This window comes from Mandrillus leucophaeus, unplaced genomic scaffold (genome assembly GCF_000951045.1).
Source record: "Mandrillus leucophaeus isolate KB7577 unplaced genomic scaffold, Mleu.le_1.0 Scaffold303, whole genome shotgun sequence".
In the NCBI taxonomy this organism is placed as follows: domain Eukaryota; kingdom Metazoa; phylum Chordata; class Mammalia; order Primates; family Cercopithecidae; genus Mandrillus; species Mandrillus leucophaeus.
This window is the reverse complement of record NW_012103177.1, coordinates 1,473,866-1,545,954: the sequence shown is the minus strand read 5'-3', so window position 1 is coordinate 1,545,954 and position 72,089 is coordinate 1,473,866.

Below are 72,089 nucleotides of genomic sequence, written 5' to 3'. Positions count from 1 at the left end.
GTTTTGTTTTGATTTTAAATCTTGTCCTAACATAGCAGCATGTGGCTTGGTGTGGGTATAATGTCGTACATTTACATATGTTGGATTAATTGGAACCTTGTATAATGGTGAAATCCAGTTCCATGTAAACAAATATAATTAAATCCTCATAGTATCTATGCAGTTGGATATAACTACTCACTCTTTTCCAGTGAGTAGAAATGTGAGCTAATTATCCAGCAGAGCATATCTACTTATTTTACTCACTAAAATACATTGAGCGTCTCCATACGAATACCATACTGGTGTTCAGCAAAAATCTAGGGTTTATGTCGCTATTGAACAGACAAGAGAAGCATGCATCATAACTCCAAACAAAGGAGTGGTCTAGTCATAACATAGTGTCGGGATTCTAAGGGAAGTAGGAAACCATAGTGGTTGGGAAAGCTTCCTGGAGGTGATAGGGTTTGATCTAAAGATTAAATAATGAGTGTGATTTGTGTTAAAAGCAAGAAGATAATGGCTTCAACAGAAACAAAGATGCTAAGTTAAGAACAAATTAGATATGTTTGAGGGAAAGCTAGCAGATTATTCTCTCAAGAATAGAGAAGACTCATGCCAGGGAACAGTGGGAGAGAGTTAGAAAAGTAGGTTGGACCAGACTAGAAAGTGTCCTGAATGCCTTGACACGCAAGAAAGCTGAGTAAGCTGAGGTTGGATAAATGAGTTTTCACTGGAGGTATAAAACAAATATGGGAAAATATAACATGCAAATTCCTGCAAGGTGACTAGAAAGAAAAAAATTATTAGGAGCTTGTTTACTTACATAAAAACCATGAGAGTCGTGCAGTAGTTAGTTGATCAGGATAAATTGAAAAGTTGTGCTATGAACCTACTTATTGACTCATGCATATAAGCATCAAATACTTTTAGCATCTACTATGTGCTAGGGACAGGTATGAGTATTTAGGGTTTACATTTAAATGCTATTTAAAATGTTAGAAAAATAATATGTATTAGTGGCAACATAAAGAATATCTATTTTTCATCACTGTAAAGCACAATGTAGAATCAATACTCAAGTATTCTAAAAGTTGATGTAGATAATGGGTTGATGGGTGCAGCAAACCACTGTGGCATGTGTATACCTATGTAACAAATCTGCACTTTCTGCACATATATCCCAGAACTTAAAGTATAATAATTAAAAAAAACTTGGATTAAAAATTGAAAAAAAAAGGTTTAGAGTTAACTACAAAGCCTAATTCAGATATTTTATGTATAATTTACTTAAAAAATATTTTTTTTTACTCTAGTTTGAGTTGCTACTTCTTAAACAGAACTGCCATTAAAAAGCTAAAACAATTGTGAGGAATTGAAATGATGAGTGTAAGTCATTTTAAATTAAATGAAATTATCTTAGAACTTTGGCAACTAATATCAACCAGTGACTTCTAGTAAGACAAGGAACAATAAATAATAAATTACTTTTTTTTAAAAAAGTGCATATCAATTTATTACTCTTACTGTTTCAGACTGTCCCTCCATTGACATATATATATATATGAAAGAATAAGTGTGATTTGTGTGTGAGATATATATACATGTGCATATATATATATCACTTTGAAATAGATAAATGATAGGTATAAAAGATTAAAATCACTAAACTAAAAGTAAACATATCAAATGAGTATAATTTTTAACTTATATTCTTTAGAAACCAGAACTGAGTATTTCAATTCCCAGTGTCTAAAATATGGTAGTATGGAATTTTATCCTTTGAGTAGATTTAAGAATGGATTCATATTTGCAGTGAAAAATATTTCTTTGTGATTATTTAGGGAAATATAAAATTTTAAAAAATAAACTTCCTTGTTATATTTAATGATACTATTTCAGATAAAGTTAACGTTTTAAATGGCAAATATTCCAATCATATGTGTGTGTGTTAATCGTTGCTTTTCACAAGTATAATTTTACATTCTAAAATAATTCACATTCTAGAAAGATATTAGAATTTTTTAAAATTTAGCACTTGAAACAAACGCCTTTCACAAACACGTTTTGTAAAATAAAATGTTAAATGAATTTCACTAGGGTAATATTTTAATTTTTGTTGGCTGAGGTATTTTAGTAAGCTCCTATGAGGCATGTTTTCTTTTGCTGATGGGCTGAAAGATGGGATGATTCAATGACTTTGATGTGCTTTTATCAAGGTACATCAAGACTAAACTCAACACCATCAAACAAAATTTTTTTTTTATTTTGTTTTCTTAGGATAAAAGAAAGCATATGCCTTTGGATTAAGAAAAAACAAAGCAAAACCAAAACAATAAAGTTTGCCTGCAATAGACAGGTGAGTCAGAGGAGTGAGGTCCTGCATACTGAATCACTCCAAGAGGTATTTTGTTTAGCTGTTTTAAGACTCATGCCTCCACCCTCTCCCAACCTTTTTTTTTTTTTTTTAATATTGTAGTAAAGAACAAAGGCGATCAACAGGAAAAGCAATATAGTAATTAAGTAGTAATTGGTAGAAGAGGCTTTGGGGTTAAAATTAATAAAACCAGCATGATGTACATTAAGACTGTATAAATATTTAAGGAACAACAGCCTGCTTGGAGATGTAAACCGATTAGCAAAACTACTTAATCTGGAGATTCAAATGTTTCAGGTAGATAAAATAAACAGAGACTGCTTGTTGGAAATATGATCAGTTTTCGTCCTGGGAGTGCTTTATTTTATTTTTTTATTTTAATCATCAAAATAAAACATTTTTGATGTTTTGTATAAAAGGTTTTATATTGCATCTAACGCAATGCAGGAAATGGAATCACAGATGAAATCATTGCAGATGTTTTTCTTTTCTTGTCAGATTATGTATTATAGATGGAATTCTGGCCTTTCACACTGAAATTAAAGGGAAACTATAACACAAGAAACTGAAAACTCATCCTTCAGGATTTTCTTTGCTGGTAATATTGATTACATAAAAATTTGTCTACGGGAAGGAAATCATTTAAAGGTAAAATAGTTATTCTTCATTTCCAGCAATTCAAATGATATAGTCAATGTAATTGAAAACAACTAATAGAGGCATTATAACTTCTGTTTAATCCATTTCCTTTCTCTTACAAAATCTACTATAGGAATTTGATATAAACTTCAGGATTTAAATATTTAAATCGAGAAGAAATTTTTAAAAACAGAACTATTAATTGAATGTTGGCAAATACATGCATGCTTATATTTAATTAGACGAAATATCTAATAATTTACTGGTATTTATAATGTTTATATCTGAACCCTTTTGTAGCACACAGCATTAAACATGATAATGTTTAGAATTAACATTATGCTCTGGGTTATATTCACATAACATCCAAATACCCACGTGAATAGGGACACTTTCGTAATTGGGCAAAACTAAATGTTCAACATAAACACATTCTGTTAATTCAACAAATTAATCATTATCTCACAAAATTAGTTAGCATCAGGTGTACTATGAATTATGAGATACTTATCTTACATCAGAATTCCTCAGCAAAGATCTGTATTTTTAGTATCTTTATACTCAATTCCTGTGAAAACACTAATTTTTGCCAGTAGAATGCGTCTGTATAGAATATACACCCATACCAAGGCCAGTACATTCAGGTCCCTGTGTGCAATTTTAAATTTGTATTTGTAGAAATATCAAATAAATGTTTTGAACAGGAAAAGAATGATAGAATAGCCAATAATTGTCAGTGAATAAATCAAAGCTTTTCTTTCTATTGACAGAGCACTGGGGAGAAATGCCTGTAAAGGGGGTTGTAGTCAGAAGACTTTCTTTCTGATTGATATTAGGCACTACGTGGGTCAGGAAACAAGCTAAGACAATGATCCGTCAAGAATACCTTGTCCTAAATATGTCAAATATTTAAGTTTTGTTTTTCTTGTTCATGTTTTCTACATCTTCTCCCTGGCCTATTTTTCTTACTTAAAAATACAACAAAATAAACTATCATTCCATAGCATTAATTTTTAGCTCTTGGCAATACCCAGTCGTAGACTACTTTCTCAATATTATCTTTTTTGGAATACTACATTCAAAATTCTTGTTGTTAATACAAATAGGGAATTTTGGTGTTCTTTTTAAAATAAGCCATTTTGTTTACTTTAAAAGAGAAATGTATATAGTTAGTAAAGCATTTTAGCTTTTCTAAATTCTGCTTAGAATATCGTAATAATAAACATGTAGATGGAAGAATATCTTACTTTTGTTTACATGCTGGTTGAAAGAGGCATCACTTTAGAGTAATCATTTGCATTTTCTTTTTACACTTTTGCTTGTAAATGTAGCAATACATCTTTGCTGACTGTAAAGGTATTTGCTGACTTACCCACCACTTTGTCTAGCACAAAAAAAATTTTTCAATATTCATTAATCATACAAACGTGCTTATATTAAATGTATAATAGATGTTATAAAGATAATCTATGTTAATTCACTTTCAATTTAAGAAACCAAAATTTTACCTATCAATATCTAGTAAATAGTAGGGAAACAATTAATTCTCTATTTAACACAAAAGGCAAATTCAGTAACTCTTGATCATTCCTAGCATCACAAAATAAAACGTGTTCCATCAAGTAGTGTGTAGTAGATGGTGGACTTTTCGTTAGTTATAGTAACATAAAAAATTCTTCCGTACGTTGCAGTTCTTTCCCATGTAACTCATTGAAAACTGGCAATTAAAGGATCTTACACATCTGATAGAAGTAGGAAATACCTCCATAGCTTCCCCACTAACACTTACCTGTTCTCTCTGTTGATTTATACCAACTGAATTTTCTCATGCCAGATACTTAAAAATTCCAAAACATATAAATGGCAGATCATAAGGTTTCATATATAGGGCTACCACATCACTTGGACCAGCCTTTTATCTCTAATGTGAAGAAGGTGAGATTATTATCTAGCTAATTTATTCCAAAATTTTATTCATGTGAAGTACATAATTTCTTTCTTATTGTTTAATATTTGAAAGAATTACTGCCCTTCTGCTGGGAAAATATATATATATATGTTAAAATGTAATTCAGTTACCATAGGGAAACAATTGGAAGTTGAGTATATTGTCCACCGTCATCAGATTTCACATTGCAGCAAAATTATCCCTTCTGTAATGATAAAATATTATACAGATATTTACTGAGCATTCACTGTGTGACAATCTCCAAATTAAAAAGTTATTCTTGTAAACCAATATATTCTGAGCTTAGACAGGTAATAAAAATATACAATTTCATAGATCTATCATTTTAGTTGTTTTGTTTTAATGCCTCAAATTAAGAGTCACAAAGGCACTTCCATTTTGTAGTTTGCCTATATTAACATATCATGGACAATTTTTAAACATGTGTGCTAATAACATAGCACTAATTAGTGTCTCTCTTGTTAAGAATTTCTTGTTTTGTTGTTACTGGAATCACAACGACTTCATGGATATTTTAATATTAAAAATGTTATAATTATCTACCCCTTAAAGTTTTTACTAAGACCATGTAAGTCCTGAAAAATTCTAAGTAAAATAAGCATATATAGAAAATAGTCTTTGCAGCCATCTCCAGGGGTAGAGAACATAAGAATTACTAAAAGAGAGTGAGAATTTCCAAGATGAGGACCTCACCTGTGAACAACTGAGCCAAGATAGCAGCTAAAAAAGACCCCACAGATTTTTCTTCAACATAAAATGCATTTAAGACAGAAAACTGCAATGACCACAAATGGGACAGCCACGAAACAAAAATAGGAGGTAAAAACTGAGATTACAAAGAATATTAATGTAATTTTTATAGTTTAACATTAAATTATTTCATTACCTAATATTTTATAACATAAGTCTATTAATACTAAGTAAAGTTGATAAATAAGAAAATTTATTTTTAAAAAATATTATATGAAGTTAATAAGCTAAACAAAAAAATCTAAAATTAAATCTTCATTTGATTCAAGCGTCAGACTACAATGTGAGCTACAAGATCTGGTATTAGGTAAGAGTGTCCTTTGTTTCTCTTGACAAGAACAAAGTAATGAAACACAAGGCTTTAGATATTTTTGACATATTTGAGAGAATTATCTACCAGATAGAATATGAATAGAGATGACTGAAGGGATAAAGGATTATAGAATTCAGGTCAAGGTGGGAACGACTGAGAAATTTTGAAGAACATGGAAATCATTTTGTCAGACATTTCTTCTTTCTTTATACATGAGAAAAGTAACATCTGAAGCCATTTTCAGAAGTAAAGTTTCTTAATATTATCTTATTCAGTTGAAAAAGAAGTATGACAAATGTACCTGTAGGGGTGTGTGTTTGTGTGTGTGTGTGTGTGTGTACGTGTAAGGATGTGCAGCTGCTCCCAGTCATATGTGGTGTATGGTAATGATGAGGAGGCAGGAGTCGTTCTGCAGCACCCTTGAGGGCATTGGCGAAAGGAAAATAATAAGCCCCTGAGAGTCCATATCCCTTTAGCAGTGTATGAATTTAATATAATATAAAAAGAAGTTAAAGTCAGAGATGGAAACAGGTAACACTATGCAAAGATGGAATGAAACGCACAAATCTGCTTCTCTAGTGGTAAATTTGATAAGATAAATAGTCGCATTTTGTCTACAAATTATTAAGCATAGTCTGTATAATATTAATTATAATAGTGACTGGTTCAGCCACCATCTTACTATGTTATATTGCATATTATGAATGAATGAAATTGGCAATATGATTTAACAGTTGTGCCTTCAATGTCACAGTATTTTAAAATAGTGGTCAGATTTCTATCATATTTTTCGCTGACCTACCAGTGGTGGTATCAGATTATGCAAGCAAGTAGATGTTATATGAAACCTGACATTACCTCTTAATAAGCATGGGCAGGTTTCTAAGTTCTGTATTTCAGTTTCCTCAGCTGTAAACTTGACAATTTTAACATTATTTCCTCATGTACATCAGTTGAGATAATATACTGAAACTGTCTGGTACCATCAAGGGAATATAGTGAGCAAGTCATAAATAGCAATGGAAAAAAAGAGGAAGAATAGAGTAAGAAAAAGAAGATTGGAATGCCAGTGTTAAGAATACAAACATACATAACACAATTTTAAGTTTCTATTTATTTTCCAAAGTCATTTTTAGACCAAAGACTCTTTGAACCATTTTATTTTTGTGTAATCAGAACAAACTACCAGTACAAGGCCTGTCTCTCCTCTAAAAGGGACATAATTATAGTACTTAACTCTTAAGACTGGTGAGGATTGGCTTACTAAGCACATGGAAAGTGCTTAAAGCAGGGCCTGGAATAAATAAGTATTTCATAAATGTTACTTATTGCTACCTTTTGTAATATCTTCACCCCCATAAACACATTCAAGTTAGAGACACAAACTTCTAGCCCCTATAAAACAAAAAGAAAAGTACAGAAAGAAAAAAAAATTAATAGATGTGATTTGGAAAGTATTATTCCTGTTTAACATTTGCTTTTCTTTCAAATTTTATGTTTAGATCTGCTTTTTCTGACCTGTGCCAAATTATTTCAAGAAAATTAATAACGTAAGTAGCACTTATTGAGTTATTATGTCTAGGCATTTTCCTGAGTACTTTACTTGATTTATAGGATTTAATCCTCCCAGCCTTAGATAGAAGGAGATACAGTAATTTTTGCACCATTGCAGAAGAGAAAATTGTAGCTCAGAGTTAAGTAATAAGTCCCACGTCAAAGGGCCAGTAAGTTAAAAGAACTGAAATCAAAACATAGTTACAATTAAACACTCCTCAGTTAAGGTGTATATTCCCCTATTCAAACAATCCCTAAGGATCTTCAGTTTCCAAGTAACGATGAATAATCTAATACCCAATGGCCAGGTAAGAGAAATTTAGGAGTTGTTGGAATGAGCCTATGAAAGTTTCTGGCTTATTACTTGTTCTTCTATTCAAAACCCAACTATATAATTTGTTGTTAGCCAGTAAGAAGCCTTAAGCTATCTAAAAATAAAAGATTTGTATTTCTACTGAAGAGGTTATACATTTTTTGCTATTTCTACTAAACTAATCCAGAAATAAACATACCAAATTTATAGAAAGTTGTCAAAAACCCCTAGTATTCTACAAGCATTGAAGATACATTCCATAACACTGCAATTACACACTTCAGTTAAATTCTGAGTAAGTAGCTTAGTACAACATTAAAATATTACTCCATTTTTATTGTATAATCATTCTAAAATGAAGCTCTATATTTCTAGTTTTAAGTTAGGAGGCAGCTTAACCGGGCCATTCAAAAAAAAAAAAAGCCCATTGTATATGAATAGGTGGCAGTGGCCTGCTTCCCAAAATCCCTGCGACAGAGAAACCAGAAACAATTCTTAAAACTAAGGAGACAAAGCGCTTAATGATCTGACTTTCTCTCTGTTTTTCTCCAGGTTTTTGTTTGTTTGTTTGTTTTTGTTTTCACTTCCACCTTTGAACCAGCCTCAACATCATGTCAATCCAATCATTTCTCCATATCCATAGATTTGAGAGACTGTAGGAAGTATATCCAATATTATTCCCTCTCAGTTCCCCACAATTTATACTTTTACATACTGTAACAAAATGTTGCACATATCTCTCCAAGGAAAATACTATTTCTTATGAGAAAACTAAGTAATAATGGTAATAAAAGCTAATATTTACTGAATGCTCACCGGGTGTTAAATACAGCCTTGAAAATGCATCATCCCATTTCTTTTCACTGAGGCTTACTGTGGTATGATTTTTATTCAGTAACACTCATACCTTTTTAGATGTATAGTGTTGCGTGTGTGTGTGTGTGTGTGTGTGTGTGTGTGTGTGTTTTCAAATTGCCACAACTAAGACATAGAACACATCCATCACACCCATAAGTTCTCTTGTTCCCCTTTGTAGTCAATTTCTCCTGCCACCCACAACCCCTTTGCAACCACAAATCTGATACCTATCTTTATTGGCTAGAAGTTAGTAAGTGGCTATAAGTGTTGGAACCCATATTGAATTCCACAGCTGTCTGACTCTGCAACTCTTACTCCTAAATATTCTATGCTTCTATCTCTTCAGAATGTAATTTTCCTTATTAATTCATGAATGATCTTAAAGAAGCTCTTTGAATTTGCTTATTTTGTTTTTAAATTAACATGATCAAAAGTAGTAAGTTATAGTGTGAGGTAAATTAAAACATAATACTAAAGTATGGATATAACTAACTTAGTAATTGCTAAAACTATGTGACTAGGGAAAAATATAAAGTTGAACATTGCAGCATGGCAGGATCATTCTCAACATATCAATGTCTGCATTTTCCTTAATAGTTTCCCTTTCTCCCTGTTCAAAGGGGTATTAAAAGCAGGCCCTTTGAAATTCTATGCCTCAGGATGTTTTGCAGAAAAAATCACAGAGACAGTCAAACTCCTTTAAAACCTGGAGACTCAGAAGAGATGATACTATGTGTATGAGTAGGAGAAAGAGAAGTACTTTGGGGAACAAAGTAAAAGGCTGGCTTTCTAAAATGAGGTAAAAGACAGGAGTTGAGAAGTTCTAGAATAGCTGAGATCCTTGTACTGCTTAGTGGCAGCAACCCACAGAGCTTACAAAGTTTGACGTTTCATCAAGAAAGAGAAAATATTTGTCACTATGGTTTCTCTGATACCAATGAATCAAAAGTGTTGCAGAAATAGCTATGCTGCCAAATTATAAATGCCCATACAAACGGAGAAGTTCATATCTTGTTGGTTACCTGTGGGCTGACAAAAGACCTACCGTCTACTGACATTTACCATGCATTATACATGCATTAACATGTCTAATCCTCTCAACCCGATGGTATTAGAATTTATCCCATTTCAAAACTGAGAGAACAAAGGCAAAGAAATGCCAAGATTTTTTGCTCGAGTTCACACAGTATCTAAAGAACAAACACACGATTTGAACCCAAACAAGTTCTATCCGGAAAGCTTATGTTATATAGTGCCTAAATCAACCTAAATTTCAGGGACTTTTCTTTATGCTGAAAGAGGAAAATTAATATAAACAAGATTGACATTTTGAAAAATTTCCTCAAATATAGGACTGAATTTTGATTTATTAAAATAGTTAGAAAAATGTATTCCTTATGCCACTGAGTGTGTAGACATAAAGGTATTCCCAATACATTAGCAGTATAAAATGTGATACCCTTATAAGAACCACTTAAGCATTTCAGAGGAATTTTTCATGTTACTAAAAATGAATAACTTATTACTTGAACATAAATTTTGTTGCTTTTTTCAGTGGTCAATATTAATAAGTAATTGTTAAGTTTCCTTTTGTCATTCAAAACTTAAGAATGAAGTCTCTATAACAATGTGACACAATTTAAATTAATTGAATAGATGTTACATCAGCATGGCTGGTATGAGTAATTTATGTATTCTAGCCATACCATTTTCCCTCAGCCTTAAGGTTCTAGTGTACTTATTTATCCCCTTCTGATGAAATAACATATTTCTTCTGTGATTACAAAATGGCTTTTATTTTATTCTTATAATAAGGCATTTATTGGTTCATTTGTTCTTCAATGATCTAACAAATCTATGTGGGGAGCCCACAATATGTCTGACATTCCTTAGGTATTCAACATAAAAAGATGAAGATATATTTGCAACTTTAAGAGTGTCCAGTCTTCCTGGGTGATAGGTGAATAAATAAGTAACTAAAATAAAAAGTAATTAAAATTAATGAGATAAAAAAGGCTATGTTCATTCACTCATTCAACACATATTTATTGATTATATATGTACTATTCCAGGGCCCTGTGGACACAAAAGAAAGAAAGAAGAAAGAAAGAAAGAAAGAAAGAAAGAAAGAAAGAAAGAAAGAAAGAAAGAAAGAAAGAAAGAAAGAAAGAAAGAAAGGGAGGGAGGGAGGGAGGGAAAAGAATAAATCCTTGCCCTCTTACATTTTTATTTGAGGTGAGACCATCAAGAAATGAACTATATTAGGTGATGAAAAGTGTCACAGAGAAAAAACGCCTTAGAGGAGTACCAGGAGTACTGCCTAGTGACAATGTGACTGTAAGGAAAGAGTTAATGTAGCAGGTCTGACTGGTCACTCCTTGAATGACTCCTTGGGAATCTGCAAACCTGATTGACTCTTGGTCAACCCCAGGGAATGTGACCCTAAATTTTTTTCTGTTACTTACTGATTATGTTGTATAAGCTTAGAGCAATTAGACATGCTTCAACAGATTATCAGATTTATCAGCATTGTTTTGTACACACATCCAGATTGATGATATACCTTCTTTCATTGTTGAGGTCCTGAGTTTCTGTTATCATGCTAGATGATCAACTTCACATAAAATCCCTGGGCGCTGAGACTCAACCATGCTTCCCTGGGTATAGATACTTCACACAAATGCCTGGCTATGTTTGGGGAAGGATCCTGGGATCATGCCAAGTGTTTTGATTTGAGGTTCTTTTTGTTTGTTTGTTTTTTGTTCTATTTTGTTTGTTTGGCTGGGCACAGTGTACTTTATTAATGGTGAATGGCAAGGTAGGACTCCCAAAGTCCCTCCCATTTTTCAGAGGGTCTGGGATGGAAACCATGTCAAGGAAGGGAGATTTCAATATGTTAGAATATGAAAACTCTCCAGTAGCTGAAAGTCTCTTATTCTCCTTCTGGGGCTGCTGGTACAGAGGCCACCTTGGAGGCCATGTGGTCTAAAAAATCCACCACTCCATTGCTTTAACCAAATTAATTGTCACACTGGGATATAAGCTTGACAAAACAGTCATCGAAGGTAAAACCATCCCCAACATCAAATGTAGAAAAGTAGGTGTCACTGTTAAACTTATAGTAGATGACCTGGTCCTCAGTGTAGCCAAGAATGCCTTTTAGGGAGCTCTTCAATGGCTGTTTCACCACCTTCTTGATGTCATCACATTTGCCAGTTTTCTCTAGACACCAGGTCAGATGTTCAACCAACACATTGTGCAGACACAGAAGGCCATGCCAACAAGCTTCCCATTCAGCTCAAGAATGACTTTGCCTGCACCTTTGGCGGTGCCAGTAGATGCAGGGATAATTTAGGGGCAGCTCCATTGCCATCTCACATTTTCTCAGAGTGGCCATCCAAGATCTTCCGGGTGGCAAAGATGGCACAAAATATGGTCATGAGTGTCTTTAAGATGCCATAGCTGTCATGAATTGCCTCAGCCAGTGGGCTAAAAGTTGATGATGCAGGAGACATCACTGACAATCTTGAGGAATACTTCATATTGTTTGTGCCCAGCACAAACATGGAGACATCAGCAGAAGGGGCAGAGATGACCTTTGTGGCTTCACCTTTCAAGTGAGCTGCAGATTTCTCCAGGGTAGTGAAGATTTCAGTGGACTCTAGAACATATTCAGTACCAACATCACCCTATTTGATATTAGCAGGATTTCACTAATGGAAGATGAAAATGAGATTTAATTCATGACAAGTTTCCTATGTTCAGCCTCGACTATACCATGAAATGTGCCATGGGTTGACATACTGGAATCCATGGACCATGTAGTTGAGGTCAAGAAAGGGGTCATTGATGGTGACCATATCTACTTAGCTGAAGTTAGCCCTGATGACCAGGTACCCAATACAGCCAAATCCATTTACTTGAACCTTCAGCATCACATCTCAGGGACGTGGCTGGCATTGCATGAGGAAATGTATCTGTCTGTCAAATGAGAAGGATTGGAGATCCGGGATCATGGTGCTATGAAAATGCTCCTAGAGATGACACATTTGGGGACTGGACACTGAGGAGAAGGGGCTATGTCTGACTTGCATTACCTTCTGTGAGAGTTGATTGCTACCTGCAGTTCTTTCTAAAATGCTGGCTCACACCTCCATTTTAGCTTGGAGTGACCGTGCCACTTCCTGCCAGTCAGCTGTAACTAATTAGAACAATGTAGACATTGGCCCTCAAATGGATCCAACTGACTTTTTTTTTCCTCTCTCAAGGATTAGGATTTAGGAAAAACTGAGTCTCAGCAGTAAGATTTAAGTATGAGGGGAAGTATATCTTCATAAATAAAAAGGCTATTTTCTGTAAACTAAAGGAGAAAATCTGGACTGCAGAAAGAGAGAGGAAAGAAGATATAAAGAGTAGTCAGGATGAGAAGCCAATCAGTCGCAGTATCTGGGGCTCATGAAGCCAGAGGGGTAGTCCTGGTTTGTGAAACCAATCTGTGCCTTTGGACTTGAGTCTTGTAACAATTTTGTATCTTTCAATGATTTCATAGCTAATTTTAATAGGTTTCTTTTCCTTAAAGCAAAATAATCATTAATGGGTTTGGATCCACTTTAAGTAATTACATATACTATGAATGACTGCATAAACTATGCCAAGAAAATTGCAGATTATTCTATATAAAATTGAATAATAGTACAGTTTTTTTAAAAAAAAAGTAATTGGAGAAAGACAATTCTAACAATAAAGTAGCAAATGAAAGAGATGGAGGAGAAACTAGATAAAAAGAGAACTATTAGGAAGAAATCTTAGAACTATGAGGAAATACTAGTTTTCATGGTTCATAAAAGAATAAAGTTTGGAAGCATTCTTATAAATTTCAGACTGATAACAAGTTGTATATTCATTTCTAACACTTGAAAAAAAATCACTAGGGTGTTTGCCTTCGAATGTTTGCAGGTGTGGGTAATTAAAATACCACATTACTTTCATTTGATTGTGTAAGCATTCTCATGTCTACAAGTGATTCTAATCAACTTCATCGACTACGAGGGAAAATCCTCTATAATTAACAAAACTTTATGTACAATTATTAGAGTTTAGCATGATAATTCATATTGCATTCCTAATTATTATTTGTATGTACTTTAACTTCCATTTTTCTTAGGGAATAATAATTTACTAAATGATCAAAATAGTTTCCATTCTTTTCTAATGAAACTAGAAATAAATAGAAAACAGTAAAGTATGTCAAAAATTAGCCACATGTGATCATAAACATAATTATAAGCCTACACATAATTATTTATTAGACAAAATAACATTTCAAGTTATTTTTTAATTTATTCTTTATTAGATTTCTAGGGTCATTTTGGTATGAATAAATCTTCCTTCATCTTGCAAAGGATACACTGTGGCTAAGAGCGGTGAGTTTAGACCTGATCTGGTGATCAAGATGGTGCTATCCTGCCGGTCTGCGGGAATATATGTAATGTATAATACAGCTTAGTGGTGAAGATAAAAGCTTTGGAGATATAATGACCAAGATTCAAGCATTAATTAAATTTCCAAGGCTTAATATCATCATCTATAAATTGAGGTAATAATTTTTACTTCATAGAGTTGTTGAGAATTAAATGAGGCAATACACATACAGATCCTAGTGCATACTATATATTAAATGAATAATTATCATTACTGTAATACTTATATAAATGGGTTTATTCTCTGGGAGAGGCTTTTATGGTATAGAAGTTAAGGTAATGTAATAAATTGCAATCATGATTCTTGAAATTTCCCCTTTATTTCAAATTGACCATTTTGAAAAAATAAAATGGCATAGATGGATTAAAAAATATAAACGTTGAATTTTAAAGGACAGTCAACACAAATTAAACTAGTTAAACCTAACCATTTTGACTCTGGATCCAGTAGAACATGAATTTCAAACAGAAATATTACAAGGTTTCATCTCCAGAAATTCTCAGACATAGGTTTGAGGTGATTTCTAGGAATATTGAATACAATAAGTGAATTCTCAGGCAAGTCATTCTTAGCACCCACTCCAAGTTACACCACATGAATCTCAGATGTCTGAGGACAAATTCTAAGTCTTGTTCATCTCTACACATTCAGTGCATGACTTTGTGTCTAATATGCATTAAGTACTCAATACATAATAATGAAATTATATGATTAATGATTATCATACCAAAACCAAATTGATTAGTATTATTACTGTTTTGTTAATTATCTCTACTGTGAGTTGTATGTAATTTGAATTTTTATTCCCATTTATGATAGAGAGCTTTATTTTCAAATTAGTTTTTGTGATCTGTGACAAAAATGGAAATAAGGCAAATTTATTTACTGTAATAGATGAAAAAATTTGAATGTATTTTTTACTTAGGTTTATACTCATTCTCAGACTTTTTCAAGCATTTCAAACATTAAGTCTTGAGATTAGAAACTACCTCATCCTAATATATGACTCTATATTCATTTCCTCCCTGAAAATAAACTATTCTTTCCAACTGATGCAAAACGAAAGGCTAATCTTTTGTTTCCTCTTGACCAGCAAATTTTAAGTGTAAAAAGAATAAGTCTTCTGGTCACTATGGTCCAGCTGTAAGTGGACCTATAGGTCCACTATGGTACCTATTATCTGGTATTACCTGGAAATATCATAAAGCCTCCTTGTGAAATCATTCTAAAAATATGTTTTCCCATTTCTCTAGAGGATATTCTAAGGAAGTTGGTTGTTTAATCATTAATTTTATGGAAGGCAAAAAGGAAACATCGAAAATAAGTTGGGACGTCAGGATGTGCCATCTGTGAATGTGGGGTCTAAAATCATGTTACATATTAAATATATAGAAAAATCAACTTCAAGTGTTTCAAGAAAGAATAGAAAGACTATAATACATATAGAAAAATTGCTTGTACTGGGAAAAAGCAAACAAAAATTATAGAGTAAATAAATAAAGTCATTGATATTAAAGAAAAAAATAAAATGTGTTGACAATTTAGATGGCTATAGTAAACACAAATGAAGGAAGAATTACATATTTAGAAGTTAGAGTTACAGAAATATAAAAAAAGCAGATAAATAAGAACTTAGAAACTATAATGGAGCTATTACACATTAAAGAAAGATGAAGTCATTTCAACATACAACTGATATGAATTCCAGAAGTAGAGAATAGAGGTATGTAAGTAGATATTCTTGAAGCATGATGAAAAGATTTAAATATAAAAGAAAATATTAAAAATTTAAAGAGAATTTAAAGAAAGAGAGAAAAAAATAGTTTGCAGAATGAAACAGCACACAGAAAACCAAGGTAAATAAATAAATAATAAGCCTATATCTGTTTACATTGTAGTAAAAATGCATAACATGACACAAAGAAAAAAAATTCTAAAGTACAAAAGGAAAAAAATAAAGAGAAAAGAAAAACTTCTTTAAAGAAATTACAACCAATTTTACTGCAGTTTTCAGCAAAACATTTGAAGCTAGTATATGAAGTAATTATATTCTAAAAATGTTTAGAAAACATAGTTGTCAATCTAGAAATCCATACTAAAATTAATACCATTGACATGTGAAAGCTGAATGAATATTTTCAGACAAAAAAACCCAGAAATCTTACATTTCACGAACCCTACCTGAAAAAATGATGAATGAAAATATGTTAGTAAGAAACAAAAAAGAACCAAGAAAAAAGTTATAGATGAAAAAAAGCAATAGTAAGCAAATAAATGGCTAAGACTTTTTTTATATCTTAATCAGTACTTACTACTAGGAAAAAAACCACTGGTGTTAAAAAAGATTAAAGCAAGAACAATAAAATTGAAAATAATATATTGAAAATCGGAAAAATAAATTAAGATAACCCTGTTGTACATTTTAAGTATGCATATAAAAAACTTTTATGTTTAATCAGTAAATTTATTGTATTTATTGTTTATATTAAAACATTTAAATGTAACCATTTAAAGTATATACTTGCACCCCTGTAATCCCAGCACTTTGGGAGGCCTGGCGGGGGTGGATCCTTTGAGGTTAGAAGTTCTAGATCAGCTGGGTCAAGATGGTGAAACCCCATCTCTACCAAAAATACAAAAATGAGCCAGGCATGGTAGCACGTGTCTGTAATCCCAGTTACTCGAGAGGCTGAGGCATGAGAATCGCTTGAACCAGTGAGGGACAGGTTGCAGTGAGCCAAGATAGCGCCACTGCAATCTAGCCTGGCCCACAGAACGGGACTCAGTCTCAAAAATAAATAAATAAATAAAAATAAAATGAGACTAAAAAATGCAATGGATGATATGATGGGAATAACAATAGGAAAAAAATAGTAAATATAAAAATCTAGATGTTAGTAATAATATATTCTACATTTACATAAAATGGAAGATCACAAAAAAACAGTATACTTGGAAATATAATTAACTAGAAGAATATGTAAAGAATGACCTATCTTTTTTAACTTTATACATATAAACTTACAGATCTCAAATACACTAAGGTGAATAAGCAAGCTGTAGAATGAAAAATATATCATGACACCATAACACAAGACTTCGAAAGATATCCTATTCTATGTAGAGAGTCCTTGCTATCCACAATATGCATATATGACAATCCAAAATGTTACTTATGTATACAAATAACACTAGTAAATGTGTTACGACATGGATACCAATCAGTCTCACCGTATGGGTTGCTTTTGTGAAGGAAGAAATGGAATAGGATTGAAGACAGGTACCAAGGGAACATTACCTCCTCAACTTTATCTGTAACACTTACTGAAAAATGATTTTGAAATTATCAGGATGAAGCTTTAACATTTATTTATTTTAGACTGTTGTTACAAGGGTATTTGTAATATTAAGCTTTGGGTTTTTTATGCATATATATGTAATAATTATATGCTTTAATAAGAGCCTAAAATAATACATTGCTTTTCTTATTTATCTATGGAATATTGGAACGTTAAGTTTTCTGTAGCGAAATACTAAAGTAATAGAGTAGCACATACCTTCTCCTAACTTCAATACAAACATTGTTATAATACTTTATTTCTCAAAAAAATAGTACTATTTCCAACTTTGAAACAGGTACTTCACATGGAATGTCAGACTACTTACAGGTGTCCTAAAATCCTAGACTGGCTTAGAGCCAGTGGTATTTTGCCTATTCCAAAATTGCAAGCATTATTTATGCCACGTGTATGAAACTACTGGTACATGTCAAAATTGCATCTTCCTTCCATTATCTCAATTCACCTGGGATCATTTCACAGTGACAAGTATCTGCTTCCCTACTAGTTTAGCTCTCTTAAATCAGGATGTGTCAGTTCTTAAAAAAAAAAAAAAATGCGCGTCTCTTATAAATGAAAAATTCATCTGTGGGAGTTTCATAGAGAAGCACTGTCATCCATGAAAGATGTAAGGCTCACTAGAATTTGGAGTAAGAGTGAAGGAGAAAGTTAAGAAACTATACATTTACAAGCAATAAAGGCCCAAATGACATTAAATGTTAATGAGTCTGGCCTTAATTGAGTTTTACTCCCACCACTAAGCTCTTTAGTAAAATATATTATCACATCATTTCTTTTATGATACATTAAAATCTGTACTATATTAAAACATTAGTTATTTTGTTACCATTTTAAAAGAAGTCTTGCTTCATTTCACAGTATTGTTTATTTGTAAAGTGTATTATCACAACATTGTAGTTTGTCAGAATTCCTCAACCTAGGAAATGAGGGTCAATTTAGCTATTTTATTCACAGAAATTGCCTTTCCTAATTCGAGATTTTTTTTATTTTAGCATAAGTCCTTGGTGAATTTCCCAACAGACCTATAATTTCACATTGGAGCTTTTATTGTACATTGTGCCAGAGACATGGATTCAAAAGGAAACCTGTCCTGTCCAAAGACTCTACTTTTCAGTGAATTCTCCAGACCCATTGCTATATCCCAGTGACCACAGTGATTGTTTGAGTATAGCAATATATCAAAAGACAGCAAGTGATCCTTCACATTTGCCCTTTATTGAAGCAAATCTACGTTGGGCTCAACTGAGTTCCCAAACAGCACAACCTATGACAAGATCAAAGAATCCCAAGAACAGGGGACAAATCAATGCACTCTGCTGGTCAGCAGCCTGAGAGCTCCAGTTATTTCATTAAAGTGCTATATGGGTTACTGAGATTCTTCTTAGGTTCTAAAGAATACTGCAATTTAAGCACATATATTTTAAATGAATATTTCAATGTAGCCTATTCTTCATAATATATAGGGTATTTTAGAATCACAAATCTGAGGAAAGCACTTCTCTTTTCACAATTCTTGGACTACTGTTTACTAGATTTAGAATTCTGTCAGGGTTCTGCAACACCTAACACTGTACCCTGCCAGTAGTTAGGTAATCATTACCTGAAGAAAAAAAAAAAAAAATCATAAGCAAGTAAATAAGGATACTTCTTGAATAAATAAATGAGTACAAATACACCTAATCATGCTAAACCTCAGTCTACTCATCTATAAAGGATGAGGGGGATCCCCAAGTTGAAGAATCATTATTAGAGAACGAAATAAGGTATGTAAGAAACCTAGAACTAAGTGGAAGCAAAAACAAAAAAATACAACTTGAGTATTCTTCTATTGCAACTTGGCTAGTAATACATTTATTCATAATAGTTTCTGTTCAAAATGTTATCTAAAATATGATGATTGTACACTGTAAAAATTATGTTAAATTCTACCGTGCAAAGCATATTAGTAACATTTTCCTGTCACTTAACTTTGCATTTTGCTATTTTAACCTCAAAGTTTCATCACTGTGTACATATCATAACTTTCATAAAATGCAAAATACTAGCCACTTAGTAGACATTGTATTTATGAAGACTCTGAACATCACACATTATTTCTATTTACTTCTAACACTCCTTTGACCTTGTCACATTTTAGAGGTAGTGGTGAAAAGTCTAAAGTTCTCCTGAAATAGTGTGATTGGCTCCTAGAGTAGAAAATACTTTCATTTGACCAAAGGGATAAAACTGGACCCAAAATGCTGGCACAAATTCAGCCAGGGTGCAATACTAGCACCAAAGTAGGCATTTGGGGAGGAGGAGACATACCACAGTGTGCAGCCACTGGAGATTAAATGACACTTCTTTTGGGGGGATTACTGTTGTCTTTCTTTTGGGACCTAAAACTGATGTCAGCATGCTTCATGACTGCATTTTTCTAACTACAGTTCAGAGATTGGGACTTCTTTTAAAAATTAAAAAAATGAATAATGCTATTACACCCACAAATGACTTTGAATTCATACTATTTCTGAACGAAATTATATGGCATCTATTGAATTTTTAAACTATAATAAAAGTAAGTGAAGTGATTATGTTTCAGCTGATTCTTATAATTTGGGTACAATTTTAATTTAAGTATGATATCTTTAATTTAGCCAATTTTACTTAGCTCAAAAGCATTGTGACAACTCTAGATGAGAAGCTAAATTCCAGTTTCCAGAATTTTGAGTGACAGATGAGAAACATTTAATCAGAAAGTTCTACAATAGTACAACTATTTTTCTATGAGGTTAATATTTTACCACGTTAGAAACATTCAGAAGGCCACACATTGCATTTTATCTACAAGAATGCCAAAAATATCAATAAGAAGAAGAAGTTCTAGATTTAATTTCTTTCAAATAACTTTCTCACATGTGAATTTTAAATCGTTTTTGTTAAATTTAATATACATTCATTTTTTTCAGGTGTTAAAAATTAAAAGTATAATTTGGAGTTAATATGTATGTAAAGATGAAAATAAGTTTATAAAATTAAATGTTAAATAATAGAATTAGCAATTGATGCTGTTTTCTTCTAAAGTTAATTTCCTGTTAGTAGACAGCTGTAAGACTGAGAGCAATGTTATAGTGAGGCCCGTTTTCACAGGAGTAATAATGACCTGCAAAAGTGAAAGTTTCCCATTTCATAGTTATAATGTGGCTCAGGTATGAATGAGTAGGTTAATCACGTGAACACGTAGTTCAATTGTGAATTGATCTCTAGTGGAGGCTGCTTGACTGGATATCAGAGGTGAAGGCTATTGACAACATGTTTTCGCTTGATTGACCGAAGGTGAAAAATAAAACAGGGTGGTTAGTTCTTATTCTCATTCCTATCACCAACTTTCCTATTACACTCTTAAAAGTTATAGAAACAATTGAAAAAAAATTAAGGTAAAATTTACTGTCTTCTGATATGTTTTGCTCAGCTGCTTTTTATCTGCCTTGCTCTAAGCCTCAGGAGCTCAAGAATAAAATTCACTAGAGAATTTCATGCCATGTTCTTACCTGTGGACCTGGACTATCCTCAGGGAGATCTTTCTCAAATTTAAAGTCTTCAGAAGAATGAATAATGACTAAATCCTGAGAAGGAATTTAAAACACACTTCTTCAACTAACCTTCATTGCTGCTCTCAGATCCAGGTAGAATAACATCAAAGTTACTGATGCATCAAGATTTAAAAGGGCCTCTATCCCATAACCACTTAGATTCTGGCCTTTTCCATCCTCAGAACATAGAGTATTTACCATGACCTTCATCTCGTAAAGGGCGTGCATTATTTGTGTACATGTCAGGTCATGTACTTTTCATCTTTTTATTTAATATATGGCAGATGCAAATTCCTTTTAAAGACCAGCTCACGCATCACCTATTCTATAAAACTTTAGCTGCTCCTTATATCCTGGAATATAGTAGATTCTCAGTACGTATTAGCAGAAACAAATGAATACATGAATACATCACTCCACTTTATGAAAGACTCAACATTTTGAAAATGTTTTTATTAATGTAATTTTATTGATAACACATTTATTTATCCCTGTTCACTACAAAAACTTTAAGCCATTGGTTTTTTGAGCCCTATATCACCAATATCACTATTTCTGACTGATAATAGGCATATATTGATGTTTAGTTAATGATGGATTATTCAATCAAGACATATCTGTTAAAAATAGACTCACAGGCTAGACATGGTAGAATAAGCATGTAATTCTAGTGCTTTGAGAGGCCAAGGTGGCAGGAACATTGGAGACCAGGAGTTTGAAAACAGCCTGGGCAACATAGAAAGACTCTGTCTCTACAAAAAATTGAAAAGTAGCCAAGTGTGGTGGTACATACTTGTAGTCCTATTAATTCAGGAGGCTGAGGCTCAGGAGGCTGGGATCACTTGAGCCCAGGTATTCAATCCTGCAATAAGCTGTAATCATATTCCTACACTGTAGTTTAGGCAATGGCACAGTACCTTGTCTCTTAATTGCTCTACATTCTTTTTAATTTACTCAATTACATCTTTATGAATGTTTTATATCATTGATACTATATATATTACATTCATAAAGATATAATGCAGTGAATTCCAAAAAATATATAATAGATAGAATAGAGGGAATATAAAAGAGAACATGAAAATATGTATTATTTTTCTATTATTGTATAACAAATTACCACAAACTTTGTGGTTTAAATGAACATACAAACATTTACTATCTCACAGTTTCTGTGACTCCAGGGTCTAGGCACGGGTAAGCTGGGTTCTAAGTTCAGGGTCTCCCTAGGTTGCAGTATATGCTGGCTATCACCTAGAGACATCTCCCAGTTTCTAGAGGCAGTTCCCTGCCACAAGGCCCTCTCCCAAACATTCTTCTTACAGGTCTTTCAATTGATTCAGAATCATCTTGCTTGGAGTTTTAATTACATCTACAAAATCCCTTCACCTTTACCACCTAAAGAAACCTAATCAAAGCAGTGATATCTTATCATATTTATAGATCCTGTCCACACTTTAGGAAAAGAGATTATGTTAATTATACTCCGATATAGGGATGATGAAGTCTTCTCAGAATTCTACCTGTGAAAATGGAATTTAAGTCTGAAGTACATAGAACATGACCTTCTATCATAAATGATCTAGCTTTCTCTCCAGGCAAAGGGTAGAATTTCACTTCCTTACCAATTCCCATCTGAAGTTAGGTACAGCAATGTGTTTTAATCTTGACAATGAAATAAGAGTAGAAATGCATGTGCCATTTCTATGAGGAAGTTTTAGAAGCCAACACACAACTCATATTCCTTTCTCTCTGCCTTAGGCATTATGAAGCCTTGTGTTGAAATGAAACCTCTATCTACCTCCGTCTTGAGTACTTATGAGTAGAGTCCTACTTACAACCAGCATTAGAAAAGCAGCATGAGAGAAAAAAGTTTGTTGTGCTAAGCAACTGAATTCCTGGGGATATGTGTTACTACAGGACATTTTTTTCCATTTCTGAATTATAAATGTACCACTTAGAGTTCATAGGTTAAAGGGCATCTTAGTCACATAGGGTGACAATAAACTGGAATATTCTCTCAAATGCTAAGCGGGAACTAGTACTGAGTGTACAGAGATGCTTAGCATGGTGAGGCACACCTGTAGTTTCAACTACTGGGGAGGCTGAAGTGGGTGGACACTGAAACCCAGGAGATTGAGGCCAGCCTAGGCAAAATAGCGAGACTGCATAACAAAACAAAAAACAAAAAATTTCAAGAAAGGAAAAGAGAACAGGTTGAACCAGAAACATGAGAAAAGTATTGGAGAAAATGATTAAACAAACATTATACTGAGAGGAACAGAGTGAAATATACAGAAAAGTATGTAAATATAGTTTGAGGAGGTCATTAAGATTATGGGAAAAGGTAGTCACTTGAACACAGTAATATGAGGAGCACTGATTCAAAGGAAAAAGTAGAAGAAATTAATATTGTTCTCTATTATTGCATGATTTAATTTTAACCCATTGTTTCTCCCTCAAACTTAATTTATAAAACCTGCCAAACTGTATTCCTGTTCATTCATTTATGTAAGTAACATGGTTAAAATTTATGTGGTACAATCTGTTCATCATTTTTCTAAATGTCTAGGATGGAAAGGAAGCTGTATTCCAGTTATAAATATCTAGTAGTTAAGCAGTAAAAAATAAACAACAAAATAAATGGTCTAGATGTCATTTGTCATGGACTGTAGTGGTTAATTATTGTTTACTCTATGTAAACTACCTTTATAAACAATGTATCTGCTTACTCCCAAAGCAGACACTAAATACAAATATAGAACTACATATTAAATTCAGTGAAAAATAATAGTAAACAGAAATTCAGAAGAGACAAATCCTGATTCTAGAATTGTCATTACTGAAAAATATGTGATCTTATGAACAGCAAATAATTTTCATATACCTGTTTTCTTCTCTGTATGATGGTAGGGATGTGATTATTTGACCTTTCACATGTGAATTTCTAAATTGTTACATATAAAGTAGTTCCACATAGAAAGGTTTATGTGAGTAAATACATGGAATATGTGCCTGGAAAGAAATTTTTAAAGGAGTTCAAATTAATTTTAACTTACAGGACTTTTTGTTTACATATCTATTCAATGTGGTTATACACAGACCTCCTAGGATCTTCAGAGTCTTTTATCATCCTATATGTCTTATGAATCAAAATCTTCCATGGTTAGTAAATTTAAAGGTCAATAATATTATATCTAATAAAAACTTGATGGACAGCTACAGATAGCTTATTACTCATCTATTTATTGACAAAGAAAACCACAAACCTATTCATCAACACCTATGATGAGAAAACAGAAAGGTATTAGAACTATGTGAACAACACCCAAGATCAAAGTTACTATCAGGATTTCTACTGGTTGTTGAGTTGTTTCTTCCCCCAAGATTGATTTATACGGCCTGTCAAACTATTATGCTCTCCAATCATTTTTGTAAATCATGTGCTTCAGACATTAGGTGATAATCTTCATCATTCTTCTAAATTTCTACGATGAGAAGGAAACTGTTTTCTAGATATGATTATCTAAAACTTTGCATTTCTACAAGGATACTAACATCTGTGAAAGAGAAACACATTTTTTTGGTATATTATTTTGTTGTGAATTAAGCCATGTGGCTACACTTTTGGTCAGTCGAGTTCAGGAGATCAGCAATGGCTCCATACTCTGGATTCCCGAAATGAGTTAAGCTGCCTTTTGCTTTCCAAAACTAGGTATAAGCTCGCTTCCAGGCAGGACTTACTTTAAAACCCAGCCTCTCAAAGTACGTTCCAAGATATTACAATTAACTTCTGAGTGACTGAATTTCAAAATTAAGAACCCTAGAAGAAGACTTATATACAATTTCTCTTCATCCCATCTTCTTCCTTCTGCTGACTATATTTTCTATTTTGAGCAATTATTTCATTATAAGAAGAGTTCTATGGAAAAATTATATGTTGTGAAATAACTTGTTTGTCTAGCATCTATAAATACATAAATGTAATCTAAATTAACTTCTGGATGGGCAGCCACCAAAAAAGAAATGGTGCAGATTGCCAAGTTAAAAGTTTTCTTTTTCATTTGGTGATAGTTTTACAAAAAGTTGTAAAAATTTTAATAATTACAGATTTATTTTAATTTGTGTAATATTACATCTGATGACATACAAGCATGAGCTACATGTGCTTCACAAACAAGTGCATTTACAACCAAGTTCCATGAACACTTTTAATAATTCTGGCATAAATACTATTGCCAGACAGACAGCTCAGACTATTTTTCTTGAGTAATTTAGTAAATATATTGTTGCTCTATGATACCATGAGTCACCAAATTTTTAAACTTATTACCAGAAAGCAACAAAAATATAGTTACAGTATTGAAACATTTATTGAATATACAATGACATGCACAATAAAATCAGATGTCTCATTTTTGACAGAATTAACTGCCAGCATGATTTACTTTGTTTCCATGAAATGGATAGAGAAAAATGAACCATACTTTAAATTTCTATTTCTAGCAGCTTATGGTAACAACATAAAACTGGTGTCACTTAACTGTTTGAGAAGTTTTTCTTCTGCTAATAGAGCCAACATGAACAGGAATTGTCTCATTATTTGTAAATGCACAAGAAAACTTGAAATCAAATGAGTAAAATGGGTTTAGACTAAAATACCTATTTGATCCAAATGATAAGTCAGTTATCAGAGAGATATTTATCTGCCACTTACAAAGTCTTCTTACCATAAGGACTAATTTTATTAAATAGGTGCTGAAGCTTTCACAGATTATTTGTGTCATCTGTATTGAATATGATTAATGGTTTTCATAAGTCTACATGGTGGCTTGTGAATGTGGACAATATATTGTCATGTTCATCATCAGCTTTTGGGGACAGGGAAATCCCTTGTTAATTTTTAATTAAACATGAATCTTTATGCACTTATGGTGACCAAAAGTGGTAATTGCATATTAAAAACATTACCAAATAATAAGATAAATAATTACAGATTTATGCCACATGGTAAATAGCAAATGGCATTCTCAATATTCTCTATTGCCAGACAGACAGCTCGAACTATTTTTCTTGAGCATTTTCATCATGTACCTGAACTGTAATACCTTTTATTTTCCTTTGACTCCACTAACTAACGGTCTTGCATATCTGTGGAGCTCTCAGGTTGCAATGGTAGCAAAGGCACAACTCACTCGTGTGTTAAGTGTTCAAAAAGGGGTAGCATTAAATATTTCTCCTACCACCACCCAGTATCAGAAGAACGAGCTATCCCAGAACAGCATTTTATCAGCAAGAACTGTGCCTGCTGTCTTTGGAGAAAGCTGAGAAAAGAGAGTTGGGTCATTGAGATTTAACTATGCATTTGAGTGAGAATTCCATTCATTGTGTATGTATCTCACATACTATTAATGATGTGTAGCGAAAACTGGACATTTATTCCAGTTTATTGTGATGCAACTACAAATAGTAATGTTTATCAAAAATGTAAATAAGACAAATGATCAATCAGATTGATGTTGGGATAACATGAATTAACAAAAATCATTCTGGTTTCCAAACCAGGTTGACTATACCAGGATATATAAACACTCTGTATTAACTAATCAGCTCTCTTCCCAATCCAGGTAGTGAGTTAAAATAATAAACTCCCTATCATGTATAAATCATAATTCATTTGGATTACTTAAACAATTTTTTTGGAAATAAAAAAAGCTCAATATCTCTTAATCCTGCCTTTTCCTTTTTTTTCTCAAAAATACAGTTGTAGAGCATTGTAGCATGTAGTTTCAAATTACCCTGAGATGTGAAAGTCCCCATATGCCTTCTGTCTCCTCTGTTATGGAATACTTTTGACATTCCTTGATAAATTTGGTGTTGGACTTAATTTATGATGTGGTTTTGTTTGCTTGTTTGTTTTTTCTTGGGTACTTGTTTTGGCTTTGACCATGGCCAGAAGCCCTTACTGGCTGATCTGACCTTCCCTCAGCTCTTGAGGTTGGTATATATTCCCTAGTACCTGCCCTGTTCTCTACCTTTTCATTAATTCATGTGTTTCTCTTCAACTTCTGTCAGAGTAGCTTCTCTTTTTTTTAACAACAGAACCCATGACAGACCCACTGGCATCACCTGACACTACAGGGGAGGACAAAAATGATAAAAATAAAATGCTTTCAGGATAATTAGAAGTTTTCTTTGCTTTCGTTTTGCTAAAATGGCCAAGTAGCCAACTTTTCCTATCTTAGATATTTCTGGCTTCGGAATTGGAATTACAAGGCAAGAAAGATATAAGAAAAATAAAATGGATGAATTTAATATTCCAAAATGTCATCCCATTTCATTCAGTATAAAATAAAGTTTATGCCCATATATATATATATGAATATATATATATTCAATGTTATAGAGTGAAGGTCTTTATGCATTCCCAAGAGATCTTCTACATTAACTTTGTAGACTAAAACAGAATCCTTTGATCTGCTGAAAGGAAGGACTACAAAGACTTGCTTCGTATGATGCCTATTTAGTTTAATAAATATATAGTACACAAAATAATATCTTTTAACATAGCTTTATTGTTAAATTTTAAGAAAAAAACACTGTACTCTCAATTCATATAAACCAGCTGAGTTCGAATTCTTGAAAAATGGTTTTCTGATACAGGATAAACCAATTGTCTATAGGTCTGGACTCAATTACTTAATATAAATTCAGTATACATTCAAAACAAATTAATTTTCTTTTAACAATGCACTTTTATACAAATCTTTTTATTTAAAGTGTCTGGTGTTACTATACATGAACCAAGCAGTTTGACTACATCATTTATAGAATTACAAACAATTCTTTCTAACAATGGAACTCTTTGTGTGGGTATTTTGTACAACATTTCATCTACCAGCTAATAAAACTATCTAAGAAGCCTTATGGTACAAGACACACATAAGCAAGAAAGATAAAAGGAAAGGTTAACACTTTTTCAGCATCTGTCAACACTGTCTCCTATTACATTTGATCACGTTTAAAGTAAATGCAAACATATGATATCATTGACAGTAAAAGTGAATGCCACACAGCAGCTACTTTGCTTTTATCCATTCTGCAGATCACTCATCACAGACCGTCATGGGGAAGGACGATGCCGCTTTATGGTTCATCTTTGCCAGTAAAGCACACTGCTTCAGCTCTTCAAGGCTGAACGTTCAGCCTATAACTAACAAAGAAATCCACCCTTGTGCATTTCCCGTTTGAAACCTGGAGAAAGGAGCAGAGTAGAGAAACCATTCTGCTTTGTTCTACTGTAAAAAGTAAAAACAAAAGGGAAGGCAAAAGATTGGCAAATAAAATGTGAACAACTAAGTATGCTATTGTTTTGTCAAAGGTTTTAATGAATTTTTGAAGTGACTCAAGGACATCTTTGTCTAGAGCAATGGTTAACAAATTGTATTCCCCAAACTTCCTAAAGCAGCACCCCCTAGGAAATTACTAACAACGCAAATTCTCAGGCCCTATACCAGAACTACTGAATCAGAAACTCTGTGGGTGGCATCTAGCAATCTTTGTTTTAACGCAATCTCCAGATGATTCTGACACACGTTAAGAATGTTTGAGAACCATCAGTTTAGGGAAATTCAGTATGGTGCATATCACATGGGTTTACTCCAGTTTAATATTATCATTTTAATTATCAGAATAATTTCATAGATATGTACAGGTCTCAGTTTATATAGATATGAAAAAAATTAGATACTTTAATGTTTGTATTTTATAAAATTAATTCATTAATCTCAAAAAATATATCTGTTTTTTACATATTTTATAAGAGAGCATATCCATTTAAACAAAATCTTGGAAAATCTGTGCTCTTTCCACTCAGTGCAATCATATACCACAAAGCATATTTCACATAGTAGCCAATAATAGAAACGATATTGAACATAGTTCTAATAATAAATTTTGAGTTTAAGTTGCAGTCTGTATTTTTAAGAGTTTTTTTTCTATTTTTACTTATCCTTCCCAATTATGATGCAAACTACATATGATGTATGGAAACAGATGATAGTTTAAATTATAAAGTGCTTTAAAATGGGCTTTAGAATAACAATACTAAGCTTTGGAATTCTTGGAAACTGTCCCTAACTTCGTCTTTCTATGAACATCTTCTTAAATGCCTCTTTAGATGGAAAGAGGACTACATCCTGGAATGTGTGTTTCAGGCCTTACTTCCTGAAGGATTGGTGAGGTAGAAAACAAATGTTTATTTGGGAAAAATGGGGAAACCACAAAACTGTAAATTAAAAGACATGGCCTAATGAATTAAGACTCTGCAACTTATCCAGACAGTCAAACTTGACTGTGCTAATGAGTTTTTTGTTGGTTCTGACCACCTTTTCTGGGCCCTGAGATAGGGACACAACTGTTGTTTGCACCAACTGAAATCTGGGGGCAGAGACACCTCCCCCTTATTTCTCAGCAAAGAATACATGATTTGTCAAATATCTACTAATGGCCCACAAGACATTGACCACTCATTTTTACTACTATATAATCAGTGATACTACAAATTGGCCTGGAAAAATCACCAGCAGGCAGAGATAAAGAAGTACATGCATAAATAACCAGAAGAAACTCAATAATCAGAAAAAGGAAAATCAAGCTTGAACCCAGAATACATGATCTCATTAAAACAAAAGTGTTTTGGGAAATGTTGAAAAACAAAGTTTTCAAGTAGACTTCTAAAATATTTTACTTTAAAAATAGCATTCAATATATTTGTATCAAATAATTTAATGAGAAGATGATCACTATTAAGAACTGAAACAGGCTGGGTGCGGTGGCTCATGCCTGTAATTCCAGCACTTTGAGAGGCTGAGGTGGGTGGATCACCTGAGGTCAGGAGTTTGAGACTAGCCTGGAGCCTGGCCAACATGGTGAAACCCCGTCTCTACTAAAAATATACAAAAAATTAACCAGGCATGGTGGCAAGATCCTGTAGTCCCAGCTACTCAGGAGGCTGAGGCAGGAGAATTGCTTGAACCCAGGAGGCAGAGGTTGCAGTGAGCCAAGATTCCACCATTGCACTCCAGCCTGAGTGACAACAGTGAGACTCCATCTCAAAAAAAAAAAGAACTGAAAGAGTGACCTAGAAGATCAAAAACATGCATCTCATGACACTGTGCATAGGTACAGTAAGAGAAGTTGAGGCTGTTGGAGCATAAATTGAGGAGATTTCATATTAAAATGTTTTAAAAATATATATATTTTTAAATTAGAGACAGAGTCTTGCTATGTTGCTCAGGCTGGTGTTCGACTCCTGTGCTCCAGCAATCCTCCTGCTTTGGCCTCCCAAAGCATGGGGATTACAGGCATGAACCACACTACCTGACCAATCTAGAAGAATTAAAAGAAACAAATTCAGGCAAACTTCTAGAGAAGATTACTAAAAATATAAGGCCCTCTGAATGTACCTTTTAAAATCCTGAAAGAGAAAGGAAATCTTATATACTTTGTAACATAAATGGATCAAGGAAAAGAGAACCAGACTAGCATGGGGCTTTAAATCTGCAACACTAAAAGTCAAAAAACAATGCAATTACTTTTCAGATTTCTTAGCGAACAGATTGGGACACAAGAATAATAAATCATTAAAGCAGAGGAAATTTATGTTCACATATGTGCAAAGATTCAAAGGTGCCTCAGTAAAGTGTCAATATAAAATGCTGTAACTTCAACATGAGGGAGGAGAAAAGGGAATATAAACAGTGGTGAGTGATGCAACTTACAAAGTACTATAGTTGAATTCAAATTGGTGATGATAGTGTGATTGACAGTTTAAAAATATGTTAAATAAGAGGCTTTTGAAACTGAAATGAAATTTATGTCCAGTTTGATTGTGTTAAACTGAAAGCTAAAGAAATTCTGAATAAAAGAAGAATAAACATTTATTTTTTGTACTTTCCAAGAACTCTGGTAGTAAGGGTCCCATACTTCTCTTGCTGTGGTTGCTGATTTTGGTTTTACTGGCCCTTCCTATCCTTCTATTTTAACATTTTAATGATGTTATCATTTCACAGTCACAGGACTGCTACTGCAGAACCAAGCATCACATTCTTACAGAAGAAAAGGAAGCAGAAAAGTAATGGTCATTTTTCTGATGTTTATTTTTTTTTTTATCAGGGGAAAATATCTGTCTCATAAGCACAATAACAACCTTCCTGTAATTACTGATTGGCCCAAATGGAAGGTATGTCCATACATAAAACAATCCTTGGCAAAGGGGAATCTGACTATGATTGTCTTAGGCTGACAATGATTTATCGACTAGAGGTAGGCACTTTGCCCTTCAAGAAATCATGGTGTTCGGTAAACAAGAAAGAACTATCAAATGGCCTTGAGTAAATCACCAAAAGCGTGTCATACACATTGTTATATATAACATGGAATTAATCGTTTTTAAGTAGCACAAAAAATTCAAAGGTTTGGAAAGGATGTGGGGAATATAAAATCAAAATAGCATTTTAAATGTCTCATAGTCTCTATTTGTATGTGGGCTAGTGGGAAGGAAAATAAGGCTTCTGAAGATTTTTGTCAATGTGAGGGAAAGAAGAGGGAAAATACAAAAAGTTTTGTGATGTTGAAAAGGATTATCTCATTCTAAAGCTATAGTTAATATGCCTTGGTGCAAACCAGAAAAGCAGTAAGAAATGTGCTTTAAATTTGATAAATTGAAATTTAATTAACAAATAGATTTGTATTCTGTTTGGAGAAGCAAGCAGCGAGAGAAATGAAAATCCTGGGTGGCTTTCTAAAACCACTGTCTCTGTGCCACCAGACAGCTCAGTTGAATCAGAAAGTTCAGAGTGGGATATGGATACAGGTATGTTTTTAAAATTCCTTGGGTGATTCTAATGTGCAACCAGGATTGATAACCACTATTTCAGAGGAATAAAAATATAGTACAATATCCACTATAAATTATATAAATTTTACAAATTCTTTCAGCAACCAAATTTTGAGTGCCCACGATAACCTAGGCAGTGTTCTAGGCACAGGTGACATTGCACCAAATGAAATAAAGTCTTAGGACTTGGACCTTCAAATGAGAGAGACAGACAATATCTATGTAATGTCAGATAAAAAATGATAATGCACCCTGATAAAGTGTGGGAGGTTAAAGCAGGTGGGCCCAGGGATATCCCCTCTGCGGAGGAGAGAATTGAGCAAGGCAGGAATAAATGTAGGAAGTGAACCATGAGCACACGTGAGGAAGGAGAAAGAGAGCAGAGGGGAAGCAGAAGAACAAGGCTTTGCATCAAGAGCATGTTTCAGCCTATAGCAGTACACTCAAAGTCCTAAGAGAATGGAGTGTTGAACAGAAAACTCTAAGCTTATTCACACTTTGATTCAAAAGTAATGACAATCAAATTAGCTTTTCAGAGAAAGATTCAGAGATTTTATCTTTTCTAGATGCTGACTCTCAGAACTTCGAAAGTATATATGTCAACAAGAAGGAAAGAAGACCTAGAAGAAAGGAAATCATTCTCGTAAACTCCAAATAAGTATTTTAGATTAAAGCAAAATTAATAAATGATTGATTTAGGAAATTAATTAAGAACAAGAGGAAACAAAAATATTATAATAAAATCACATGGAAGATGGGGAGAGTAAGGTCAGATTCTACATGTTCCAATGTTCATGAATGGTTAAGAAGGGGATGGCGAATTCGATGAACTTCAAATTTTAAGTCAAGTGTACAAATGAAAATTTTATATACTCACTAAAAGAACGTTAATTAATAATTTGCAAATGAGTTGAAAAATATAGTAGAGATAATATGATTAATCAACTACACAGTTAGATGAAAAAAACATCTGCAAAGAATGGGCATGGAAACTATAAAACACAGATGGGAAAACATACCTGGGTTGTAGATTTGTGATTTTGTTGGGTTGTAGATCTGTGTATCTTTTGTCTATAAGAGATAATTTGTAGAAAATATAAAGAATATATGAAGAGAAACGATGGCATTACCAATATTAAACTACTATGCCATTACATTGAAAAATACATTTAAAACTCAAGTGAATAAAAAAGAAGTGCAAATAGGCCTGATATGTATGAAAATTTAATATGTACAAATGTAATATTTCAAGACAATGGAAAAAAGATGGCTTACTTAATGATGTTGGCATAGATGTATATCTGCAATGTAGGGTAAAAGGAGATGGATGAGAAAACATGGTAAAATATAAAAGTCTATCCAGACTATTACTACACATATGTGAAAAATGAGCTTACTCATGATAATCAAGAACTAAAAGATATCATGGAAAATGAGGATAAGAATATGGAAATATCTGCCTTGTTTTAATAGAATATTTGCATTAATATTTTATCATAAATAAAAGTCAAATCTCAAATGCAGATACTTCTAAAGAAATGAATATTAAATTACATGTGAACTAAAATAAGAACAAAACTAGCATCACCTACACTGTACTAAACGTTTTCCGTTGAGAAACTCAAGCCCAGTGACATTCATTTATTATGGACCACATATAAATTGTAATTAATCTGTTAAAATTGAGAAAATAAAATATTTGTTTCAGAGGACTGTATGGTTTATTGTACTTACAAAACATTTCTTAAGAAAATAATACAATGATCTGCCATTTTTGCAATTGACCTCTTGGCCAAATACTGCAGCGTTTTGCCCTGCCCACTTTGTAGAATCTGAGTATCTAACGATGAAGAACAGCAGGATGAAAACTTTTCAGTAAGTATCCTTCAAACCAAGCAAAAGTAATTTTGTGGGCTACGCATTTGCAATTGCCTTCCTTTACAACCTCCAGAGAGCTCTTTAGCATCACTTGAATTAGGACTTTGGGCAAAGAGCCTGCTCAAAATGAAACTACTATTATAGTTACTCTTGACCACGGTACATTGCTTTTCTGTCCCCAATGCCAGGCACTCCAGCAGTGTGAGCAGTCAGGGAGCACCACTAAAAATATAGATAATAAAATCTGTGAGAGTTCCCTGAAGCAGATACAAAAATGTATGTGCATTTGCTCCTTTTTAGAATATAATATTGGACAGAAGAGACACTCATTGGAACACATGATAGCTTTTGCATTTCAGTAATTTATCTATAAATATCATATCATTCTTGAACAAGGCAATTTCCCTGTTGCATTGTTGTTATATTTACCATTTATGATAATTTGGGGACACATTTCAGAGTGTGATTGTTTATTTCAATCAACTCCATAAGTGTAACTTGATTACAGAGGTGGAGAACTGTGAAAAACATCATTCATTTAAGAAAAGGCCGTTGAGCTTATAGTTAGCATAGTTAACATAGTTCCATCGTTTATTTATGGCTATACCACTAAGGACATATGTTAGGGGTGAGGTTAAAAAGAGGGGAAGTTTTTTGTTTTTTTTTTTAATTGGTTTGTATATCAGTTTTTAATGGGTTTCCACTCCAGAAAAGAAGTCTGCTTAGATTTATGCCAGAGTCCAGGGCTATTTAGATTAATGACATTTTTTTTTCTTCCTATACACAGCCTTCCTATATATACCACAGGCTACTTCAATGGCTGCAACCCACTTGCCAGAAGACAAGTTAACTCCTCTTTAGTCATGTCCAAACTATTACAAATTCCTTTTGTAGAATAATACCTCTCTTTGGGGCCACACCATATGGCTTACCCTTTCCAACCCCTATCTTTTGACCACATTTTTATCCTGTGTTTGTTTCAGGGTAAATTGAAAATTCATGTGTGAGATTTGTCAAACACTGTACACTAAATTCCCAGCACCTCTTTGCTGTAGCAATCCAATGCAGGGGCCACTTTGGACCTTGCCACAACCTAGGACTTCTCAGGCTTACAAATGTAAACTCTGATGCCCACGCTTTTGTCATAACTTTGCAAGCTTACTTTTTCCCTCCCCAAACCCATAACTCAAACCTACAAACCACATTAAGATGTTTATTTGCTCTCTGTGTATCAATATCCTTTTGGTTTCATGTCAGTGTAAGAAATTTCAATTATTTAGCCTATATAGTAAAGTAGGTAATTGTGCAGACCTCGGAGCAAGACTGCCTGGGTTAGAATTCTGACTCCAACATTTATTAACTATCATAAGGGGAAGACACTTAACCTCTCTGACCCTTGATTTTTCTTGTCTGTAAAATACAGTTTGTAAGAGCTCATTTTTATAAAGAAAATACATGTTTTTTATTTGTTTATTTTTTTCTATAAAGGAAAAGATAGCAGATTACATATGAGACTTAAAGTGGACCAGGAAAATAAATGATTATATTATGAAAATATCAATTTTTCCTAAGGATAAAAATCACCTTATAAATGTAAACTTCTTGTATTTTAATCCTTTCTTCCATGTATTATTGGTACTCTATCCCAAGTGTCTCAAACTTTTCTATAAGGGTTAGCACAGACTTCATTGTTTTTAAAGGAACTAAACTAGTCACAACATCTTTTTTTCTTTTTAGTCTGGGTGTATGTTTTTAAAAGTTTATCCCTACTCTTGCCTGTCATCGTGAGTTACCCTAGCCCACACCAAAGGAAAAGGAATGCAACCAGACTGAGATCATGACACCAAATATTGCCTTTCTTGACAGAGCGCTGCCATCCCTCATGCATAGTCAAACAGGCAAACTGGCACAAGTTCAAGACCTCCAGAAAAACTCATCGTTTCTCCACTTTCTGTCACCTTAATTTAGCCGCTGGCAAAGAAAAGCTTAACCATTGCTTCAAGAGGGAGGGTAGGTAGGAGAACAAAGATGACTTGCAAAATACAACATCTGAAAAATTGCACTTCCTTTGTGCAGATTTGCTTTTCTCTTTAGTGGGGAATTTCTCACAAGTTCTGCCTTTACCTGAAGTGTCACATGGCTACATGAAACAACATTCTCCCCACTGCACCCACTCAGGCTGACAAAACAGCCTCATTTCAAAGAACAGTGAGAGTGAGAATTATTGTTTCCAAAACAGCATAGTCTTGAAGTCTTCCTGGAAGAGAGTTCCTCCATAATTTTCACACATCAAAGTGATAATGAAGTGAATTCAGACGTCCATTTTTTAACTCAACAGTTGAAACAAACTCATCTTAAATTCTTTAACTGAACTACATTGAAGAATTTGGAGGTTAAATTATGCTTTACTGTATGACATTTTGTATCCCAAATCACAAGTTTTAGACTGAAGAGTCTGTTCCTCCTGATTTAACCCATATTGAGTTTGCACGTTGAGAAAGCATTGATTTATGCTTGGAGAAGCAGGATAATCTGAATTCTTGACTCTACCAATATCTAGTTGTGAGCTACAAATTATATAATCTTTCTACTTCATATTCCTTCTCTTTATGAGATACAGACTAATTTACTATCTTCCCCTTTCTCATAGGAATTATGTAGCCTGGAATGTTGGCTTGCATTAGACTGAATATTGCTTCGTGATTCTTAATAGAAAATAAATAAATAAAAGCGGTTGAAGGAATAAGCTGTTCAGCTAAGAGGCCATATTAATTATTTAAAAATCTCACCAGAAATCATTACTATTTAATGTAAAAAGGACTGATGAATTTATAGGATTACAGGGTTTTTTTTCTTTACAAATAGCTGTGGAAATATATTTGTGTTTTAATGCAAACATACATCAAGGATTAATACCAAATTTTGTATAATGTCATCACTTGTGAGAAAAAGAAATCAGCATATACATAAGATCTTCTCAAGCATTGCCTTCTATATGGACAGCAATTAAGCAACGACTTCACCTTTAGATTAAACATATGTGAGATAAAATTTACAGAAGTTCATATATAAATATTTAATCATGAGCATTTTTACTTAAGCATTAGCCATGTTTAAAAGATGTGTAGATGTGTGTGTATTTGAATGAGTGAGACAGCCTGTAAAACACAGAGTACAATAAATATAAGGAAATATTTCAAAATTTAAAAATCATGAAAGAAATTACTTCAGAAGATGTGTGGCTCTTCCTCATATTTTTAGCTATGCATAAAGACTAAATCACATTCTAAAGACCATCAGAACAAGACATTTCTGGCTATCTCACTGATGTGTATTAGATTCTTATTGAATAAATTATTCTTATATTTTAAACTCAATTTCCTTGTGCTATACTTATTCAGAATGGTGGTGAACTAGTCCATCACATGCTACAGTCCATAATTATTTGATTCATGGCATCTGAGGTACAAAGTGATCTCTTAGATCTTATTTTAAAACCATTTATATATATATATGTTTCATTTCTTAAATTTGTTATATTTGATGATATCCCCCTGTATTTATAGACTCCTTCAGAAATTACTTTTTCTTAATATGTACAATTTCACTAGGGAAGACCAAAGTTCTTGTGCTGATACCTTAATTGATAATAATAACAACAACATATTACTAAAATAGTATTGCTTTTAACTTGTCAGAGCTTTTTTTTTTTTTTTTTTTTTTTTTGAGACGGAGTCTCGCTCTGTCGCCCAGGCTGGAGTGCCGTGGCCGGATCTCAGCTCACTGCAAGCTCCGCCTCCCGGGTTTACGCCATTCTCCTGCCTCAGCCTCCCGAGTAACTGGGACTACAGGCGCTCGCCATCTCGCCCGGCTAGTTTTTTGTATTTTTTTTAGTAGAGACGGGGTTTCACCGTGTTAGCCAGGATGGTCTCGATCTCCTGACCTCGTGATCCGCCCGTCTCGGCCTCCCAAAGTGCTGGGATTACAGGCTTGAGCCACCGCGCCCGGCCCAGAGCTCTTATTTGGCCACACTTTAGCACAAATTCTTCTCCAATTTGCATCTGTTCCTTTCTTCCTTCTGGTTGTGTACTGAAGCTATATCTCAGCTAAAAGTATGCCATTTTGGTATTAAATAATTATTTTTAAAATACAACTGGTTATATGGCACACACAATATCTTGGGGATATGACTGAACTAATGAAGAAGAGAACAACTAAAATTATTTTTTTAAAGCTCATAAAACACCCGTAGGGAACAGTAGCCAATTTCTGTCATGCAGTCTGGGCCAACCGGAGACTAGGCCTGTTTGATCTGAAGATGAATACAGTCTTCCTGGTAGGTTTCATTCTCCAATCATTCGTTCTCTTAGCTGTGATTGTCACTGAGAAACTCTTCATCAGTCCCTTTGACCACCTTCTCTGTCTGTCTTTAAGTACATGAGAACTTCTGGACACTTTTATATCACAGGAAGCTGAGAAAAACACATTCCCAGGCCCTCTTTCAGCTCATCGCTGATCCAACAAGGATGTTTTGAGGATGCTGTGCCTCCAGTGCCTCCTTCCAGAGTCATACAAGGGAAGGGAGTCAGCAGAATTCTCTATACCTGCAGGGTTTAGCATACTTACTGGATGCTTGTAACACCTCTTTCTTTCCTCAAGACTGGTCTTCAAATGAGAAGGAAAAGGAAAAAGTCAAGAATGCTACAGCCTGCCTTTTTTTATTTATAATGTTTTCTTCACCATTCTTGGTAAGGTTGTACTTTTATCCTTTTGTGTCATTCTTCATTCTTCTTTTAGTCCAGTCTCACTCAGATTAAGCTTATTTAGCAGAAAGATGTACTTCTCACATCCATTTTATATATATATATTCTTTCAGGCTTGGCCCACAATATGTTATCTAGAAGCTTTAGGAAGTTAGCAACTCTCTCTTGCCACAAACCTTGGTTTTCAAGCTAATGCCTTGTTCTGAGTTTAGCTACCTATCCTCTTCCCCTGAAGGGCCCTCCCAAATAATGAGATGGAAGTTAGAAATAAAATATAATTAAGAGGAAATCAAAACAGAATACTTCAATATTTTAAAAAAATTATCTTTGTTTTCTTCAACACAATCTGTACAGGAAGACAATAATTTAATTTTGGGATCAGATTCACTTCATTTTGTTACTTCTGCTTGCAGCCCTTGAAATCTTTCTTTCCTTTTTTGATATATCACGCAATCTTTCACTTAAAAAAAAAACAAAAAAACAGAACTTAGAAATAAATGATATGTAGAGAATAAACATCTAATTAAGCACACAGGCAGACAGATGGACACACAGACAGACATACACACATACAAATATTGATTTAAAAACCATAAATAAGAATTGTCACAAAAAACTACAAGGTGTTTTACGATTAATGTAAAATACATTCACATCTTTGAATGGTTGGGTCATAAATTACTAATTTTTTTTTTTTTTTTTGAGACGGAATCTCGCTCTGTCACCCAGGCTGGAGTGCAGTGGCCTGATCTCAGCTCCGTGCAAGCTCCGCCTCCCGGGTTCCCGTCATTCTCCTGCCTCAACCTCCCAAGTAGCTGGGACTACAGGCACCTGCCACCATGCCCGGCTAATTTTTTTTTTTTGTATTTTTTAGTGGAGACGGGGTTTCACCGTGTTAGCCAGGATGGTCTCGATCTCCTGACCTCGTGATCTGCCTGTCTCGGCCTCCCAAAGTGCTGGGATTACAGGCTTGAGCCACCGCGCCCGGTCATAAATTACTAATTTTAACTCACAAGCCAATGCATATTTACTAGTAGTTTCTGAGAGGAGCTCATTGTAGAGGCAAGTTATAGGTAAAATGTCCTGAACCGTTCTGGCCATGAGTAGAAGGTGATGTAATGATCATCTATTTTCATATATGATATAGGCAATCCAGTTGTGACCAGAATATCATTGCTCTCGGGGAGTCATTGTCTTCTTCCTTCTAATTCTATAAATTCAGGCCCCATGCCACACTTATATTTGCCATATGCACAAAACATTTTCTTACCCTAGACTCATTTGTAAATCACAGTGTCCTTAGAATCTTTTTGGACTTATTCAGAGTTTGGTCTTGAAATTACAGAAAATTGCTGCTTCAAACATACAGTACCCATGACTCTACTGCCACAGCTCTAGCTAATTTCCTATCATGCTGCAATTGCACAAATCTGTGCAAATGCTGAAAATTCAGAAAGTTATCATTTAGTGAAAATAAGTTCTTTTACAGCCTTTCTTAAATAGCTTTTGCAAAATGCTTTCTGATTATATACACTTTCTTCTATGTGATTGAAAGGTTTGAAAGCATTTTTCATTCATTAAATATTTATTGAGTTACTACTACAAGACATGCACTGTTTCCACTTTAGTCTAAGTAGTGCCTGGAAGTCTTTCTTCAAATGTATATAAGCACAGTTTCCTTCATTATTTTTTTTCTTGTTTTCTCCTACAAACATCCTCCCTAGCATTGAGGATTTAAAGTACTTCCCTGGAAAAAAATATTGCCTTCAGAAGATTATAGTTTCAGTATTTCTTATTCAATAGTATAGGAAATATGTATTATCCTAAACTTTAAGAATATTTTGTAATCATTTAAATTCCCAGCATATTAAAAAATAGCTTTTTCCTATCTACTTTAATAAAACTATGACCTCTAATTTAAAAAAAAATATTTTTCACTCAACAAAAACCACAGATCCTGATACACTGGGATAGTATTAAGGATTGGGAAGAGAGAGAAGGGCCAGCATCAAATATAGAATGTTAAGGTCCATAAGAGAAGACCCATACTTACCTATGATGGGAAACAAATAAGCAAACAAAATATACAGTTCTTTAGCTTTTGAATATTTCTGCTTCAAGTGGAGTCAGTAAAGACATATTGGGGAAAACAACACAATATACTGAGATATGTCATTTCGATCCAAAGTTGTAGAAGTAAATTCACACACATACACACACACATGCACACACATACACTCCATAAAGATAAATGCTCACACGTGCAATAGACAATTGTTGATTCAAAACAAATGTTTTGCTTCCACCCACAGGCAGAGGAAAGTAGTGACTCCAGTCATACTGTATTTGCTTTTCATCACCTGAAAAGCCACGTGTTTATGTTGAGTACAGAATAGTGTGTTAAGCACGTTCAGCTATTGCAATCACAAATTATTTAGGGTGACTGAGCAGATATACTACCTGTGATGATTGTTGATCTCAATACTACAGTAATTTCACAGTATAACTTACATACATAATAAATGCAAGTCTATAAATCCTTCCCAAAGATTTTACCCTGATCCCCAAATGTTACTCAGTTTAGTAGATAGCACTGTGTAGCTTTGATGTGAAATGCCAATATGCCTGTGAAACTGCACGTTTATATTATACAGAATTCTGACAACTTGCCCAAGTAGAAGAAGCTGTAAAACCAAAATTAAACAGTTATGTTAAAAATAAGAATAGTCTTGATCTCTTAGACTAATTTGATCGCATATGTAATACAGAACCTTAAATTGCAAGGGAGGTATAAAAGGTATAACTTATGCATTAAAAATATCATGACTGTATGACAAAGTAACTCGATTTAAGATACAAAATACATATTATCAAAATATACAGGAGTCTCCTGATTATTCATAGAAAGAAGAAAATAATTCAAAAATTTATATAATTCCTATGCATAATTTTCGCTAATGTTTCAGCATTGTTACTTAAAAAATCTTTTCAAATATCTAGATGTTGGTTCTGGAAAGAAGCAGCAAATAAATAGAGATACTGTGGTGTAAACATGGAATATGACATATGAATAAATGTTTTAAATTATAAATAGGAGAAATACAATATTATAACTCAAAAGTACTTTTACAAATGTAACACAACTCATTTTATATAATATTTTTGGCAATTTGTAGTTTAGAAAGATTTTTCAAAGTTTCAACAAACGTTTTGGAACTGACTGTGCTTATTGCTTTGTCAAAGGATGTCTCTCTCCAGCCAAACTAAATACAATCTAAATACCTCTCTTCTCGCCAAGGCATACTGTATGTAAGCTTTCATTTTATGATTGGATATATTTTTAGACTCTCTGATTGGATATATTTTTGCTTATTTTTAGATTTTATAAAAAAAAAAGAATAAATATCAGCCACAAGGCTAGTTTCCCAAGTCTTCTGTTCCTGCCTGAAAAGTTGAAGAAACATATCAATGAACTTCTCTTTCACTATCCCCGTCATGCTGTAAGGAATAAATAATTTCCAGAGCATGAGTCACAACATTTTATGTTAGTTAAAACAATTATATGACACCAATAAAACAGGTATTTAATAGCAAGATATTCGCTATTAAAAAACAGAACGATATTTGCATTAGTCTTACATTATTGAACTCTAAAAAATAAGCGGCATGCATATCCATTTCACTAAGCCATTCCACAGAAAGAAGAAGATATTTTTGGCCAAAAACGTAATTCCTTGAATATTTGACAAAGAAAATATCTTTTGACTTTTTTAAAATTAAAGTTAGTCCATTATTCAGAGCTAGGAAATGTTCAGAGTATGAAAATGGAAAATATTTTGAAGGACTGGATAATTGTTAAGGCGTAAAGATAAGTTTCAGTGACAAAGATAATACTGGTAACATAAGCAGCAATGTGTATTGTGTAATAATTAAATGTTCAGTCATTTTCTATGTTCTTTATATCAGTTAACTCATTTAGGTTTCTGGCTGATGAATATCCGCAGATATAGAACCTGGACCATAAATAAGTCAGGTAACTTGTCCAAGTTCATATTAATGGTAAACCTGGCTTCAGCTTGGGATTTTAACCAGGGTTGAAGGACATGACTCTAAATTTTACATATGGAAGAAAATGAAACCTGCCCCTCTGAGACTAATGTGCATAATGTCCAAACTCCCCATTTATCTAATAAATGAAGTAAAAGTATTGTGACATGTGATTATAATAAATTTCTGGAATAATAGTAATAACATCCACACATTTGATCAAAATGAATCAGTTTTATGTAAAAAGCAAACCTTGAATTGAATATTTTTCTAGGGACCTTCACTACAGGGGAATAAGAAGTGATGTGTGGAACTCTATAGATCCCAGGAAACAGAGAAAAATGGGATTCAGTGAAGTCACTGATGGAAAGGAGTGTGATTGTGTATTCCAAATTTCATGTCAAAGTTCCCATGTGGCCCAGACTATTTTTTCTAACCTAAAATGTCTGAGATTGCCTGGTAAGCTTGTGTATTTATACCTATTGGGTATCAAGAGCTAAAATTTCTCACCCATCAAGGTATTTGCTATTAAAAAACAGTAAGATATTTGTATTAGTCTTACATAATTGAACTGAATCAGTTCAGTTTTTCTGAATCAGAAACACTGATAAAGCAAATTGTTTATATGCTAGACTATGTTTGGAAAATATGTCAATTTGGGTTTTATAGAGTTTGATTTTTGGCCAAGTACAATTCAGAGAATTTCTATTGAGTCTTTCTAAAATGTTACTTAAATCCTCATGTAACTTTCCACTTACATAAATAAATTACCCTTTACCAAATGTTACATACAATATAAAACTCTTCAAAATCTTTTCCAGGCACTTGGCATTGTCTCTAACAACTTCTCATTTAAAGAGTGAGGGTGCGGTAACTGGCAATGGATTCTCGCTATTCATACACTAGTAGTATAGTTTAACTGTGTCCCACAAAAATCATGTGTTGAAAACTTAACTTCATTTAACAGTGTTGGAAAATGAGGCCTAATGAGAGACTATTAGGCCATGAGGGATCTGTCCTCATGAAAAGATTAATGTCATTCCTGCATTATTGTAGGACTGACTTCCTTATCTCAGCAGTGGAGTGAGCTTGGCCTTCTTTTTTCTCTCTCCTTTTCTCTCTTCTCCTGCCATGAGATGACAAGAGAATGCTCTCACAAGATGCCTGTCCCTTGATCTTGAACTTAACAGCCTCCGGAGTCCTGAGCCTATAACTTTCTGTTCATTATAAATTACCCAGACTTGGGCATTCTGTTATCAAAGCATGAAACAAACTAGGGCAAGTAGTATATGTTTTATCTACCCACAGAAAGTCTTCAGTCCTCAACCAGCTTCTATTTTCTTGGCATCCAAGAAATCTAAATTTTGCAGACCTTGAAATGAACTGTTACTTGGCCTTAGGCAAATTACTTAACATTTCAGAGTATTAGCTTTCTTATCTGTAATATATATATGTATCTCTCATCTGTAATATACATATAGTATGTATATGTACATGCAAATATACATACATATATTTGATAAATACTCATCAGTTGTGATATAAATGTATAGACACATAGATTAAATATATAAAAATACATACAGCACTTTTTATTTATACAAAATATACATGGCGTGTATATGTGTGTATATATAAATGTGTATATATAAACACATGCAAACAAGTGAACATGCAAACAAGTGGTATATAAACTGATAAATATTAGCCACTTATGAATGCTTTTAATTGAATTAAGAAGCAACCAAAAATAGAAAAAAAAAAGCATCCTGCATAATATCAGCATTCTATTCTGAATACTGAGTTTGCTCCCTAAGAACATTACTGTGTTATTTTTTAATAATGATGTCTGAGACTGGCAGGCACTTACACACAGTACAGAGGAAAATTCTCATCTTTCCACGAAAACATTTTTAAAAAGCAAATAATAAAATGCATTTTATATTTTTGCTAGAATGTTCTAATTCTCATGGATATGATATTGAGCTGATCCAAATGTAATAACATGAAAAATCAATGAGATCTTCAAGGTCAGAAACCACATGTAGGCTGGGCGCGGTGGCTTATGCCTGTAATCCCAGCACTTTAGGAGACTGAGGCAGGCGGATTATGAGGTCAGGAGATCGGGACCAGGGTGAAACCCCGTCTCTACTAAAAATACAAAAAATTAGCCAGGCGTGGTGGCGGGCGCCTGTAGTCCCAGCTACTTGGGAGGCTGAGGCAGGAGAATGGTGGGAACCCGGGAGGCGGGGCTTGCAGTGAGCCGAGATCGCGCCACTGCACTCCCCTGGGCGACAGAGCGAGACTCCGTCAAAAAAAAAAAAAAGAGAAAGAAACCACATGTATCAGAAGAAAGTGATATTAATATTGATACAACTCTCAGGATTCAAGATCTTAATATGTAAATGAACTTACATCACAGTTCATTAACTGATTCTATTATTTGTTTTAACATGTTTGTAGCTTCAGAAACGAGAAAAAAAAATCAGTGCAAAAACTTTTATGTTGCCCTTCCCTTTACCTGGAGCACTCTTACTCCGCAGACTCCCTTGTTTCGTCTCTTACTATTCAGGTCTTTGGACACTTGTCACCCCTCAAGGAGCACCCTGGCTAACATTTCACACCCATCAGTTTCTTTTTGTTTGTAACTTTGCATTACCTGATATTATATCATGTCTTTGTTTACTTGTTTATAGTACCAATCCCTGGGAAAATGTAGGGAATAGACGTTTTTCTCTTTGGCCCACTGTCAAGAGAGGAGTTAGAAGACAGCCTAGTGCAACCAGATTCTTAACAACAAATGGATCTGATTATATCATTTTAGATCATTTTTGACTCTTCTTAAATTTTACGTAAATATAAATATACAGTATGTACTCTCTGAAAGCTTACTCTTTTCACTGAGTCAAACATTTTGGGGGGGGATTAATAATGGCACCGACTATAAGAGTGTTTTGTTCATTTTATTATTGAGTTGTATGCAACTCTAGGAATACACCACAATATTATACATCATCATGTCTTTACATGGTGAACATTTGGGTTGTTTTCACCTTTTGGTTATTATTAACAAAGCTGTTAGAAATATAAGTATTGTTGTAGATATATTTTTTATTAATCATGTGGAATTGCTGTCAATGTTTTTAAATGGGTGCTAAATTTTATAAGAAACTGCCAAACTGTTTTTCAAAGTGCTTTTAATATCTTACACCTCCACCAGTGACATATGAAAATTTCAGTTCCTCCGGATCCAAGGAAACTATTGGTATTGTCTATCTTTTTAATTTGGGGCATTCTAATGTGTGAATGAAACGCTGTTTTGTATCATATTGTGGTTAAACTTTGTACATCCTAATGCCAAATATTTACATGTATTATTAGCCATCATATATCTTCTTTCGGGAAATTATTAAATAAGAAGTTTACTTTTCTTATTTGAGTGTGTTGTCTTCTAATTAGGAGATTATACGATTTTTGAATGTGTTTTAGACACATAATTCTTATCAGATAAATGTATTGAGAATGTGTTTCTCTGCCTGTGTTTTACTCCTCAATTTTTGAGGGATTTGTTTTAAAGAACCAAAACGTTTAAATATTTTAAAAATTTTTATTTTATAGTCCTTGTATTTTGAGTAGTATCTAAAGTTATGAACCTGCCTCAAGGTTATGAAGTTTTGTTTTTATTCCCTATGTTTTTCATTTTACATTTAGATATATGGTTCATTTTGAATTTAATTTCCTCTTTTCGAATGTCTCAGTTTTTAAATTAATTGTTATTTAAACTTTTTTTTTTTTATTTTCAGGTATAAGCGTATAAAAATACAAATTTCAATGCAAGCACCTCTTTAACTGTATCCCGCAAATTTGGTTACTTAGTGCATTCATTTCTTTTCAGTTCAATTGTTTTTAATATTTCCTTTGAGATTTTTTATTTGACTGAAGGAGTACTTACCAGTGTATTACTTAATTTGCAGATATTTCAAAATTTCCTTATTTTAAAATTTATTTTCACTTTCCCCAAATAATATACTCTGTAATATTTGTTGTTTTTGAGATTTACATGCTCCAGCACATAATCTATCTTGGTGAACCTTCTTTGTAGACTTGAAAATAATATGTACTGTTTAACTGTTGGATGTGGTAGTGGTAATATCAGTTAGGTCAAGCTGATTACAGTGTCGCATAATTAATGCAACAAGTTATCAAAACTATAATTCTGTTTACTGCATGTCTTTTGTGTTATTACCTTTATGTATTTTACATATAATATGTATACATATATACATTATAACCACAATGTACAATATAGTTTTTCTTTAAATTTCTAGTTTTCCTTAAAGGAATTGGAAGAAGACAAAAAAATTTTTATTTTACTAACTTATTTATCATTTCTAATCCTATAGATTTCAATTTCCAACTAATTTTCTTTCAGTCTGAAGTAAATCTTCTATTATTTGTAGTTGTGGAGGCCTATAATTAATTCAATGTTAATTTATCTGAAAAACTATTTATTTTACCCTGGACATATAATTCTGTAATGACAGGTTTATCCTCCCATTTCCATTTATCTTCTACTGTATCTGATATACACTGAGTTGTCATTTAAATTTTTGTTTCCCTTGATATAATATGCTCTTTTTTTCCTAGCTACTTTCAAACTTTTCCTTTGATCTTTTATTTTTAGCTGTTGAATATGATGTATCTAGATATAAATTTCTTTATATCTACCCTACTCAAGGCTCACCGAACATCTTGAATCTGTACATCAATGTTCTTCATAAAATTTGGGAAACTTGGCCATTTTTTCTTAAAATATTTTTCTGCCTCATTGTTACTTTCTTCTCTGTGTGATGCTTTAATTACACATATGTTCAACATTTTAGTATTGTCCTGCAGGTCCTCAGTATCTTTCCCATGGTATTGAATAATCGTGTCTCCCTGTTTTTCAAATTGCATTGTTTTTACGAGACTATCTTCAAGTTCATTGACCTTTCTTTCTACCATTGCTATACTATCCTTAAGCTGATCCAGTGAATTTTTTTATTTCAATTACATGTTTTAGATCTACAATTTTCACTTGGTCCTTTTTATACATTCCATTTATTTGCTATATTACCCTGTTTACTCATTACATCCACATTTTCCTATGAATATTTCAACATATTTTCCCCTCGATATATTTTGGTAGTAGATTTAAAGACTGCTAATTCCAATATTGAGCTCTCTTCAGAGTCAATTTCTATTTTTTTCTTGTTCATGGGTAACATTTTTTCTTTTTTTTTTTTTTTTGACATTACACTTAACACTGACTGTACACTTAACATTGCCAATGTATTTTGTGAAGACTATAGATTTTAACTTGTTAAGGCTCATTTTCAATGTATCGTTAGGGTGGACCTGTGGAAAACATAAGGTATTTTTTAAGCCTCTAACTATATAGGAAACTGTTGAAGGCCGAAAGAGTGAGGGTCATGATCAACTCAGTATACCACTGGAGGTTACATGAGTAAACAGCAAACTGTTCTCATGACAGCTGGTTGTTAGCAAACTGACAGACTGCGTCTGCCGCCCAGAAGGAATCCTGAGGGCAGTCACGACCCAGGCACAAGGATTTCTTGTGATTAGGCGCATCTGAAGCCTGTTAGCCATCATATGAACCTGCGATCAGTCAAGCAGCTGACCAATCCTTAGCTCCTCCTGCCTGCTCTTTCTACCCAATAAATACGAAGAGCTGTGGAAGCTCAGGGTGGCGGTTGCCTTTGCTCACTAGAAGCAGTGAGCTCTCTTCTTCCCCTGGCCCTTTCTTTTAAAACAGTTTCTTTTGTCTTTAAGTTTTCATTACTACGGTCCGTGTGGCCCTTCCTTCAGTCTTGTAATGACGGTCTCAAGTAGTAACAGTAGTAACTGTTGTAATGACAGTCTCAAGTAGTAACTATGGCAGTCTGCCACAGGAAACACTTTCTGAATCTAAAGTTCTACCTAGTGATCTTTATTAGGCTTGATTTTAGGAATTTTTATCATTACTCTAGCGTAGACTATAAGAAGTCGTTCTTACTCCTAATGCATAGTCTTTTTATTGCCTTAGCTGAATACCTGGGGTATCAACTCTCCTCTCTTGCTGGGCCAGAATTCCAGTATCTTTCAGCGTTGCTCAAACCCTAGTGTTTCCCTTCTGTTCTCAACTCTGTAATAATTGAGTCCCTACCAGAATATGTGCAGCTCAGCATTCAGTTAAGGCCTCAAAAACAAATTCTTCATAATTCAACTCTTCTTGACTCCGTTTGGTGACTTGAGTATCTTATATACCTTATATTCTGGCTGCTTCAGAAGCCACAAGCTCTATTCTCTGTTTTCTCAGCTCAGAGGGATCATGGTGCTTTTCTTGTGTTCAAGCTCTCTGGAACAAATTGGAACGTAGTCCAAAGGTGCAGAAGTGTGGCGGCTGGATAGCCCATCTTGAGAGGGGATTGCAGGTTCCCTTTTTTCAGGGATTGCAATCTCAAGTTGCCTATGATGCTATGCCTGAAAATAGTTGTCTTACATATTTTGTTCAGATTTTATTTTATTTGGTGAAAGCACCAGTCCCATATCAGTGATCCTACAATCTCTGACAGATGAAATCCCATTAAACATTTTAATTTCTCAAGAAAATAATTTTTCATTGTATACTACTAAATATGAATGGAATGGACTAATAAACATTATGTAATACCTGATTTATGTATGTATTTATAAAATAAGCATAACATTTTAATAGTTGATTAAACATCCACTTTTAAAAATAAAATAATTTATTTCAGTTTAAATTAAAATATTTCATAAGGTAGTTAAGTTACTTGTACTAATGTCATTTAGATAAAATATTATAGTTATTACTCAGAATTATTATTGAAATTATAGCAGTAATAATCAAATAATATCTTCTGTAAATACTGACATAATTAAAAATTGTTTTGTTGTATATGGTTTATAGAGACACATACCTATACTAATTCTCAGCTATATGTGTAATTTCCAGTATTATACTCAAAACACTAGATTTTAAAAAAGTTTTTAGCTTGCTGATTATCTACTATAGTAAAATGTTAAATTTTTGTTATTTTTTTCCAAAGGGAACAATTTAACTTAAGTATGTGATGTAATAACATGCATGAGATATCAAAAATCCATCATAAAATCAGTTTACAATAAGTGTTACATTATTTCAATATCATATTCTTCTAAAATTTGACAGTTAATTCTTAAAATAACCACTAAAGTATTTTCTTAATTATATAAAAAGTTGAACAGTTGGTATTACCCTTATTTGTCAAATTAAAAATACAGTAACTAAGTAGAATAAAGCATTTAGAAAGTTGTCACATAATTTAGACATGTTCTCCATTTAATATTAATTTTTCTAACAAATACTTAATAAGCACTCCCTGTGCATTTAGACATGAGTAACTTGGGATAAAGTAGTCAGCAATATGGGCATTATCTCCTTCATGAGAACTGATGGCTTAGTAAGATAATCACTTCGCTTGAATTATTAAAATGAGTCAGACAGGCATTGTTTGAATGTATACACACATGTGCACACATAACTACATACATACATACGCATATATATTTTCATCTAATTCTCATGCTAACTCTATGAAGTCCATGTTATCACCATTTTATTGATGATGTTATAGAGGTATATTTTACCAGTGTGTCATATTACAACACTGTTCATTCTTGTTATTGGTGGTGGTGGTGGTGGTGGTGCTTGTTTTTGGTCACAAATTCTTGGCTTTCATAAAACACTGTGGAACACTCCTTACTATGAAATTCTTTGGCATGAAAGGCATGCACTGTCAAGATGGTATAAGAGAAACTACAGAGAACAAGGAAATTGCATTGGATTTAATTGACCTGACCCTATAATACTGCCTATCTTTGTAACATAGCTCATCTTTCCATTTTTAATAGCCAGTTACTTTTTTGATAGTTACTATATTTTCTCTGCATTTAATATTAAGCTATCAGTGAAAACTTTAGCTAAAAGTGAACCTGTATCATTTTCTTTTTCTTCACTCTATGTCTACATTAAGCAAAGAATGAACTCAGGTAAAGGTAGGTATTGTCATGTTCTCAGTCCTCTGGCTTCTCCCCTCCCCCATCCGCACTCTCAGGCATCTTCTTTCTATAACTGTCATCCACGCTTCGCCCAGCCACCTGGCATCTGATGTGATCTGTGTTTGTATAGATCTTAGACTGATAGTATAATTCAGTCTAAGGTCTTTCAGACAACCGCTCTCAACTAGCTCAATCTCTTTGACCTGTGTTCTAGCAGAATAAAGGCCATGTCACCTTGAAGCTTCCACTGAGAAACAGTCATCTATTAATTGGTGAATCACTTTCAACCACCTTACTTCCATCTGTGGAAAGCCTATGGTTTTCAGTTGTTTATTTGTTAACTTGATGTTTGACAGAAAAGCAAAGTAAAATGACAGGAATAGCAGCCATTTTCCTGCTTATGCGCATATCACTCTCTCACACACACAGACATAAGCCTGGGTGCGTGTATATCTACTCCCCAGTGCCTGTAGTGAATCCACGTTTGTTGAAGCCAACAATTATCCATGCAGCTCTCCTACCATGTGCTCCCAGTCACCAGCTGTCTCGCTTTCCAGCATGCTGAGGCTTTTGCTCTTCCCCGAAGCAGTTCGCATGGGCACTATGATCCTCTCAGCTTAGTCTCTGATTCTAATCCCTATCCTAGGGTCTTGGAGCTTTTTGCTTCTTTTAGCTATTTCCAGTTTGAAATTCATATTTATTACTGGCTCCTCCTTCCAGAAGTGTTGGCTGTAAGGAAAAGGATTAAAATGAATCACAAACTATTTTCATTTATTCTACTAAAGCTTTTCCTAATAGCCAAGGCACACTGATATTATACAAGCTCAGTGATACCCACAAGTGGAGGTCTTTTGAATTTTTGTGTTAATTGACACTATATGAATGAGATTAACTTGTTCATACCTAAGCTTAGGTACAGCATATTACCTGTGGGAGCAAGATTCAGGATTCATTCTGATTGGGATCAAGTAATTTTCATTTATTCCATAGGTAGTATCACTCCTGGCCTCTTCACTCTAAGATAAGATACTTCTTTCTCATAATGTCTCTATTCACTGACTCAGTAATAATTCTTTTGGTAATATGCTCCTTTTTTAAAATAACATCTGGGTTTGGCTGCCTCACGTTACAAGAATGGTTTGTCATCCAACATACTTTTTTAATATTCTTAGTACATATAATAACAACAAGACACCTAAAAATAATTAAGAGAAGCTGGCACTTAAATTTTGATTACATTTTATTTCAAAGGCCATCCTACATTCTATTTAAGACAGAAAGAAAAGCATATATATTTAACACCTTAAACTTAGAGTTTATAAAGTAGCGCTAAAAATACAAAAAACAAAAACAAAAACAAAAAAACACAAATTTCCCATTTTGTGAAGAAACCAGTCAAAATGCTGTGTGTAATCCCCTGATGGTGATCTTGCCTTCGTCTCAGTGGGTAACTAAATAATGCTTTAATAACAGTTAACTTACAAAGTGGTTGCAGTGGATATTCTTGGAGGACTCCTTTTACTTCTTACCGCTCTCTATTGACCTAATAATTAGTTTTCAATAAGAAAAGGTCAGCTTCTCATTCCATTTCTGTCTAAGGTTCTACTTATTGATTCACAATTTTCCTTTTCTTTTAACCTTATATATATTTCTTGTCAACATCACCCCCAGTGAAAAGAGTCCAAACCAGTGATGTCTACTTGCAGGTTCATTTGGGTTAAAAGAGAGTCTGGGTAAGAACAGGCACAGTTCAATCTATTTATCATAAAACCTAGAAGATTCAAATGGCATGTCTTGCTGAGGGCAGGTCAGTCATAGCTGTAAAGTAAAAGTGATAGCATACTTAAACTTGTAAATAAAGATTATCATATGGATTTCTAGATGTCTTGATTCACTTGTTTTAACTTTAAAATATATTTTTTCTTTTCACAGTATCTTCAGTTCTAGATTTTTATTGCAGCAGTTTTCTTATAAATCCATCCCACAAACAACAATAACAACAACAAATCTTTCAAGTTTCAGCCAAGTTTCTTCAGGGCTCTGCAATTTGGAACATAATTCTCTTGAAGTGTAACCACTGCATCCTATCCTAATGTCCACAGGAACAAGACCTTACTCTCAGAGAAATGGTAAATATAGTCCCTTGTTCATAATACCCACTTCAAACCAGGAACCAGAAGGTCAACCCATTACAGTAAGTTTGTTTTAATGTGTTCAGTCCTAGTAACCGAGCCACTTTTCCTCCCAAGTCCACAGTCCAGAGTTTCAGAGAACAAGGGGAAAACCGAAAAGCTCCTGTCACCTTTTGCAATGAATATCTTTCCCTAGTTCAATAATAAACCTATTGTAGAATGAGGAGTGAGAAAATGAGAACCTGAATAAGAAAATAGATCCAGTTATTCAAGTCATTTGGAAGGTAATATTATGTTGATCATATGTCCGTAATGAAGATGAAGACAGGAAATTGCATCTGGTTCCTTAAAAAAAAAAAAAGGGGGGGGGGATATTTTAATGAGAAACAAAACTCTCTACTCAGGGAGTGGCTTATGGGTGCATGTAGTAGCCTCCCTTTACTGCCATTTAGTCAGAAGAAACAAAGAAGTAGCTGCCTACATCTGACCCTACATCGCATGTGGAAATCCAGACTTCCAAATAAAGTGACAGACAAAAATACAATGATAATAATGCTATAAGATATCATGGAAATTGACTAATAAAGAGGAACATGTAAAGAAGTAGGGGGTAAGATTCAATAACAAAAAAAATATGAAGCAAAATAACAATAAGAAAAGACTCTAAGAACATGGTAATAATAATATTGGGATACAAAACAGCAGTTTGAAAGGCAGACTGGAGGTACATCATTTAATGGTTCCAGAAGACAGAAACAAATTCTTTTAAGGCTGCCTGAAGGTGAGGAGAGACAAATATAATAAGCCCTTGAAACAAAATTTGCAAATAATATAGATTGCTAGAGTCTTTTTTTTTTTTTTTTTTTTTTTTTGAGACACAGTCTCGCTCTGTCACCCAGGCTGGAGTGCAGTGGTGCAATCTCAGCTCACTGCAAGCTCCTCCTCCCCGGGTTATGCCATTCTCCTGCCTCAGTCTCCCGAGTAGCTGGGACTACAGGCGCCTGCCACCACACCCGGCTAATTTTTTGTATTTTTAGTGGACGGGGCTTCACCGTGTTAGGCAGGATGGTCTCCATCTCCCGACCTCGTGATCCGCCCGCCTCGGCCTCCCAAAATGCTGGGATTACAGGCTTGAGTCACCGCACTCGGCCAGATTACTAGAGTCTTAAAGTGAGCAACGTTAATTTAGACTCTGTGACTTAGGCAAGTTTTTTTTTTAAATATATTTGCCTCATTTTCCTTATGTATGAAAGATGATAATAATTACATTGTCCCAGTGTTTTTAAGTGTTAACTGAATTAACCCTTGTAAGTATGTAGAAAATAGTAGCCAGTGTTGACTACTGGAGCTTTATATACTATTATATATGTCTATGAGTTGCTAAGTTGCAGAAAATTTAATACTAGTTCATAATGTATTGTTGTTAAACTATGCTTTAATAGTATTCTGGATTTTTTTGTAACTTAGACTGAATATTAATGCAAATTTCTGAAATTGAGAGGCTAAAATATTGATGGATTTTTGGACATTGATAAAACTATGAACTCCATTATATTAGACAGACTTTTTTTCAGGAATTTATAATAATCCACTTTAATAAAATAACACTTTTATGGAATGGAATACTAGAATGGTCTACTCGAACTGATAGTGAGTTTTCTCTCTGATCGGGTGTCCACAAGAAGCCAAATTTTAACCAGAAGTTCAGTGACCCTAGAACTGGAACAAGGTGGGCAATTGTCTGATTCTAATGTATGAAGGTAGGTCGGAATTCTGTTAATGTTCTCCTTAGGCTGACTAACCTTTAGATAGACTTTTTCCTGATTATAGGCCTGATGGAGCTCAGAAAATGATACTAAAAAAATATGCTACCTTGGAATACTGAGTATTTTAAGCTACAGGAAATTGGGAAAACCATACAAGCAGGAAGATCACTCTTTGACTTCCTCTGGTCTTTCTTTCCTGAAGCAGGTCATAAAATAATTATCTGACCTACCTTCCCTGAAAGTAGGTCATAGGATGCTCACTAGAGTGATCCTTCCCTATACTGGAGGCCTAGAAGAATCTGAACAAACAGGTCTTGCTAAATTCCCCCCAGTTTCTTACTGTTAGATGATGCCCTTTTATTCTCCAAGTATATTTCTACCCTGAACATCTATAAACAGTTTTCTCTGGGTCTTTAAGTCTTCATTTCTGAAGGCTACCATGTCACATAAAATTTATATTAAATAAATTTAAGTACATTTATTTGTTTTTCTCTTTTTAATCTGTGTTAAATTTTTTTAAAAACACAATATTTTATAATCAGGAAAGGAAAAAAAGAGACTTTATTTCATATGAAGTGCCGCAGTCTGTAAGGTGACCATCTCACAGAGAAGCTTGCTTCCAGCCAGGACCAGAGACAGGTACTTGGAAGGAGGTTGGGGCGAGAGTTTTATTCTGAACACATATTCAGTAGATTACAGGAGGAGCTATGAATATTAATGAAAATGGTCCTGACACATGGGTATTGAACAAACATGCATGTAACATATGACCTATGCTTATATTGGGATGGAGACAACTTTTAAGTGTATTACAATTTTTGCTGTTTATATAACAATTGGTATTTTCAGGACACAAATTCACGCATGTGCACTATCTCTGTAAGCCAGTCAGAATCAGTCCATAGTCTCCAGTCTTCTTACCAAAAGAAAGCTATTGAAATCTATCTCTTGACAGTCAAAGCTGTAGTTACATGCAGTTGTGGAACAGGAGCTGGGGGGTCAGTTAGTAACTGGTGGAGCTACATATTGTTTTAATATTGCTTATATTGAGGCCAATGCTTGCTTAGCTTCTAGAGAAAAAGAAAAATCTCGTGGCTGTTAGAGAATCATTTATCTTTAAGTGTAGGGGTGCATGACTTAGCCCTGGCCAGGCATCACCTTAGGTCCTATTTGTAATTTGGTATCTTATTGCCACAAAGAGTCTTTTCTGTCAGTCTTAGGATCTCTATTTTAACATTAACACTGGTCAGTTGTGTTGTGTGTAAACCACAAAATGTATCTGACCTCCCATCTTATCATGACCAGGAACTCAGCTTTAAGGTTTTTCTGGGGTCCCCTGGCCCACAAGGGGATCCATTCAGTTGGTGAGGGTGGTAGAAGTTTATTTTTAGTTTACATCTGTCTTTTATTTTAGAGTTTGAATTTATTCCTTTGAGATTCAGACCTTCTATCACTCATAAATGTCTCTCTCAGGGACCTGAGAGTCATCGCTTTGAAATATAACCATCAGAAAGATAAAGTCCCCAGTCTCAGTCGTCCATTCTCTGTGGAAGAGAAGGCGCTTAACTTTTATAAGGGCTAATTAGCAAACACAGGTAGTCTAACACATTGACCAATCTCCCCACTAATGTCTTCAAGGAATTTTCTGCTAGTTCACTGCAGCATTTAAAAACTCTCCCACCATTTGTTTCAGTAGACCTGAGATCAATTTTTCTTTACTGTTAACACTAGTGTTGGTCCCTGTTGCAATAGTCTTCAATAAAGTCTTGGGTTTTTTTTCTGTTTAACCTATGCAGTGCAATTTTTATTTTATGGGGCTGAAAGCGTGATCTCTGCAACTTCATGTGCTGAGGCCCCCGATTTTCTTCGTTATTTTATTCAATACTGCCAACCTCTGATTCTTTTTATTTTTTATATTTTCTCCTCTACCTCAGTGTTTCTCAATTGTGGTTTGAAGCGTCTGAGGGGGTTTAAGATACCATAGTCTGATTTAATTCATCTAAAGTAGGATGGGGAATTGGTATTGTTTTAAATTGTCCGAGATTGCAGTAATTGACAATATTGAGAAGTACTTTGCCAGAGGATAAAACTTTTCCTTTCATGCAATGCTTCTACACACATGTAAAGTAAAATTGATCAGATACTCATCTATCAAATTAAAATTGCCTGCCATTCCTGACATTCCTGGCCTTTATCTGCATTGTCGATTCAGGGTTTACAAAACTCTTCAATCACATATTTATTGACATCCTCTACTTGTTTCTATTATAGAAAACAGAGACCATACTTTATAGCCATATATTACTAGTTTAGCTCACAAAGACAACATTAAATTCTGAAGTGGGGAAAGTAGAAGACCCAATTTATCTACCTTTTTCATTTGGCTAATTTCACTGAGTTTATCCAATCTCATCTTCAGAACTACTTCCTTTTCCCTCACACTATTCAAGTGTGTTGCATAGATGGCCGCACTGGCATCACGTGAGAGCTTGATAGACGTGCAGAAGACACACCCACCATGTACTAAATCAGAATGAGCGTTTCACAAAATACCCAGGTCATTTCTATGCATATCAACCTTTGGGGTATATGGCTTAACTATTAATATAGTAATAGTTTTTTGACCACTCATATGCATGTCCACAGCAAGCTGGATTTCCTGCATTAATTTTTGTATTACTCATGTCTAGTACAACCCTGGTATTTAGTAGGCATCTAATATATACATTGAAGACATTACTGTTTATTTATTCATAGTCTTATTTATTACTATTCTTAAATTCTCTTTCTTTTTTTTTTTTTTTTTGACAGAGTGTCACTATGTTGGAGGCTGGAGTGCAGTGGCACTGTGTCGGCTCACTGCAACCTCCGTCTCCTGGGTTCAAGCAATTCTCCTGCCTCAGCCTCCCAAGTGTCTGGGATTACAGGCACCCACCACCATGCCTAGCTAGTTTTTATATTTTTAGCAGAGATGGGGTTTCTCCATGTTGGCCAGGCTGGCCTCGAACTCCTGACCTCAGGTGATCCACCCACCTCGGCCTCCCAAAGTGCTACGATTACAGGCCAGCAAATTCTTTCTTTTTCATTTTAGAATCATTTAAATAATATTCTATGTTATTATATTAGTTGATGTTAATGACAACGTTTATAAAATAGAGAAATAAAAAATAAAGGTTTACCGTCATCCTGAAACAACTTTGCATTTCCAAAACCACTACTCCATTTATTTTATATGTATGTGTATAGTTGGGATCATGATGCAGATATAATTTTGAATACTAGTTTTTCATTCCATATTATACAATCAACTTTTCCTTGCCACTACTTACTTTTCAAAGCCATTTTTTAATGTCTATTTACTAATTTTAATGGGCATTTTACGTCATTTACATTATGGCCTCAGCCCACCTTTCTAGCTTTAGCTCCAGACATGGGTCAAATATATATTCACCACCTGCTCTAATCAAACTAGATTTATTGTTGTCTTTACTTTTCTTACAGTTTCATTTTTTTCTGAAGAGATTTCTTTCTCCTGAATGCATTTCCTACATAACTCAGCAGATTAAAAATCTACCATTGTATATGATTTTTGAAATGCAAACTTCACTGTATAACTTGTTCATGTACACTTCAAAAGATGTCTCTCCATTCTCCAAACTCCTATCACTTGCTGTTTTTATTTTCTATTACTCTTATGGCATTTACCACATGTACCATAATATTGTGTTCTAGTTATATCTACCAGTTTATCCACACAGAAATTCAAGAGCCATGCCCTAATATTTAACTATATTATAATTGTATTATATATACTATTATTGTAGTATGATGCAATTATATTATAAATATTATTGTATTTATATGTGTGATATTTATAGGACTTGCTCATAGAAGATAGTAAGAACAATTGTTGAATTATCTTCAGTACAGAATCTTTTATTACTTTCCAAGACCTCTTGCCATATCTTCCATGCAGTTACTTACCTCAATAACCTTGATTTCCTCATTGATTCATCTCTTACCTTCATGCACAAGATCCTGACCATCAGCAAGCAGTGTCTTCAAGCATTTTCACTACCTCCATTCTGACACTCTCTAGTCCAAGGCAACTTTGGATTTACTCACTGACTCCCAGTGTCCACTCTTTCCCTGATAATAATATTTCCTCATAGTAATGAGTCACCTTTTAAAAGACTAATCAGTGCTGTCACTCTCCTGCTTAGAACTCACCAAAGGCCTCTTATCACACTTAAAATAACAGTCGATTTTCTAAACATAACTTACTGAGCCCTGTCAGATTTGGCCACAGTGTGTACTTTCCAAAACATTCCTAAACTTATTCTACAATAGCCATACTCAAACAGAAGCTCCACTCTCATTTTTAGTCTTTGAATTTGCTTTCTTTTGTGTGGAATACTCTTCTTTTAGATATTTACATGATTCCCGCTATCTTATCTTCTGGATGCCTGCAACTGGTGCTTTTGATACTTCCTTATCCTCACCATTTCCTCTAACATTTCTCCTCTCTCATTATCCTTTTTAAGTGCTTTGATAACACTTATCATAATTTGAAATTGCATGACCTGTATTTGTTTATTGTCTGTCTTCTTCACTAGAATGTAAGCACCTTGAGGGTAGGGGCCTATTGTCTCTTATTCACTACCCGGAACAGTTTTCGGCACATAGTCTATCAATAAATAATCATGGAATAAATGAAAGAGTAATATGACAATTGTTACCTGTTTTTATCCTATGTTAATCTATTTTTTCTGATACTCAGAACTGTAATTGGAAATAGTGAGGACAAGCAAGTGTAAACCCTCTATATCTAAGGTTTCTGCATCTTCAGATTCAAACAAATGTGGATTTTTACAAATCTAAAGATAAAATAAAAGTAACATATCAATAAAAGTGCACTATAACATCTATTTACAAATTACATTGTATTGCATACTGTAATCTAGAGATAATTTAGAATATATGGGAGGATGTGCATACCTTATATGCAAATACTTCACTGTTTTCTCTAAGAAACTTGAATATCCTTGGATGTTGGTATTGGCAAGAAAAGTCTTGGAACCAATTGACTCTGGATACCAAGGGACAATTACGTATAAAAAATTGTGGTAAATTCTTATTCTCCATTTAGTTTGACTGTATAAGCACAAAGTCACAATGACAATGAGAACCAAGGAGTAACCAAGGATTAAATTTGCGTATAACATCCAATAACCCTAAGGACTAGGAAAACAATTTCTCTTTTTCCTTCCCTCCCCACTTTCCCCCAACAGTTTCCATTATCTCTTGACTAGGAACATGAGCTTTTTCTTAGGACAAATTATAAGATAGAGGTACTATTACAGAGACTCATCATAGCAAGTCCAAGCTTTTGTGCTTTAAGGGAAGAACATCTGAGGACAGTGCACCTTGGGGTAAAGATAAACGTTGAAGATTTGCAGGCCTGGCAGAATCCTCTACAGAGATTTCTATGACTCATTATTTTCATAAAATATTTTATTTTATCATGTTCAGAATACAAAAACTTTAGTGTTCAAAAACTTCCAAAACTGCTGCTTATGAAGAAACCATATTTCCCCATCAAATGATTTTTGAAGTTTAAAAAGATAAGGTTAAAATGCTATCTGTGAGTTCTAATGGCATGCCAGAGCATCAGTTATTTATCTTTAACTATATGCCTGGAAGGACTAAAATGGCTAATACCACTTTGTATCAGAAATTCTAAATAAGAAAAAATATAGAATAGTGAGATGTGTACAATAGTAAAATACATTGAAGTGAATTATTGCACCTACATAGATGCATAATATAAACTTACTATGGTCTAGTACACTTATTTTTAGCATTACTAAATCACAGATCAAAAATAATAAATAAATAAATAGATCTTTAATTGCAAGAATATGTGCATGATGTCTAATTCCACTTCATGTAAGAACCATTAGAATATTAAAAGGTCATCCTTGAATGTGTTTTCATCATACTAATCATAGAAACTGTAACAGCATCATATTGTAGGTAACAGATGAGTTCAGCCCTAAGGCTAAATTCTGGTGAGCTGCAACTTTTGACTGAAATATAAAGGTCATGTCTATGAGCTGAAAATCCAGTCATCCACAGTTTAGTGTCATATTAAGATTGAATAGTACAGGAGTAACAGAATGCTAACTTACATGCTGAATCACTGATTGCACAGGTAATGATAGCCCACCACATGTACGTAGTGAATTAAAGAATCTTTTGCCCTAAATTATGAACAATTTAAAAATATACTGGAATTAATAGTGTCCTTGCTATGTCAATACATACATAATTGGAACTAGCTATGGTTTGAATTATCCCCCAGGAGTTCATGTGTTGGCAACTTAATGCCTCTCTATCCTAAAAGAGGGTCTGCTTTCATAAATGAATTAATATTGTTATGACATGAGTGTATTCATTATTGCAGGAGTGACTTTGTTATAAAAGTGAGCTTTCTCTGGATCTCTTGCTCTTCTTCCCTTACCTTGTGATGCTCTTCACCATGTTGTGATGCACTGAGAAGGTCCTCTCCAGAAGCCACTGTCATGTTTGTGAAATTCCCCACCTCTAGAACCATGAACTAAATAAACTTTTCTTTATAAATTACACAACCTGTGATATTCTGTTAAAGCAACAGAAAATGAACTGACAGTTTCCAGTTTTCTGAATTTTGGGGATTCAGAATTTTCTGAATCTCTTCCTGATCCTGCTATGAGATTCTAAGATTTCAAAACCCAGGTTAAAAAAATGAGAAATATTCTAAGCTTGGGAGGAAATAAATAAAGCATAGGACTAAAATGGGGCTGGGCACAGTGGCTCATGCCTGTAATACCAGCACTTTTGGAGACCAAGGCAGGAGGATTGCTTGAGGTCAGGAGTTTGAGACCAATTTGGTCAACATAGCAAGACCCTATCTCTAGGAGAGAAACTAAAAACAACCAACCAAGTATGGTGGCACATACCTATAGTCCTAGTTACTTGGGAGGCTAAGGCAGCACTTGAGCCTAGGAGTTTGATGCTGCAGTGAACAATAATCACACCACTGTGCTCCAGCCTGGGTAACAGAGGGAGCCCCTGTAAAAAAAATTAAAAAATTAAAAATTAAAAAGGACTAGAAAATCTAATATCCTCATACATTAAAGTATAATAATAAATATTATAATTTCAGGATGTAATTCACATGACCCCATTCTAAAGGTTGTGAGAAATAAATCTTTTGGCACAATATCTATGTTTAGAACTTTATATCTTATGATAAATATGAATATGGAAAAGACAAAGTTACAGAATAAAAATGTTAAATAATTACATTAATAAACAGACACATGATACCTTAAAATCAGAAGGAAAGAAAATTAAGGAACAGTAGAAAATTAGTAAAATTCATCATTATTTTTGAATTGAAGGATAATTATTCAGTTAGCAATTAGACTTGTTTTATCTGAATAACCCAAAAATAATGGATGGTGAATTTAAAAAATAATACCCTTGAGGAAAGAAAGAGCATACTTTATTTTATGTTAAAACTTGCATAAATGTGTGCAGATTTTTGACAGTATAGCTGATCAAGTTGATGCCTTGAGAATCTAACCACTGATAGAAATACAAAAGTTCTTACAAATCATCACTTTAATTCCATAATTATTCTGTATTCATTTCAGGTACTTTAAAACACACCGTTTACAAAAATATTACATAAAATAATTTGTCATGAAAATGTGTTTCCTGATCTCATCATTGGGGCCTTCAAGAGGTAGACTTTTGAGATATTTGTATCTTACCTGGTTGGGAGACATAGTTTCTTAGATTTAAAAAGAGACACTCAGTATTTTTATATACTTCTGTTAGTTAGCAAATTATATTTTCTCTCACCGATTGGATCGGTATCCATTGTTTATTAGTAATTGTGAGTTCTAGTGTCTTTTCAGGGGAATTATATATGGTTGTTGGACATGGAAAGAAACACAGAATATCATAAATTATTTCTGTTATAGAAGCCTGTTATTCTTTCTGGATGTGAGTGAAATACTCAATACTCAATTTTATTTGGTAAGAATGACTATGTGCATCAAATCTAGGCTTAAATATTCTCGACACTATCAAAAATTTTCAGTGTAAACATTGCATTCAATCTTAGAGGGTATGTCTCCTACAAGGTAAGATTTAGTTGTCTATGTGCATATGTGCTGGGGTTAGGCAGCGGAAGATACAGAAAGCTCTAAGATTAACTTCTTACATTTCCTTTGCTATTTTCAATGCTTTTTCTGAATTTCTACTTATTTGACTTCATTAAAAATGAGTGATACTTCAGGTTATTGACATTTACTGAAATTAACTTTAAAATCTGTTTTATATCTTATATTTTTGTTGCTACTGAAAACTTATTCAAATTATTCAATGACCTTTACTGAAAAGGAATATATTTTTGTACATGGTCATTTACTAAAGAGTTTTCCTTAGGTTTTATCAACCAACAATGCTAGCCCTTTGAATCGTGGAGGTCTTCTTTTTCTTTTCACCCATAACACACTGGCAATGTCTATCACCTCTGGCAGACAGCTAACAAAGTCAGAAGGATTTTCAGTCTACTCCTGGCCTCCAACTGCTATTTCTATTCTGTTTCCATGGCAATGGAAATCAGATATATAAAATAATAATAAAAAAGAAATGCTTTTACTTGAGAATTTTCCAAGCTTTTGTCAAGTTTTTGATTTTCTTTATTAAAATACAATGTTTACTTTCAAGTTAAGTAATCAAATACTTAGTAGTTGTTTCTTGAAACTTTATTTTTATTCCAGAATCCAAGTATTTAGGAGAGAATATATTTCCTTTGAAAGGAAAAACAAAGTGACTTTGACATGACTCAGCCTATAATCTGTTTGTCTAGGATATCCAAGACAGCCAAATAGTGTCCTACTGGTTCTCAGTGAGGCTCTAACCCCAGAAAGAAGACATCATTTGCCTTGTTTGGGGTTGGTTTGGGGTTGGTAGGGGATGGAGTATTGCTTCTGAAACTGGTGGAACTGCTGCATAAAATGAAAGAAAGAATCCAATTTCAATTCAGAATGTGTCCAGAGTACAAAGTGATGCTTAAAACATCACAGTGACAATTTTGGAAGCAGATGGATGATGCCAGCTTGGTTCTGTAGAGCTGCTCATGTTATCCCTTCTCAATAGTTAGAGCCTGTTGTCATAGGCTGCTACTCTTTTATCACACCTAAGCTCCCAAAGGTAGATATCAGCTTTAATGTATGCTATCTCTTTTTTTTAAGTATAACTTCTGAGAATTAATTACCTCATTTTGTTTCCTTCATGCTATGTTATATCAAACATCTTCCGTTCTTCTAGAATAATTCATGACTTTGCTACTTTGGGCAAGTAGACAGAGGTGTTTTAAGACCAATTCTGTATTCTTGTGAATAGTATCGTTGCCTCACTAAAATCCATGATTATGGTCACAATCTGATATGGAGCCACAGCTCAAAAATAAGATGCTGGTTGCAGTTATCTTGTTGGTTTTTTCTCTTTCAATTGAGAAAAAATCCACTTTTTACATTTTTATAGAATAAACAGAGCTATAACACGATTTTTTGACCATTTTCATAGTTTATTTCAAATGCTACATACCAGATATATGTTCTAGTAACTTTGTATTTGTTACAACCTTCCAAACCTCACACATAACACATCCCACATAGACATGTCTTTGAAACAGGAATACATTATGTCACAGGTCTACACTCCTCTCTGGCTCCCATGATCAGAGTGACATTAAAGTAACTTAGGCATTTTGCATTATATTTTATTTAAGTTCAATTCATGTCTGTTGAGGTATTTTTCCCATTTTCTGATATTTCCTGGCACTTAGAGATCTCATGACTGCAGAAGAGAATACACAAGTGAAAGCAGAATGATGAAGAGCATGAGAGGTGAACTTCCTGAACTCAAATCTAACACCCTCACTTCTTTACTGTCAAAACTGGTGAGGTTGTTAATAAATATCACCACCCCTTATTTTTCCAATCTATCAAATGGGAACAATAGTTATAAATAGTTAAATAATGTGATTGATGCGAAGATTAAATATATCTGGTACACAATAAACATGTAAACATATTTTACAACTATATAAATTAAACAAAAGGTAACAAAAGTGAAAGTAAGTAGAATAACCATTTAAATATTGCCCAATTGCAATCATTTTTTACAGTAAAAAAGGGTGCTGAAATAATAAAAATGTATAATGTTTGAAATATTTATGTACTTGATAAATTGTTATACTGTTTTGATTGATAAATGTTCTATTGTTTTGATGGGTGTATAAAATAGTTCAACTCAAAAATTACTTTGAAAATTAATCATAAATAATTAAAAGTATAATTATATGTAGCAAAATTAATTTTGAAATTTGCATTGATTTTAAAATAACATAAATACAATAATGATGTTTGGCACATAATCATATATTTAATCAGTTCAGTGTCATTGTTTCTGTCCATAGCAAGGTATCTTGCAGTCCACAGCTCAGGCTTGAGCACCAACTAATACAATGAGTAGAACCTGGGACAGCAACACAACCCCAAACCACAAGGAATTAGCTGTCTCTGATAACTTTGGTCCTAGTGTGCTTGACCATGTCCCCATATTCCCTGCATGATATTCTTAAAATTTCTTGAAGGGAAAATGTTAGTTATACTATTAGAAAGGGTTGAGAGAGAGATTATATTTCTAGTTATCTTTCAAATTTAACCATATGTGTCTCTTTTTGTTAGCTGAGTTTATGTGGAACTTCAATGTACAATTGACCCTTGAACAATGTGGGGATTAGGGGTTCTGACACACTGCTCAGTCAAAACTTTGTATACAACTTTTGAGTACCCAAAAGCTTAAGCTGATTGAGTACCCAATAGCTTCCTGCAGACCAGAAACCTTACCAATGACATAACCAGTCAATTAACATATATTTTTAAGTTATATGTTTTATATGTTGTATTCTTAAAGTTGTGTTATATGTTGTATTCTTAAAGTTAGCTAGATAAAAGAAGATGTTACTAGGAAAATCATAGGGAAGAAAAATGTATTTACTATGTATTAAGTGGAAGTGGATCATCATAGAGGTCTTTGTCTTCACATCGAATAGCCTGAGAAAAGAAAGATGAAGAGGGATTGTTCTTGCTGTCTCAAGGATAGCAGAGGGGGAAGAGGTAGAGGAGGTGGAAGGGTAGGCTGGAGAGGCAGGCACATTTGCTCTAACTTTACAGAAATACATTGTTATTTCTGCCTTTTTGCTTTTTTGTTGCTCTAAAAATGTTTCTAAATAGTACCAATCCTTCTTCCACTATTTGCTTTAGTTTTAGTGCCCATATCCCAGAAGGAGTCATTTTCTAAAAGTAATAAAAAAAAAAAAAAAAAGCAATCTTGAGCAATCCGAATCTTTCTGCCAGATTGTCTAATGTCGTTTCTTTTCTGGCACTGCTGCTTCTACATTTCTGCCTCATCATCTGGCACTGGTTTGGAAGCACTCATCTCTACCATGTTGTGGTCTGTTAATTCCTCTGGTGTGCTGTCTATTTGCTCTTGAATTTCTCCAAGATCTGTATCTTGACACTTCATCTCTCGTTTAATTTTTTTTTTTTTGCCATATCCACAATATCTTTCATGATTTCCTTGATTGACTCTGTCATAAATCCTTTTAAATTATTTGTAACATCTGCACAGAATTTTCTGCAACAGAAATTTTTGTTTGTAACTTGATGACTTTAATGGCTTTTTCTATAAAAATGATGGGATCTTCAGTAATTTAATCTTTCCAGACTTTCATGATGTTCTATGAGGGTGCGCTTCCATAGCATTTGCAATCCTTTTCATAGAGTACCTTTTAATGAAACTTAAAGATCCTTATGACTCCTGATCTAGGGGTTGAGTTAGAGATGTTGCATTTGGGGACAAGACAACTACCCTTTCACGCTGAATTCACTGAGTTCTGGGTGACCAAGGACATTGTCCAATATCAAAAGAACTTTAAAAGGCAATCCTTTCGCAATGTGGTTCTTCCTGACTTCAGGGACAAAGCATCAATGGAACCATTATACAGGCCTTCTTGTTGTATAAACTGTTGTACAGGCCTTCCTGTTGTATAACTAAAAGACTGGCAGCTGGTGTTTATTCTTTCCCTTCAAGGTTCAGAGTTTAGCAGATTTGTAGATAAGGGCAGTCCTAATAATAAACCCAATTGCATCTGTGCGGCACAGAAGAGTTAGCCTCTCCCTTAATTTCTAGTGTTTGCTTATCTGTCTTACTCATAAGTGTCCTTTGTGACATTGTTCTCCAGAATCAGGCACTTTCGTCTGCATTAAAAACCTGTTCAGGCAGATATTCTTTTACCTTAATGACTTTTTTAGTGGCATCTGGGGACTCAGATCCTTCCCCTTTGTATACAAAAACTGTTATCTTGCCATTTTTAAAGCCATACTTCTTTCTAAAGTTATCAAACTATCCTTTGCTGGAATTAATGTCTTCAGCTTTAGATCTTTCACCTTCCTTTGGTTTTAAGTTCTCAAATAATGAATTTGTTTTTGCCCAAATCATATTAGTGTTTATAGCTATGTTTTTCTTATAGCAATCTACACCCACATAAGCTGCATTTTAATGTGAGAATAAAAGATATTCTAAAAACAGTGCAATGTCATGCCTGCTGGTATAGCTGCAGTGACAGCTTGATGAGTTTCCCTTTTTTTGTTGTTTTTTGTTTTTAACAATGGTTCTTATGTTGGATTCATTTATCTCGAAATGGTGGGCAACCACAGCTGGAGACCTCAATCTAAGGTGCATGTCAGGCAATTCAACTTTTCCTTGTAATGTGATGACTTTTCTCAGTTTGGGAGCACTCCCAGCGTCACGAGTGCCATTTTGTTTGGGTTGCATGGTATTATTCAAGGCTTAAGATGTTATACTAAATATCATAAAAAATAGGCAAGAGCACAAGATACTTTTTACTGTGATACACAATTTACTACAGAGATGAACTGCTCAAAAAGAAATTATTACCATCACACTTGCAATATTTGCACTCACCGCAATAGTAACAGGAGGTGACTACAAAATTATTACATTAGTATAGGGTGTATTAGTTAATTTTATGCAGTTTTGTTTTATTATTACATATTTAGGTTTATTTACTTTTCTCTTGACTGTGAATAATATCAGATATTATCTGTAACTGTGCACATAAGTTTTAATAAATTTTAACTTTATAAAACATTTGTGTATATTTTATGTAGTACGTGACAAAAAATAGACTAGTATTCACATATATTTTATGCATTCATGGAATCTTAACTTTTTCTTTTATACATATATATTTCTAGACTACCTAGTTTGTCTGTAAAGTTTTTTCAAATCGTAACAAACCTTCAAAGAAAGTCCATAAAATTGGATCTGCACAATTCAAGCACATGTTGTTCAAGTGTCAACTGTAAGTGCTTTGTGCAACTTTTAGCTTTTATGCTTTGTTAAGAAATGAACAATTTGGGCAAATCTTAACCAGTCAAGACATTGGGACAACAATTCGGCTAGTTCTGTCCCAGGAAATTCCTGTTGTCACCTAGGAATATGACAATGAAAAACTGTTAGTGTCATTGTTTTGACTTTTTAAATTTAAGTTACTGCAGAATCAACAATGTAATAACATTACCTAGTTTTAAAAGTCCGTGACAATCAACTTGTTTCGGTGTTGGGATGACAATATGCAATCCATTGTATTTTTTTCCCTAACTAATCACATGATTACGTACACTTTCTACATGAAAACAAATATAAGAACAAATGTAAAATTAAAATATAACTTTTTTCAACATGAAGAACATTATAATAAACTGGCCTTTATCTAACAGGTGATAATCAGATGTTAAATAGAATAATTAACTTAATCCAGGATGAACCTAGGAGCATTTTGACATTACCTTGCCATCAGGAGTTAGTATCAATGTTTCTGAAGAGAAGTAAATTCTCTCTATTGCTATCACTCTCTCTTTATTTGAATTGCAGTTTTGAGTTAGTTTTTTGAATATTTCCTTTTTCTATTCATTTGCCTTAAAACTATCAATAATTTTTGTATTAATTAGGTAAATAGTACACAAATTAGCCTTTTGAATAATTCATTTATAATATAATACCTGTAGTCTTTATAAGACTATAGGTAGACAACATAAAATAAAATTGATAACATTTACTCTTAAATAATATTAATGATAAAAAATGAAATCTAAATGCCAGGTTTAGTGAAGTAGAATTGGACTTGGAGAAATGGGAGTCTGTAGACAAAAATACAGAAAGGAAACTCATACCCATACTGTTAATATTAATCGGGCCAATAATCAGTATAATTTGATGCATTTCAAAGGTTGATTAATAATTTAAAGTTCATCTGAAAATAAGTGAAAAAACAATTTACTCTGATTCAAAAAAACTTAGAAAATGAAAAAGGAAATTTTAAAATTCCAAACTTATTTATCTTTATTTTATTAATTCAGTAATTAAATTGGCTTTAGCGTTGTCCAGCCAATTATTTCTGAAAACAAGTACATCAGTATTTGTATAATTCTAATTATTTGCTTGTAATAAAAATTTTTTGATGTCAAAATAGCAGGATAAATGTGGTCAAATTGAAATTGCCTCTATACTTTTAGAAGATCATGTCTTTAGAGAACCATCTAGGAAAGACCCTCTCAAATATACTGCTTTTACAAGCAAATAAAAACATTTTTACAAATGCTTTGGTTACTAATTTACCAACATTAAACCCCAGCATAGAAGATGCAAGAAAGCAGGACTCCTGAAGCAATGGACCAAGCTCAGGAATATAATTGAATATAGAGATTCCTGGGGACTTGTTTTGAAAAGACTCAAAATACACATAGGAAAGGCACAAAAATAAATGTTCACTCATCTCTGCATAAAAAAACCCAAAAAATAAAAACAACAGCAACGAAAAAAATTTTTAAAGCAGATTTTATTTTTATTTGAAAGAGCTCAAGTACAAAACATTATAAATATGTATGTATTTGTGTGTAAACATGTGTGTACATATATATAATTATATATACATTATGAAGCAGAAAAGTAATATTGCAAACAGTAATGTCTACCCCACAATGTAAGATATTGAGTATGATCTTCAAATCCTGTGCTCTCCTCAATGATTACATCAATCTTTCTCCCAACTCCACCCTCAGTCTTTGGTTAAATGTGTTTCTCATCATCATCTTATCATGTCTGGTATGTATTAGTATATAATTTAGGTCTATCTGTTGTTTTAAAGTTGTAAAAGTGCAATTATAATTTCTTTATTCTCCTTTCACTTGATTTTTAGTCTAAATGTTGTCTTCTGAGATTTGTTCATGTTTATTGGAGTACCCTATTTTCACTCTTGCATACTTTATTTTTATATAAGAATCTGCCAATTTTTTGTACACTCTATTGAGAATGGGTATTTGTGTGGTTTCTATTTTTTCCCCCTATTATAGATAGTACTTCCATGTGCAGTCTTGCATAAATCTCCAGAAGCAAGTATACAAGAGTATCTCTAGGCTATAAACTAAGTAATGGATTATTGAGTTCAGGATATGATCATTTTTCATTCTATTCTATAATGCCAAACCTTTGTCAAAGTAATATTCAACTGTTTGTTTCTTTAATCTTGCCAATCTGGGAAGATGAAAAATAAGTAATTGTGGTTTTAATGTGTATTTTCATGATTACGAATGAGTTTGAATACATATTTATACTTATTGGACACTCCTGTTTTCATTCAATTGCTTGTTTTCTTCGTATTACTTTATAGGAGACCTTTATAAATTCTAGATATTAATCCATTCTCAGCAATATTGTAAAGGTGAATATCTTTTGCAACGTGTGTTCCAAGTGAAAATTTTGTTTCTAATACCTGTAAGAATGACTCACGAATAGTAGTTATGTTATCTTCAATGTAATAAATATATTCTTATTTTAAAAATATATTTTCTATTTTATATGTCTTACTTAAGTACCTTTTCTACCATGAGGTCATAAAAATTGTTCACAATGTTTTCTTCTAACATTCCATAGGTTTCCTTTTATATTGAATTTTTTGTCTTTGTGGAACAGATAGTACCCTATGGTATAGGATAGAAATAGGCAAATATATGATAGATAGACACACACACACACACACACACACACACACACACATACTTGTATATATATATCTCCTCATGGGAAAAATATGGTTCATTGATTTCTCTTTTATCTAAAATGATGGTCCTGTCATACATCAGGTTACCTATATTTTTACCCGTAAATAATAGAACCTAAATAAAGCACTTGGAAAGGTTATTTTTATTTTTAATTATATTTTTCAAGGTTCTTTCAAAGAAATACTATTAAAATAAATCTATTATAATATATAGACCCTTTGTTTTTTTCATTTAATGTGTGATCTAAACATTGTCTCACATTTTTACTCAATTTTTCTTTCTTTCTTTCTTTTTTTTTTTTTTTTTTTAACGGAGTATCACTCTGTCATCCAGGCTGGAGTGCAGCAATGCGATCTTGGCTCTCACTGCAACCTCGGCCTCCCAAGTTCAAGAGATTCTCCTGCCCCAGCCTCCTAGGTATCTGGGATTATAGGCACACCCCACCATGCCCAGCTAATTTTTGTATTTTAGTAGAGACAAGGTTTCACCATATTGGCCAGGCTGGTCTCAAACTCCTGACCTCAAGTGATCCACCTGCCTCAGCCTCCCAAAGTGCTGGGATCACAGGCATGAGTCACCATGCCCAGCCCAATCTTTCCAAATATTATTTTCATGAAGCCCAAGAGTCTTACTTTCATATCACTGTGTCATGATCTGAACATGTGTGTCTCCTCCCAATTCGTGTTGAAGCCCTTATCCCCAGTGTGGCAGTATTCAGAGATGAAGCTTCAAAGGACATAATTAAGGTTAAGTGAGGTCATTATGATGATGCTCTGAACAGATAGGATTAGTGTCTTTATAAGAAAAGGAGGAGAGAACTCTCTCTCTCAACATCATATGACGACAGAGCAAGAAGGCAGCCATCTGCAAGCCAGGAAGGGAGCCCTCCAAGGAATCAAATTGGCCAGCGCCTTGATCTTGGACTTCACAGATCCTAGAACTATGAGAAATAAATTTCTGTTACTTAAGCCACACAGTAAGTAGTATTTTGTTATGGAAACCCATGCAAATGAATATACAGTTTTAGCATTATTTAAGATGTTTTTAAGCACTTTAATGTAATAG